This window comes from Spinacia oleracea, chromosome 5, assembly GCF_020520425.1.
Source record: "Spinacia oleracea cultivar Varoflay chromosome 5, BTI_SOV_V1, whole genome shotgun sequence".
Classification (NCBI taxonomy): domain Eukaryota; kingdom Viridiplantae; phylum Streptophyta; class Magnoliopsida; order Caryophyllales; family Amaranthaceae; genus Spinacia; species Spinacia oleracea.
The window spans coordinates 112,175,987-112,248,075 of NC_079491.1; the positions used below are offsets into that span (position 1 = coordinate 112,175,987).

The 72,089-nt window shown below is 39.6% G+C and overlaps 1 protein-coding gene and 1 long non-coding RNA gene across 2 annotated transcripts; both read left to right on the forward strand.

The window, feature by feature from the left end:
- Nucleotides 1–30,244: 30,244 nt before the first annotated feature.
- LOC110805288 (uncharacterized) lies at nt 30,245–31,959 on the forward strand. The gene is made up of 2 exons (XR_002537967.2): nt 30,245–30,714; nt 30,980–31,959. It is a non-coding gene; the product is annotated as an uncharacterized lncRNA (long non-coding RNA).
- A 4,821-nt stretch (nt 31,960–36,780) lies between these two features.
- LOC110805292 (uncharacterized) lies at nt 36,781–39,735 on the forward strand. Its single transcript, XM_022010886.2, has 3 exons — nt 36,781–36,891; nt 37,003–37,075; nt 38,522–39,735. The coding sequence occupies exons 1-3, from the start codon at nt 36,781–36,783 to the stop codon at nt 39,733–39,735; spliced, it is 1,398 nt and encodes a 465-aa protein (XP_021866578.2).
- The last annotated feature ends 32,354 nt before the right edge of the window (nt 39,736–72,089 follow it).

Consider the following 72,089-nt stretch of genomic DNA (forward strand, 5'->3'; position numbering starts at 1 on the left):
ACGGCGTCGAATCAGAAAACAACGGAATACCCAACTGATAGCAAAGAACCGAACGATAAGTCTTACCGTTCATAGTCTGGCCTAAACCCGAGATGGGGACTGCTCGCAACCAAGCTAAGGAGTGATCCCCCTACTATGATTTCCATAGGGCAACATAACATGAAGATAAAGAGTAGGCGGATTCCGCATCAGCAGTAACCTTCGTGAAATATATGTCAGCCAATTTCTTCATGAGTGTGGGGGCAGCGATCTCACTAGGGCTACTCATAAGGTCGGTCTCCACGGTCCTATTGAAAAGACCAAGAGCATCATCAAAGGCCGGCCCTAGACAATCAACACCTGTAAGCCGAAGAAGCGAATCCTGCAAACCAGAAGACTGCAAACGAGATGCAAGGAAAGCATAATGCCGAACATCACCAGCTGAATAAACACCCAATCCTCCATAAGAATAAGGCAAGGTGGCAAGACGCCATTGCCAGTCAACGAACCCAGGTCCCGAAGCAGTCACGATACGCTCTAAAGAAGCCTGAAGAGCCACATCAAAAGATAATTGGGCCGCTTCAAAAAGATGAGGCGGACAAGTGCGCATAGCAAAGTAGAGTTTAGAAACTCCAGTACACGCACGAAAAAGAAAAAACTCACACTGGGGATCATTAAGCTTAGCCACAACATCCATCAACACAACAGTCTTCGATACACGTTGCGAAACCAACTCCTTACAAAAAGAGGAATCCGTACTCACTAGACCACCAAGCAACTTAACAGCAAGCGCAGGACGAGCAATATCCGTAGGAAAGACACCCTCTAGACGACTGCGTGGGTCTTCCGAAGGCCAGAAAACCTTTGTCTTCTCAACATTAACATGGAGACCTAAATGAGGACCCTCCTCCAAAATCAACTCCAAGACATTTCCAATCACCAAAGTGTCACCAACGATAGTGCCATCGTCCAAGTACCAAGCCTGAAGAGGTAGATCAAAAGAGTCTCTGATTCGACACACCAATGGATGTAGAACCAGAGAAAAAAGCAAAGGGCCGAGAGGATCCCCTTGTTGCACACCTTGAGAAGACCACAAGGTATGCTCCCCATAATACAGCCGCGCTGGAGAAGAGTAGCAGAATTCAACACAACGCGAAACAGCAGGACAATGTAGCCGAACCTCACGCAACAAAGCCGATCGATCAACTAAATTGAACGCATTCTGAAAATCCACCAATAACATAGAGAGGCCAACATCGGTCCCACGAGCCTCAACCAAAAGATTGACAGCATGGAGAATGGCCTCACCACCTGCTGGAACCCCAACTCCAAACTGAAGCCCTCCTAAGTAGTTTCCTAAACGCGGACCAATCAAAGCAGCCCCAACCTTAGAAACAAGGCGCCTCCAAACAGTGCCCACAGCAATAGGCCAAATACCACCACCAGGCTTAACAAGTGGCGTAAGAGGAGCACTAGCAATATATCCTCCAATCTCAGCAGGACACTTTCCAGCAAGAAAGAGATTAACTACCTGAGTGATAGCATCCACCAACTCATCCGAAACAGCTACAACAACACCACCCAAGCAATCCAAAAGGTGTTGAGCACGCAAGCCATCTCTACCACACGAAGTACCACGCGGAAAGCCCCTAATCTGCTCCAACACAACAGCGGAGGAAGCAGTAAGGTGATGATCAACAGGGATATCCGGTTAGGTAGGGACCGAAAATTAAGGGTGTTTTGCTTGCAAATCTGCAAGAGTAGCATCAGTGTAAGGGGCAACACCTGAGGACGAAAGAACTCTAACGGCAACAGTGTAGTGACCGTCAGAAATCTTTCTCTTGCATTCCTTAATTTACGCTCCGCCAAATCATGGTCTTCGTCAACATCCAATAGAGGGGGAGACACGCTAGCCAATGTGTCTATGACAAGTTGCTCAGAACCACCAGGCTCACCCCAAGAAGCAATAGCAGAGGTGATACCCTCTTCCTGTCGTCGCCGCCTAACACCGAAGGAACACTCACGATTACTTCGCGGAGAAAAAGTCTTGAGGACACAAAGAGGTAACACGAGCAACTGAACCCAACAAGCGATGTCATTTGGTCTACAAATCACCTTATCAAGCGCCCCTTTTAGAACTCGCGAAAAATCCAAACGACATTTGGGAGGGATGGATTTCACTGAACGCAACCGCTTAGACAAAAAAGTGTGTAGAAGAGCAACATCAAAAGAAAAATGATGTTCTCGAGGCGCATCAGAAGGAGACAGCTCGGAAGTAGGAGCGTGTGGTTTTTGAATACCGTAGAGAATAAAACGAATAATACCATCCCCAGAATCAGGTGGGTCCACAAAAACAGTACTAGAACCACTGCCATGTCGACACCTAGTACGATGAGTATGTATCTTGAAACAATCTCCACGTAGCCAAATTTCCATTATTATTATTATTATTATTATTATTATTATTATTATTATCATTATTATTATTATTATTATTATTATCACCATCGGATCTAAAATGATTTTTTCATATCTGGTTGGGGGTATAATCGGGTCGGATTATGATCGGGTCCGGTAATGTCGGTTAGGGTTGTAACATGTTCATATAATATCGATTCATTCATATCAGGCCTAATTTATATCACGCCAGGTTCATATCAGGCTAGGATAGGTTCATGTCGGGTTAGGACAATTCAGATACAAATTATAAATAATGTTGACTAATTTCTAAAATGACATCTTTCATTATGTTTACATTTTAATTAGGGAACAAGGGTGGTGGCCAAATTTAAGAGTGTTAAAAATAATTGTTAATTAGTTACTTTTACAAATAAAGAAACACAAGAAAAATTATGAAAATGAGTAAAGGGCGACATGTGGAAATATTGGTGTCACATGATGACACGTGTACTTGGAATTATGGGTAGTTGGATATGCCCTTACATACTTTGTGTTCCAATTCCATACCACTGCAAATTAATAAAAAGAACGAACTTTAATACTTTCATACTTTGTGCACCCTTTTTATATGTTATATAACCTCAGTCTCTTTTTGTTATTTACGTTTGATGTTATTCATGCGATTTAACGAATATTTAATGTGTATTGAGATTACTCTACTTTTTTATTTAAACAAGAAAAATTACGTTTATTTATAATGTTTTCATTTTTTTCAAAAATCTGACATTGGAAAAATAAGAAATATTTAATGCCCAATAGATTTAATTGGTTAAAAATAATATTTGGGCACAAATTCTGATATAATATTAATGCATTGTGTGATAATATAAAAAGAAATGTAAAGAACAAAATGTGATACCCAAAATGAAATACGTAAAAAATAAAAAGAGACGGGAGGAATAGTATTTAACTTATTTCGGCATAAATACCCGCGTTTTATTATCAATCTACCGACCAACCAGAACAAATCCCTTCTGAATTGAAAAATAAAAAATAAAAAATCTCCCTTTCTAACAATGGCTGAAAACAACCAGCGGTCTGTTGAGGTACCTAACCTCAGTCATCAAGTGGCAAAATTGCCCTGTCAGACTCAAGATTCAGCTGCTCCCGATTTCGAAGCTTTTCGGAATGCTACCTCGATTACCACGGAGGAGAATGTGTGCGCCCGACATGATAAGAAAAGGGCGAGGAGGCATCACAAGAACATTAAGCTGTGGGATAGAAAGCAGAATAGGAGTACCCAGAAGAGGATGAACTGATCTAGCTTTACCTCCAGCGCCAAGCCATCAAGGGGAGTGACATGGGAAGAAATCAACAAGCAGATGTGAATTGAGGAGGGAGACTCCGAGCCGGACTCCGAAACCTATGGTCGGAAAGAAATAAACCCTGCTGATTCAGACTACGACAGCTGTGGTAACAAGGTTCGGAAGTTAAACTAGGTTCTGGCGTTTGGTAAAATTTTAAGCCCTGTTTTTTTGCTGAAGAACAACGTCTTTTGATATATTTGTATTATCGGGCTTTTTATTTCACGTTTTTGTAATTTCTTGTTCGCGAAGCTGTGATATTGGTAACTTGTAAGCCCTTTTTTTTGTTGAAGAACAACGTTTTTTATTATCGGGCTTTTAATTTCATGTTTGGCTAGTGTGTAGTCTATATTATGATGTTATTACTGTAATTCTATCGATGTAAGTTTGGAAATTGGAATAGTGACTTGAGTCTTCCAATCAGTTGTTCATCTTTTGGAATTGTTGCAATTAACTACATCTTGAAAGGGCTGTGTTTTTTACTAATTTCAAAAGGGTCATAATTAACACTTAATGAAAAACGTCAATTATTAATATTAATTAATTGATGTTTTATTTGATTTATAACTTATTAAAATAACTTAATCACATTATTTGATTTATATACTCCGTATAAAATAAATTTAATTTAAATGCATAATACTTGTACTTGTTCTGTATTTTTTATACGGAGTAATATTCATTTGACTTGGACAATCTTTTAATTATTTTATTTTTTATTATTTATGCAAAAAGGGGAGCATATATTAAATACCTTGTCGGGTGGAATTACCTCATGTATTAATACTGAAGGAAATAGTGCCCTTGGTCCAAATATGCATATAATATTAAGTCTAATAAATGCGGTTCAGTATTAATTAACAAATTAATAATTTAGTGAGATCAAGTGAGCTGAATGTCTAGCTAGAGACCGCTTCAGTTCAAGTGGAATTAATTATATTAATCCACAACTTACTATTGACTGAACCCGTAGGGTCACACAAACAGTACGTAAACGGATCAAGTATTTAATGGCATTAAATACTCCATCTATGGATATTCGGAATCGACGGATCTTGGTTTCAGTGGGAGCTGAGATCGTCACAAGCAAAAAATTAATACTCCGGAAACGATGATATTGCCGGAAACGGAAATATGGATCGTATCGGAAATATAAATATTATCCAAGTCGTAGATGTTGCCGGAAACGGAAACATGGTACGTATCGGAAAATATTAATGGAAATGGAAATATTGCCGGAATCGGAAATATTGCCGGAAACAGAAATATTGTCTGAATCGGAAATATTATCGGAATCGGAAAATAATTCCGGAAACGGAAATATTAAATATTTGTTCGAAACGGATATTAATTCTGGAATCGGAAATATTAAATATTGTTCGTATCGGAAATGAAATCCGGAATCGGGAAATTAATCGGAAGCGCGTCGTACGAATTAGCATCGGACGAGCTTGTTAGACGAAGGCCCAGCACGAAGCCAGGCCCACGTCGAGCAAGAGAAACGCGCGCCACATCGCACCGGCCAAGGCTGCGCCAGGCCCACCGCAAGGCAGGCCCAGCGCGCGCCAAGGCTGCGGCAGCGTGTGGGCTTCGTGGCAGTGGGCTGCGAGTGCTCATGGGCAGCGCGCGCGCGCGGATGGTGCACTCGTGGGGTGCTGTGCGTGCGTGTGTGATTGTGTTCACATACGAAACCTAAAGCGTATAGGATTCGTTTAAATGATTAAATTCCTAATCCTAAAAGATAAATTAATTAAATAAGAGTTCTACTAGGATTCTAATTTAATTAATTCGTATCATAGTAGGATTTCAATTCTCCTTCCATACCCCTATAAATATGTGGCCTGGGTTCACAATTTATAACGAGTTTTGAAGTATTCAAAGTGACTTTTGAGAGCAAAAATCCAGTCACATTCTTGCCCATAATTGCCGAAAATTATAGTACCTTAAGGGCGATTCTAGTTGGTCAATCTTAAGGCGGATCCGGACGTGCTGTGGACTATCTACGGAGGGACGACACTTGGAGTCCTAAAGACTTGTTCTTGTTCGGTTCGGGCGCAGCTAGGGAGGGCACGCTACAAAGTGTATGCACCTAAATTATGCTATATGATTATGTGTAAATAATATGTTTCCTGGCTTTATGGTTTTTCGGCATGATTTATGTTTATTCATATGTATCATAACCTAACAGTGGTATCACGAGCCTCTTATTATTTTCATAATCTAAATTGTATGAACATGGTTAAATTTTACAAATTTGCAAAGAATTAAAAGGATGATTAATTTTCGTAATTAATTGCAAATTGCGTTTATTTAATTATATGTACGCAGTTTTTCGGCAGTTTCTTCGTTACTCATCCAAATCGAGTGATTTTTGTGTCAATTCCGCATGTAAAAGGCATTCTAAAATTTTGACAAAAGTATTATATTTTTCGGCCGAACCCAGAATTCCCAAATTCGAAGCCTAACTTTGACTTTTCGGAGGTTTTAGTTTTTCGAACGCAAAAGTTTATAAATTTAAGATGTTAAATTAAGTATTTGCGATTCTTGTTGATAAATCTTGAGTTTTTGATTGACCTACTGTATATGTTTAACAATTATGAATGCCTAGTCTTGTTAATTATACAACCTAATTTGTAATTATGATTAATTTGTTGAAATTCGAATAATTTAGAATTGATTTGATTTTCATGATTAATTAATAATTTAATTAGGTACCAATGATTAAAATCCACCATAAAAATTGTTAATTTATGTTAAATTTTTAATTTTTATGACCTAGATTTGAATCCATGTTAATCGGAAATTAATTGATTAATAAATTTTCGATTTTTCGCCCTAAAATTATGAAATTAATATGTTTTATTAATTTGTCATTAATTTTGAATTAAAAATTTAAAATTTTTATGAAAACGCTGATGAATGTTGCACGCACAAAGCAATGGAAGCTACGTGTTACCCTTAAGGGGTGTTGTATAGTGCGGGCACGCGACGACAAGCAAGGGAGCTCGTCGCCCGTGCGGTACGAATGCTGCGAGCAACCTAGCGCATGGCGCGCGCACGAGGCAAGGGAGCCTGTGCGTCTGTGCTGTGTGCTATGGGCGATGGGCGAAGGGCGATGGCGTGGCACGAGGAGAGGCGCGCGCGCGAGGGCGAGAGCTGGGTCGCCCAGCGATCGCTGCTCCGCGCACCAACACGCGTGGCCTCGAAGGCTTGCTTGCGCGCGAGCGAGCAAGCGCTCCTACCGTAGCTGCTGCGATGCATGCGGGCAAGCAGGCTGCGCGCAAGCGTGGCTTGGCTTGCTGCGTTTGCGCGTGGTTGCTGCTGCGGTGTGCCATGGGCCAGCGATTGGTCGTGCACTCGACAGGGCTTGGGCGCAAGCCCAAGTGCTCGTCATGTTACGATTGTCGCGTTTTAAATTTTAATTTGAGATTTTCAGTTCATGTAATTTTAATTAATTTAAAAATAATAATTTAAATTATTTTCTTGGATTTTAATTTTGAATATTATAATTATTATAAATTTTAATTTATTCTAATTATTTTACTAAAATTAAAAACCTTGATTTAATTTAAATCCAACTGAAAAATAAATTTAATAAGTGGATTCAATTATAAATTTATATGCGCTTTAAATTTGAATTAAATTTGTATGTTTCCGGTTAGACTAGAAATACAATTTTATGTTTAAAATTAGTAAAGCATATGAATTTATTGGTTTAAGTGGGAGCAATTTTAGTCATAAACTCTTGATTAGGTCTACAAATCCTTCAAGGTTAAACAACTTGATTAGAATTAATAAGGACTGAATAATTGGTAGATTATTGGTGCCCTTGATTAATTGCTGCAAATATTTATGTGATGCATAACGTGTTTTACTAACCGATTATGTGGGCCATTCATGATAATGAATGAGTGAATGGTATATATTGTATATGTACTGTTTTGCAGGTTATGAAGTGACTAGTATGGCCCAAATAGGATAGAAAATATGGTATGCGTGCCATTAATTTGAATGTAATTGGTCTAAAGTACCAAATTTGTTTTTCAATTCAAATATGGTCTGCGTACCATCAAATAGTTGTAATTAGCTTAATTATAGCTTATCCTATTTGAAGAAAATGGCGCCTCCCACGGAGATTTTCAAGACGGACTTTGAAGTTGAAGCTTCAAGATGAAGTCGGGCCGTACTAGATCACATTTATCTTATGCATGTTTTAAGTTATTTATTGCTTTTAAATATGTCTTAAATATGCATGAGATCAAAGCTCGATTATGTTGCATGATTAAGGATTTTAGTTCAGTTAAAATCTAACCAACATAGTAAGAGCCTTAAGTTCCAAACTTAAAAATTGAGTTAAAAGGTGCCATGCCAAAATAACACTTACTTGGATATCCTTTTTTCATCGATCTTAGTAATAGTTTTCCGCCATAGCGAGGTGTTACTTATCGATACTAAAGGGGTAAGGTACACAAATAATTGTGAGTACATGTTAGTTTTGGTGAAACTCAACGATATAAGTAAGGAGTCCTTTTATGTCATGGCAAAATCGATAGGTTTACCTAATAAGTTCTTAGACGTACCTATCAACCAAGAGTAGTTTCTAGACTATTAGCAAAAGGCTTTTGCTTACCTAAAAGATTTTAGAATTGAGTCTAAATACATAATGTGCTTAATTCTTCAATGGTTTTTAGGATCTTGGAATCATAAAATGCTTAATGAACATTGAATTATGCATGTATGCTAGAATTTAAGTTCATTAAGAGAAACTGTGAATGATTATTTATTTGTTTATTCTTTTTCAATTGTAGTTTTAATTATGGCAAACAACAATTCATTCAACATTCGATCAATCCTCGAAAAGGAGAAGTTGAGCGGGAAAAACTTCCTTGACTGGCAAAGGAACTTGCAAATAGTTCTTATGCAGGAAGAAAAGGAGTATGTCATGGAAGAGGCGATGCCCGAAGCCGCAGGCGAAGGGGTCACTCAGGCAGCCCTCAATCGTTGGATTGATGCCAACAAGGATGTGAAATGTCTAATGCTTGCAACCATGAGTGCAGATCTACAGAAAACGTTCATCAACTCAGATGCTTTCACGATCATCAGTGAGTTAAAGAACATGTTCCAAGATCTGGCTCGAGTCGAAAGATTCGAGACTCATAGGCAAATTCTTGAGACCAAGCTTAAGAAAGGCGAGCCCGTAAGTCCACATGTTCTCAAAATGATTGGACTCATTGAGAATATGAGTCGGCTGGATCAGCAATTCTCTCAGGAAATGGCTATAGACACCATCCTCCATTCTCTTCATAACGGGTATGATCAGTTCAAACTGAACTACAGTATGAATAGTCTGGACAAAACGCTCACTGAGCTTCACGGTATGCTAAAGACCGCTGAAAAGACGCTCAAAAGTGATAAGCAAGATGTGCTTATGGTGCGTGGGGGCAAGTTCAAGAAATCTGGAAAGAAGAGGAATGCTAAGAAAGGAGGCAACAAGGCCAGCCCAACTAAGCAAACTGGCGCCAAGTCTGAAAAGAGGAAGGTCAGTCAACCCACTTCTGAATCCGAATGGTTCTACTGCAAGAAGAAGGGGCATTGGAAGAGAGATTGCTTGAAGCTAAAGGAAGATCAGAAGAACGGAACAGTCGTTCCATCTTCAGGTATTTTCGTTATAGACTGTACACTTGTTAATTCAACTTCTTGGGTATTAGATACAGGTTGTGGCTCACACTTATGTTCCAATTCACAGGGACTAAGAAGAAGTAGAAAGTTAAGCAAGGGTGAAGTCGACCTACGAGTGGGAAATAGAGCACGGATTGCTGCATTAGCTGTAGGAACTTATTATTTGTCGTTGCCCTCTGTGCTAGTTTTGGAACTGGAAGAATGTTTCCATGTTCCAAGTCTTACTAAAAACATCATTTCCTTTTCTTGCTTAGATGCTAAGGGATTTTCCTTTTTAATAAAAGACAATAGTTGTTCGTTTTATTTTAAAGAGATGTTTTATGGATCTGCTAGATTAGTCAATGGACTTTATTTATTAGATCACGACAAACAAGTATATAACATAAATACCAAAAAGGCCAAAAAGGATGATTCAGATCTCACCTATCTGTGGCATTGTCGATTAGGCCATATAAACTTGAAACGCTTAGAAAGACTTCAAAAGGAAGGAATTCTAGAACCATTTGACTTAGAGGATTATGGTAAATGCGAATCATGTTTACTTGGCAAAATGACAAAGCAACCTTTCTCTAAAGTTGGAGAAAGAGCAAATGAACTATTGGGTTTAATCCATACAGATGTATGTGGACCAATGAGTACAAATGCTAGAGGTGGTTTCAGCTACTTTATCACTTTCACTGATGACTTCAGTAGGTATGGTTATGTCTACCTAATGAAGCATAAGTCTGAATCCTTTGACAAATTCAAGGAATTTCAGAGTGAAGTAGAGAATCAATTAGGCAAGAAGATTAAGGCACTGCGGTCTGATAGAGGCGGTGAATATCTGAGCTATGAATTTGATGACCATCTGAAAGAATGTGGAATTCTATCAGAATTGACTCCTCCTGGAACACCACAATGGAACGGTGTGTCGGAACGGAGGAACAGAACCTTGCTAGACATGGTTAGATCAATGATGGGTCAGGCCGAACTTCCAATAGAATTTTGGGGACATGCACTAAATACAACTGCACTCACTATAAATAGAGCTCCGTCTAAAGCTGTTGAAAAGACTCCATATGAGTTATGGTTTGGAAAGCCTCCAAAAGTGTCTTTTCTTAAGATTTGGGGATGTGAAGTATACGTCAAACGATTAATTTCAGACAAACTTCATCCAAAATCTGACAAATGTATCCTTGTGGGCTATCCAAAGGAAATAAAGGGGTATTACTTCTACAATACATCTGAGAACAAGGTGTTTGTTGCTCGAGATGGTATCTTTTTGGAAAAGGATCACATTTCAAAAATGACAAGTGGGAGAAAAGTAGACCTCGAAGAAATTCGAGTCGAACAACAAACTCTAGAGAATGCTCAAAATGACATTCAGGATGAAACTCAGAGATCTTTAGAAGTATCTGGTGAGAATCATGGTTAATCTAGAGATGTAACCCCGCGTAGATCGCAGAGATATAGATCTCAACCGGAAAGGTACTTAGGTGTTTTGACGAACGAGAGCTATGATGTTCTATTACTTGAAAGTGATGAACCTGCGACTTACAAACAAGCTATGACGAGCCCTAGCTGCAAGCAATGGCATGAAGCCATGCAATCTGAATTAGACTCCATGTCCAAAAACCAAGTATTGGATTTGGTCGATTTGCCAGATGGCTACCAAGCCATTGGAAGCAAATGGGTTTTCAAACTGAAAAAGGACAAGGATGGGAAACTTGAAGTTTTTCAAAGCTAGATTGGTTGCAAAAGGTTACAGGCAAGTCCACGGTGTGGATTACGATGAAACCTTTTCACCAGTTGCAATGCTAAAGTCTATTCAGATAATGTTAGCAATCGCTGCATATTACGATTACAAAAATATGGCAGATGGATGTCAAAACCGCTTTCTTAAACGGCGTTTTAACGAAAACTGTGTTTATGACATAGCCTGAGGGTTTTGAGGATCCAAAGAATGCTAAAAAGGTATGCAAGCTAAAGAAATCAATCTACGGATTGAAGCAAGCATCGAGGAGCTGGAATATACGTTTTGATGAAGCAGTCAGTGACTTTGGTTTCATCAAGAACGCAGATGAATCTTGTGTATACAAGAAGGTCAGTGGGAGAAAAATTGCTTTTCTAGTATTATATGTCGACGACATATTACTTATCGGAAATGACATTCCTATGTTGAACTCTGTCAAGATTTGGCTTGGGAAATGTTTTTCGATGAAGGATCTAGGAGAAGCACAGTACATATTGGGCATCAAGATTTACAGAGATAGATCTAAAAGGATGATTGGACTTAGTCAAAGCACTTATATCAATAAAGTACTTGATAGGTTCAAGGTAGCAGACTCCAAGCGAGGCTACCTACCCATGTCTCATGGAATGACTCTAAGCAAGACTCAGTGCCCAAAAACACTTGATGAGCGTAGACGAATGAATGGGATTACGTATGCATCATTGATTGGTTCAATAATGTATGCTATGATATGTACACGCCCGGATGTTGCATACGCACTCAGTGCTACGAGCAGATACCAGTCAAACCCAGGAATATTGGACTGCTGCCAAGAATATTCTGAAGTACCTCAAAAGGCACAAAGATGACTTCCTGGTCTATGGTGGAGATGATGAATTAATTGTTAAAGGCTATACGGACGCAAGTTTCCAAACCGACAAAGATGATTTCAGATCACAATCTGGGTTTGTCTTCTGCCTCAACGGAGGTGCAGTAAGCTGGAAAAGTGCTAAGCAAAGCACCATTGCGGATTCTATAACTGAAGCGGAGTACATTGCTGCACATGAAGCAGCAAAGGAAGCTATATGGCTAAGGAAGTTCATAGGTGAACTTGGTGTAGTCCCCTCCATTAAAGGACCAATAGCCCTGTATTGTGATAATAACGGAGCTATTGCACAAGCAAAGGAGCCTAGACACCACCAAAGAGTCAAGCATGTACTTCGTAGATTTCACCTTCTACGAGAGTTCGTTGAAAGAAAAGAAGTAGAGATAAGCAATATTGGAACTGATGACAACAAATCAGATCCATTGACTAAACCTCTGCCGCAGGCGAAGCACAACTCGCACAGTGCAGCTATGGGAATCAAGCATATTGGAGAATGGTTTTGATGTCCTTGTTTAATGTTTTAAAGTTTTAGAGTTTAATACTTTGTAAAACATTATTGGTTAATCATTCACAATAAATGGAAAGAATTCATTTTTCCATTTAATTTGTGGTTTATTAAATGATGAGTCCCTTCAATTTGACGGAATATTCAAGATAGATTGTCAGGACCAGTCCTGTGACTAAGAAATGTCTATCAAGTGAACTTGAATGTCAAAAGTTGAAAATGGTCCCTGGTTGGAGTTTTCTATAAAATTGGACGCATAGAAGACATTAGACGACTAGAATGCAAGATGACTAGTAGTTCTGTTTCTTGAACTATGTGGACATGGCAATGTCATAACCATTTGCATAGATACTTACTTTGGGAAGACTAGTATCAGACAGATCTATGAAAATTTACTGTAAGAGATGAAAATATGTCATAAGTAAATTTCATTAAAATTATTAGACACTAAATCCTCAATACCTGAGTGATTTGAGATTATTTGTTTGAGAACTACTTACTTTGATATTGACCAACCGTCGCACCGTAAAAGGAGGCTATAAAGGCAACGCTCAGGTAATCACCTATCAAACGAAGTCTAATCTCAAGATCGCAAGATTGGGATTGTCCTCCCATAAATCGGGATGAGATGCTTAAAAGTTGTACAAGGCCACTCGGAGAGTTAGAAACTGTAAAATGCATGGCCGTGCTCGGATGAATCATAGGCTATGATTATCTGTTTATTTGATCAGTTGAACTCTGAAACCGAGAAACACCTCTGGACATAATAAGGATGACAACTCTTACCTAATGTTCAAGAGCAAGCATCGAGCGACAAAGGAATTAGGAAATGCACACTTGTCCCTAAGGTCAACTAGGAGACTGAAGGAAATAGTGCCCTTGGTCCAAGTATGCATATAATATTAAGTCTAATAAATGCGGTTCAGTATTAATTAACAAGTTAATAATTCAGTGAGATCAAGTGAGCTGAATGTCTAGCTAGAGGCCGCTTCAGTTCAAGTGGAATTAATTATATTAATCCACAGCTTACTCTTGACTGAACCCGTAGGGTCACACAAATGGTACGTAAACGGATCAAGTATTTAATGGCATTAAATACTCCATCTATGGATATTCAGAATCGACGGATCTTGGTTTCAGTGGGAGTTGAGATCGTCACAAGCAAGAAATGAATACTCTGGAAACGATGATATTGCCGGAAATGGAATTATGGATCGTATCGGAAATATAAATATTATCCAAGTCGTAGATGTTCCCGGAAACGGAAACATGGTACGTATCGGAAAATATTAATGGATATGGAAATATTGCCGGAATCGGAAATATTGCCGGAAACGGAAATATTGTCTGAATATGAAATATTATCGGAATCGGAAAATAATTCGGGAAACGGAAATATTAAATATTTGTTCGAAACAGAAATTAATTCCGGAATCGGAAATGTTAAATATTGTTCGTATCGGAAATGAAATCTGGAATCGGGAAATTAATCGGAACCGCGTCGTACGAATTAGCTTCGGACGAGCTTGCTAGACGAAGGCCCAGCACGAAGCCAGGCCCACGTCCAGCAAGATCAACGCGCGCCACAACGCACCAACCAAGGTTGCGCCAGGCCCACCGCAAGGCAGGCCCAGCGCGCGCTAAGGCTGCGGCAGCGTGTGGGCTTCGTGGCAGTGGGCTGCGAGTGCCTGTGGGCAGCGCGTGCGCGCACATAGCGCCCCTCGTGGGCTGCTGTGCGTGCGTGTGTGTTTGTGTTCACATACGAAACCTAAAGCGTATAGGATTCGTTTAAATGATTAAATTCCTAATCCTAAAAGATAAATAAATTAAATAAGAGTTCTACTAGGATTCTAATTTAATTAATTCGTATCCTAGTAGAATTCCAATTCTCCTTCCATACCCCTATAAATATGTGGCCTGGGTTCACAATTTATAACGAGTTTTGAAGTATTCAAAGTGATTTTTGAGAGCTAAAATTCAGTCACATTCTTGCCCATAATTGCCGATAATTATAGTACCTTAAGGGCGATTCTAGTTGGTCAATCTTAAGGCGGATCTGGACGTGCTGTGGACTATCTACGGAGGGACGACACTTGGAGTCCTAAAGACTTGTTCTTGTTCGATTCGGGCGCAGCTAGGGAGGGCATGCTACAAAGTGTATGCACCTAAATTATGCTATATGATTATGTGTAAATAATATGTTTCTTGGCTTTATGGTTTTTCCGCATGATTTATGTTTATTCATATGTATCATAACCTAAAAAATACTCCTTATGTAGTATGAACAACATAAAATGTTTATGACGTAATTCTTTATATAAACCAGAAAGGCGCAATTCCCATGTATTTCAAAACTATACACCTTTCACACGGTACCATCCTCAATATATATAAGACACGAAATCAATGAAGTTCTTTCCGAGTATAGCACAGTACCTCGACCTTCCATTGATGACCGACGTTGATACGGAAACTATGAGATTGTTGGGCGGTCATAAATACCCTGGTACGTGCCATAACCATATGCTGGCAACTGATGTTGTTAAGGAAGACACTCAAGAATTCGATACGGCAGAGATGGCCAATTGGAATGTGTAGACACCTACTTTTGTCCCCATTCCCGAAAGGGAAAGGTTCGATGATGAAAGCATAAATCTCCACTTGACAACGCATCTACTATAAAATAAACGAATCTCGATTCCCCTTTTCATTTCACCCGAAACCTGCTACTTATGGAAACCTGCTAAAAATAGTAACTGTCGTAAAAGGTACCTTCTAAAAGTGGAAAATCATAAAGGATAGAAACCTGTCAGAATTAGGTGTTGCATTCCAACATAAATCCTAAATGAGATAGAAAACCGCGAGAATCCTATTCCTAATAGGATTCGGAAATAAGAGTTACGTATTAATTAAAATCCTAACGAGCCTAGAGTTCGTAACGGGCCCAGACGCATAAAATTGATACGCGCTAAAAGACTCGAATTAATCTCAAACTCTACGGATTTCAGGAATCCGAATCTGACTAAAGAAAACAGCCCAGAGCCTGGGCGCTGAAAATACCTGGGTACGTGTTTTTTCCTAATTCTTTGTGTATTAGAACTCTGCAATTCTATCTTTCCACGAACTCTTCCCTATAAATAGACGCCTAAATTCGACGTGAAAACAGACACAACAACACATAATTATATTCTGAGTATTGACTCTAAACCCCTTAGCCTAAGCCTCTCGCTGCGAAATTGTTCACGCGTTCTGTCGCAATCGATCCATAAATCGAACAGAGCGTATCCTGTCCCATAATTGAGATTCGTTAAATAAAAAGGAGAAATAGCAAAGTCAAAGTGGTTAGTTTTCTGAGAACCGTGACGCACCTCTCAAGGGTGCGTCGTAATGTGTCCCTTTTCGATGATTTAACTGCTTTCCTCACCCTTTTTTATGAACTGTTAAACTAACCTAATCTGATTGTTCTATCACGCCTAACAAATATAATATTTTTGGGAAATCGGATTATCATGCTAGGTCCCTTAATGCTATTTAAATCAGATAATCACGATCGAATTAGTATTATATGTTGCATATTGCTAAAATCAATTCAGATTAGTTTAATAGTTAACGCATGTCCCTTCAATTATTTATGCTGAGCTAGTAAGGATATCCTGCCTCTGGAGTTATCGACGAGCGAAGTACTCCTCTCGGTAGTTACAGTCCCCCGAACCCTCAATCTCTACCTTGCGGGTGTATGTTGAGAGATCCCCACACCAGGGATCACAAGGGAACCTACGGCCGTCGTGGTCAAACATAATTGCACTCCCTTTATGTCACGATAACCGGGTTTTGTCAGTTTTTCTCATTGTCGTTAAAAACTGAATGGCGACTCCTATATTACTAGTCAATTGGGTGTAAACTCACAGGAAATCCAATTACACTTGATTGAATAAAAAGAATCGTCACACCCACGAGGGACGAGGTCACGCATTAGCCTCGTGCTTTTTCGACCCCCTCACAGTGGCGACTCCACTGGGGATAGTGAAGGAAATACTCGTGCTTGTAGGTAATCAAAATAGCCGAAGGGTGAAACGATCCTACCCCGCGTTTATTTCCCAATCAAGTTGGGACGACCTGAAAATCAGCATATTAATGTGAACGGGCAGAACCGCATAACGAATCTCGGCTCCCTCGGGAGTTGGGACTAAGGATACCTTTTTTCGCCAATAGGGGGGTGCATACGCCGCGCATGTTTCCCACTCGGTACTTGTGCAGGTAGTACACCTATCCCGAACCCAATCGCTCGCCCATTAGGTCCCTCTCGCCTGCATGCCCCCTTAGCTTGCACTTGCGGGTTGGCCTCTTGGGCGAAATTCGTCTGTTGAAGACACTACCTCGACCGGGGCATGTGTTGGATCTACGATAGAAGCGGTACCAAGCCAGGCGCAGATAAACTACCCATAGAAGCCTATCATAAACTACGTGACATATTTAATTTTCAAATCCATGTTTGTAATGTAGTTATGTGTAGCGAAACATGTGATTGTGTGTGACAAACTATCCTAGAAAACCAACGACCTTAAAAATTGCCCAAACATTCATAGACTAATTTGCCAAAGAGTTATACCGAAACACGTGTTCCGCAAACCCGAGTGATCGCCACAAAAATAAGCGACGCCCGGGATGGCCTGTAACGAATCCCACAAACGCTGTTACGCGTAAAGGACATTATTAGGCAAGCACGCAAATCGAAGTTGCATAAACAGAAGACAGAAAACGAGAACCAGCCAGGGACGAATTTTCAACGCCCCTGGCTGGGCGCCAGAATTTCTCACGCCCCCAGCTGGGCGCTGAAGTTGATGCTTGGCCTTCTGGTCAGGCGCAGCAGCCTCGGTGCCCGAGCGAAAGGAAAATACGTAGCACAAAAAAATGTTCGTAAAAAGAATTGCTACGAGCGCGTAAGAAAAGCACTCGATTTCAAAAGCGACTCGTGAAAAAAAATAACTCTTTGAGTCGTTGTTAGGCTTCCTACGACGACCATACCCGACCCCAAAACCGAACGTGCTAATAACTATGAATGTCACACGAGCAAGTGTTTCGAAAATCCAAAGAATGAGCAAAATAAAAAAAAACCAAAAAGTGTACCGACAAAAGAAAGAGTGAAAAACCAATTTAGAGAGTCGAAGTCTAGACTAAGTAATGCTTGAAACTTTGGGAACTTAAACTTTAGCTTATCTTATGCCTAGGACTGGTCCTGCCACTTGGTGCCGATCAGGGAATCAACGGTTAGTGCGTCTCGAAGATACATCGCCAACACCAGGTTTAGTAACTCCAAGCTCCGTCCGTCGTCCCTCATTTCAAGGATCTCCGCTTCCCCAACCTCGATTTGCACCTTCAAACATGTCCATCGAAGATTTGCGAGACCAGATGGTCCAAATGACCCAACTTTTGGGCCAACTGAAAATGGAAAATGAAGCTTTAGCGGCTGCGCAAGCCAAAAATGACCTCGATAACGAGAAGAGGATTGAAAAAATGGTCCTACAGCAAACCATGGGGAGAAAATACTTCTCCCTCGATCCTGAACCTTTTCCTGGCAAATTACCAGAAAAGTTCAGTTCATCTGACTTACCAAAGTTCAAGGCCACGGACAACCCCCGTGATCATCTACTGAGCTTTGTGAATACCATGAACTTGAAAGGCGTGGACAAGTCCATGTACTTACCTGCCTTTCCTTTGTCCTTGGAACCTGTGTCGCTCAAATGGTACTATCACCAGGACCCTAAGCTCTTCCCCACTTGGGAAGACTTTGTCAATGTCTTCATCAAGCAGTACTCGTCGAACATGGATTTCCAAGTCACCATGCGCGAGCTGGAAGTTCTCTTCCAAAAGAAAAATGAGGGTTTCACAACCTACTTTGCTAGATGGAGGGACCAGGCGGCCCAGCTAATCAATAGGCCTCCCGAAACAGAATTGGTCCAAAAATTTATTGACAACCTGGACCCGGCTTACAGACAACACCTTAGGTACCTGGGACTTGACACTTTCAAAAGAGTTTATGATGTGGGAATAAAGATCGAGGACGACCTCGCCAAAACCATACAGAGCAAACCCGCATATAAGACCAACACCTATAATCGGGGTAACACACCCCAAGCCCAAGAAGTCCATGCTGTAGAAGAAACTCCTGCCCGTAGAAACCCTGGAAGATGGGTCCGAGACCGAAAGTTTGCCCCACTCGGGTCGACTTTGGTACAAGCCTTTGAAAGACTAACCAATCAAGGAAAGTTGAGACCTATGGGCCCCACCCGTGACCCCCCTGTCAAAAGCAAATATTGGGTCGAAGGTACTTACTGCAAATTCCATCAAGGAAATGGGCATGACACTGAAAACTGCTGGAATCTAAAACATACGATCCAGGACATGATAGAGGATGAAGTGATACCTCTCCCTAACGTTGGCAAACCCAACAACAACAAGAGCCCACTCGGCTCTTGTCACATCTCTCTCGACCAACCAGAGAATTTCGACCCCACGGTGTATATTACACCTCAAGGTGCACTACTCGCTGTGGTCCCTATGGATCGAATCTAGAGGGAAGTGTGCGGTGTGTGGAATGATGATGCTGAAGATATTTACCTATCTCAAGTCTCGGGCCAGGACCTCTTCACTGAAACTTGGCCCGGGTATGCTCTCATTGACACCACCCCTCAGGAGCCCGAGGTCGACAACCTCACCCGATCCGGAAGGATATACCAACCGGATATTCACCCGCCTCCTATGGACGACATCCCGGTTAGGCAAACTCCTGAGAATGGACGGCACGCCACCGTCGCGGAAGTCATTGAAAATCCTCTCCTGAAACAACTAAAAAGAACCAAGGCGGAGATTACCATCTGGGATCTTATGTGTACTTCAAAGGAACATCGCGAAAAGCTTATTCGCTCACTTGACCTCATCTCAGTACCTACAGATATCACACCTGACTCATTGGTTAGCCATGTCACCAGAGATGTCGGAGAAAAGGCCATAGTTTTCACTGATAAAGACTTACCCAAAGAGGGGGGTGCTCACAATAAAGCCCTTTACCTAGTGGTTGGATGCAAAGGACAAAACATCCCCCTAGCGCTCGTAGATAATGGCTCGGCGGTTAATGTCTGCCCATTGCGAACCGCCCATTGCTTGGGGCTAGGAAACGATGACTTCCAAATCTCCACGCAAGGGGTACGAGCTTATGATAACTCCCGAAGGCCTGTACTGGGAAAAATCAACCTTACCATACAAACTGGGCCTGTGGCACGCACCACGGAGTTTCAAATAATCGACATCAAGCCCACTTTCAACCTCCTCTTGGGGCGACCTTGGCTCCATGACTTAGGAGGTGTGGCTTCTACCTTGCACCAAATGGTTAAACTTAACCATAACGGGGTAATACTAGAAATCCGCGCCCCTCCTCTCGACGTCAGTTGTACTATGGTTGGAACGGCCGAAACTGCAGACGACCTTTATGGGTTTCAAATGGAAGAAACAATCCAGTTCATCGAAGATTATGATCCAGCATTCCTAGACCCGCATGCATCCCGAGTCGTCCCTAGAATGCTGTTAGCTCAAGGTTATTTACCAGGAACCCCATTGGGCATAAGGAAGAAGGAATACACATTCCATCCTTTTCCCGACAAATATACTCCCTTTGGCTTAGGTTATGAACCAACGGAGGAAGATATTGCTGACCGCCTATCTAGGCTACGCCTTAACAAAGCTAAACAAACCACCCTCCTTCCCCCATATCAAAGGACCCTTAACGGGATGTTCGTTCGGGAAGGAGAAGAACACCCATGCTGTGATTTCCCTGAACCCTTCGTTCAGGGTGGCTTGCTAAAACCCGGATTTGAAATTTTCCATGACTGCCACACCTTGGATGAGGCACCCCACCTCACCAAGACTAAAACAGCTGAAATATTGGAAAACCAGGCTCTATGGACATTGTTTAACGAATCGAGGCCTATGGAGAATGAGACTGTGATGACTACCCTAGCTTTACAAGATGAAGGTTTCGATCCAACCCGGTTAACCTCTCCTGCATCAACGCTAGAAGAGGTCGAGAACGGATGGGTGAAGACATATCAGTGGGTCAATGCAAAAGGAATGGAATTCAAGATGAGTACCGGTGAAGGACCGAAGTTTTATGAGACTAAACCCCAGGCTTGAGCCACATAGAGCACCATTAGTAAAAAGCTCCTAGTAGTTCTTTAGATTGATAGAAAAAATAATAGGGACTTTAGATGGTCCTAAGGCCGCTTAGAATATAGGACAGTTTTATTTCAGTGTGTTTTCCTTACTTTCCGAATCAATAAAGGCGTAATATTTCTCCTAAAATTTTTATTCTAACACTAATAAACACCAAATGTACTTGCAAATTACAAAAATAAAGAGGCGGCCCACTATAGGCCCAACAAACAAAGCCCACTCGGTTTTGAAATAGTGCCATGGGAACCAATTTCCGAAACCCACAAAATAAACCACACTATCCCATTCATATCCCCAAAACCTAAAAAGCCAACCAGTGTCATCATAAGAGCCAATCCATGCAACCCAAAATCAAAGGAAATCAAAAAATCCAAAAACAATGCAAATGTTACCAAAAAAACAGATTCATAAAACATAGATTCCATCATACCCTTCACTAACAACCCACCTCAAAGCCTACACAAAGGTCTTCATAACTTCCGCACCCTAACTCCATTTTTAAAACTGTTTCGAGTCACCAATAGAAAAAATTAATCCGGACAAAAATGCATTTCACGCTAACAGTCAAAAAAGCTCCAAAATAGCCTCAAAATTAACTTTAGATACGAGCAAAATATCAAGGCACAAAAAAAAAATTTTAAAAAAACGAAATAGAAATAAACGCAAGAACATGTGAAGCAAAGCGTCAAAAATTGACCGCCCAAGTCATTTTCAGCGCCCAGGGCTGGGCGCCGAAATTTCTGACGCCCCAGCCTGGGCGTTGAAACCCTCTGCCTGCCAAAAGTTTTCTTTTCGAAAGTGCTCGTCATTTTATCCGCACACAACGGAAAAATAACGAACACTTGGGGGGTACAGTACGTATCCAAAAAGGTTTACGACCACAGGTTTACCAAGAATATAGCTATACAAATTAATCGAATTTTACGCGACCTATGGCAAAAAAATGGCAGATGAAAATAATGATAATACTTCACTCATTTGACCGACTAAGTAATATGTTTCCACCTCAGGGCATATCTACCGAAATCCGGCATACTAGAACTAATTCAAAAGCTAGAACTACGCGCGACCTGATTCTGACAAGATACGTAGGCAATCCTTACCAAGGATTCGGTCCAAATAATAAAAAAAAATTCTTTGCGCAAAAAGTGTTAGACATATAAAATACATAAAAGAAGAGGAGAAACAAAAATAAATGAAAACTAAAAGTACGCCTTTATTAAAATATAATAAGAAGGATAACAGAGTGCTAAAAATAAAAACAAACACGACTGAAATAAATAGAGGGCACCTACACCCTAGCAAGAACTACACTACTCTAGTTCTTCTGGATCATCAAATAAAGTCTTGTAGAGGGCAATATTCGCAGGATCCACTCCCACAGTCCTCTGCGCTGCCCCAATGACAATCTCCATAAGAACCGGCTCCTGGACACTAACTTCCATAGATGCCAAGGCTTCAGAAACGTTCTCACTTATAGCCCGCTCAGCCTCGATGGCACAGGCAATGGTGGGAGAAGGATTATTATCATCAACTAGACTAGCCACTGTTTCTACAGGCGGCTGAGCCTTCCTAACCCATACATTGTTCCGGCGACGATCTCCGCGAGAGCTTGCATTTCTTTTAACAACAGCAGGCCCCTTCATGTTAGGCACCTTTTTAGGCCTAAAACTGGAACGGGGAGGAACTTCCTTTCGCTTTCGATCAGGACGAGCTTTCACAGTCTTAACACTATATGTACGAGATTTGGCAGAATCAGGACCCTCATACTTAACACGAATACAAGGTATCAAAAGCTCAGCCGGCTCCCCATTACGAGCCTCGGTCCTCACATCTTTGTCATCGGAGCTCATCCACAACTTGTAATTTTCAGAAAGACCTACAAAGCCATTTGTAGCTACGGCCCAACGCGGGAGACCATCATAATACTTAGCCCACGCTAAGACCCGTGTGTGTGAAAAGGCCGCTACCTTAGGTGGTACCGTATCAGAAAAGGGGATAGTCTGCCTTAAACCATATTGACGCATGACTCGATAAGGGAAAATATAAATGGGAAGAGATAGCCCCAACAAAGAAACATAAACCGATACATCAGAACCCCCTGTCATAGTAGTCAAACCCCACCATGGTACCACCCACTTAATAGAACAAATGCCATAAGTAAAAAAGGAGGTCCATTCGGCCTCGTCCTGGCCTTGGTGCAAGTATTTTCGGTTACCCAAGGCTATAGGGCGATAATGTTTAGGATCAGCAGGAGCTTCCAAAAGTCTAAGCCGTTCCGCAAGCCAAATCTGCAAAAACAGGTACGATCGAATCAAAAGAATGAAAAGAAAAAAAATGGTCCCTGGGGCGCAGTTTCAACGCCCAGGACCAGGCGCCGAAAACTCCAGCGCCCAGCCCTGGGCGCTGAAACTCAGCCCCAGGCAAAAAAAATATATGCAAAAGGGACATATACGTGCGCAAGGAAAAATCGATCACCTGCAGTAATAAGGGGCTTCCCTTAAAATGTTCAGATTTGGCATCCTTCTTCAGCTCATCCGCACTCAGCAAAGTCTCGGCAACAACCAACGGCATAATAGAATAGCAACTTTCCATCTGGCTAATCAAGGGGATCAACCTTATGTCACCGAACTCACCATTGTTATTCGACAGCAAATAATGATTCAACAAGCAAAATACGAGGGCTCGGATATTCAATTTCTGTTCGGTCATATTCTTACTAGGCCTAAAGTGATGTTTTACAAGTTTTGCCAAGTTAACCTTATCATCTACAACAATTTCAGCAAACATGTTATCATCTAGCCCTAGGAAAGCCCTTATGGTTGTTTTACCCTCTTCAATAGTGCCAGGGGTAACAGGAGTAGCATTAGTAGGATAACCAAGGATCGCAGCAAATTCATCGGGCAAAGGACATATTTCGTTGCCCCGAAAGGCAAAAACATGATGATCGGAGTCCCAAAAGCTTAGGGCAGCAAGCAGAAAGTTATAATCAATATTAATTTGTTGTAAGCCTAAAAGTGCCTCTAAGTGGTATTCTTTTAACAAAGCTTTTTCTGTGGAAGTAAGGGCCCGTAGCCAACGCCTAACAGTCCGTTGGAGTGAGAAAGTAGGGATCGACATGGCAAAAGCAATGAATAATTAAAGCACAACAAAAAGAAAAGAAAGAATTTGAGAGTAGTAGAAAATAGGGACGTATCTAGCCCCTATATATAGCTGAACGCACCCAATGACATCCTGATCCCATTCGGAAACGTGTTAGGAAATCCGAAAGTTAAATATTACCAGGAAAGGACTTTCAGCGCCCACGGCTGGGCGCCGAAATGTTTAACGCCTGGCCTTGGGCGCTGAAAATGCAGCCCAAGTCCCAGATTTCACAAAACACGGAACAGGAAAGGAGTTAAGACCGTGTTGCTAAACACGAGGCCCTATTACAAGTAGGATCAAGCCCAAAGCACCTTTAGCTCCCAAATAAGGAAAAAAAATAATAACATTAAAACTTGGTCGAAACTTAGACTCGTCTCAGAAAATGCTTATGTACACTTTTCAAAAAAAGCAAGTTAAATATCTTGGTCATTTTTCGAAACACCAAAAATATGTGTCGTCAAGTCATTGGTTTTCCAAATAAAAAATGTTTGTCTGTCAAAGGGTTAATCCGGGCTAAGCTAAAATCGGATGTCGCCTGAAAACTAAGGTCGCACTCCACGGCTTCGCTAAAGTAGCACCTACTATAGAAGGTCACTCGCACATACGAGCATGACCCCAAACATGATTACAAGATGCGAAAAACAACTGACGAGCCCCAGTGCTTGGGGGCTCGCGAAAAAAATAGACTCCGACGAGGAGCGCGCAATCAAAATCAAATTCCCGGACTGCGCCATACACCATATAATGTTTGGATATCTCAAAAAAGAACAACAATAGGTTCGACCTCATCGAAAGGACGTCACTGACACTTGTGCACGGTCCTCTGATCAAAGACCAAGTCGAGCCGTAAAGACTAGCTCAAAATCACGAAAGCGGACGGTCGCAAGACAAAGATCCGTCTGAACACGTTGTCACCCCACGTACAGGTTACAACTAAATTCGAGCACCCCTCGAAAGAATTCGCTCTTGCAAGAATGAATAAAAAGAAATTCTCAAAAGGAATCACAAAGAACCAAAGAAATAGGAACTTGCCCATCTTCAGTCGGCAAGATCGCGTCACAAACCGCGCGAGTTCCCAAATCGAAAAGAAAACGAATTCAGGGACGTCCACCCTCAGCGGACAGGGCTCGCCCACCCTCAGCGGGCGGGGTCTGCGTCACTAGCCGCGCAGGTCCTCAGTTTTCGAAAAAATAAAGTCTTCAAATTTAAAATAGGCTCGCCATCTTCAGCCGGCGGGGTCTACGTCATTAACCGCGTAGGTCCTTATTTTCAAAAAAGCAAAACAAATTTCAAAATATATTCGTCCACTTCTATCGGACGGGGTGTCCACCCATAGCGGACAAGGTTCGCCATCTTTAGCCGGCGGGGTCTACGCCACAAACCACGTAGGTCCTTATTTTCAAATTTCAAAAACAGATTCGTCCACTTCTATCGGACGGGGTGTCCACCCTTAGCGGACAGGCTCGCCATCTTTAGCCGGCTGGGTCTGCGCCATTAAAACCGCGCAGGTCCTTAGTCGCTGCAGCGATAACTTTTGCTGGATTTTCCTTCGTTTTACGTCCTATAAAAACAAGGGTGCTGGATTCTCCTTCGTTTTACGTCCTATAAAAACAAGGGTGGTGGATTTTCCTTCGTTTTACGTCCTATAAAAACAAGGGGGTTTTCTCGTTTAACTAGCCTTGAAAATGAGAATTTTTAAAAAAACATTTTACCTCGTGATTGGGCTTGGCCAGGCCCAATTACACTTTACAGCTTTGATTTTGAAATACTCTGTAGCTACTCCCAATGACAAAGTGAGGGAGTTTCTACGCATCTTTAGATCCTTCCAATGACAAAGTGAGGAAGTTTCTATACTATCAGTTGACAAATCCCAATGACACGTGAGGGATATGTCGACACTTCAAGTGATGACCCTTAAGTCAAATAATATCACTCGGGGGCTCGTGAGACCCTCGCAAAACAGGTCACAATACACCATGGCTTGTGTGACGCACTCCGTCTAATACTTTGACCACCGTCTTACTCCAAGACTCAGTCAAAGTGGGGGCTAACTGTAGACACCTACTTTTGTCCCCATTCCCGAAAGGGAAAGGTTCGATGATGAAAGCATAAATCTACACTTGACAACGCATCTCCTATAAAATAAACGAATCTCGATTTCCCATTTCATTTCACCCGAAACCTGCTATTTATGGAAACCTGCTAAAAATAGTAACTGCCGTAAAAGGTAGCTTCTAAAAGTGGAAAATCATAAAGGATAGAAACCTGTCAGAATTAGGTGTTGCATTCCAACATAAATCCTAAATGAGATAGAAAACCGCGAGAATCCTTTTCCTAATAGGATTCGGAAATAAGAGTTACGTATTAATTAAAATCCTAACGAGCCTAGAGTTCGTAACGGGCCCAGACGCATCCCGTCATAAAATTGATACGCGCTAAAAGACTCGAATTAATCTCAAACTCTACGGATTTCAGGAATCCGAATCTGACTAAAGAAAACAGCCCAGACCCTATTTTCAACGCCTGGCTCTGGGCGCCGAAATCTTCGGCGCCCAGGCCTGGGCGCTGAAAATACCTGGGTACGTGTTTTTTCCTAATTCTTTGTGGATTAGAACTCTGCAATTCTATCTTTCCACGAACTCTTCCCTATAAATAGACCCCTAAATTCGACGTGAAAACAGACACAACAACACCTAATTATATTCTGAGTATTGACTCTAAACCCCTTAGCCTAAGCCTCTCGCTGCGAAATTGTTCACGCGTTCTGTCGCAATCGATCCATAAATCGAACAGAGCGTATCCTGTCCCATAATTGAGATTCGTTAAATAAAAAGGAGAAATAGCAAAGTCAAAGTGGTTAGTTTTCTGAGAACCGTGACGCACCTCTCAAGGGTGCGTCGTAATGTGTCCCTTTTCGATGATTTAACTGCTTTCCTCACCCTTTTTTATGAACTGTTAAACTAACCTAATCTGATTGTTCTATCACGCCTAACAAATATAATATTTTTGGGAAATCGGATTATCATGCTAGGTCCCTTAATGCTATTTAAATCAGATAATCACGATCGAATTAGTATTATATGTTGCATATTGCTAAAATCAATTCAGATTAGTTTAATAGTTAACGCATGTCCCTTCAATTATTTATGCTGAGCTAGTAAGGATATCCTGCCTCTGGAGTTATCGACGAGCGAAGTACTCCTCTCGGTAGTTACAGTCCCCCGAATCCTCAATCTCTACCTTGCGGGTGTATGTTGAGAGATCCCCACACCAGGGATCACAAGGGAACCTACGGCCGTCGTGGTCAAACATAATTGCACTCCCTTTATGTCACGATAACCGAGTTTTGTCAGTTTTTCTCATTGTCGTTAAAAACTGAATGGCGACTCCTATATTACTAGTCAATTGGGTGTAAACTCACAGGAAATCCAATTACACTTGATTGAATAAAAAGAATCGTCACACCCACGAGGGACGAGGTCACGCATTAGCCTCGTGCTTTTTCGACCCCCTCACAGAATGCAGCCATTTTGAACCACTTTGGGAGAAATCCAACGGTGGGTTATACTGATCTCACAGGTGGGCAGCAACCTTGACATTTTGGAGTCATGGGTTTTCCCAAAGTTGGCTAGAGCAACTCAAGAACAAGCCACCCTCGTTTGCAAGGCTTGGGGCAAAGCCATGATACCTACATGTTTCAAACCAGATCGAGAATTGAGGTATATTGGCAAGCTAACTCCAATTCTCTCAGTAGATAATGGCCAAGTTTATAGCCTAAGTGAAGATGGGAGGACGAAGCTTGTTCAGTATAAATGTGCCTGCCAAATATGGGATGAGTACATAAAAGGAGGAGAGTATCCACTCTACTTGGCTAACCCATGGACAGACATTATTAGACAATTTGCGGCCATGGAATTTGTGGGCATGAATGTATGACTTAATGAATCTTCTAATAGAACCCGGGGTAGACATTTCTAAACAGCTAGTCCATATTTCTTTTAATTTTACCTTGAATTTTGCTTATTCTGTGCACTTTCTGGGGCTGTAATCCTTTTAGCTATCAAGCTTTGTTATTAAATACTTCTATTTATCACAATCCTTTTGTAATCATTTATGTCTGTAATCCATAGTTTTTAAATGTGGTTTCTTACGAAATATTTAAGTTGGCATACACATTCAAGATCGATAAATTAATCCCTCATCCTTTTCATTAAATTTTTTAATTTTGATTTCAACAAAATATCTTTATGTACTTCGTAATATTAAAGTTTAAGATAATTGGCACCGATAACCCGTGGTTTCCCAGTTCTAAAATTGTTTAATTCGGATTTTTGTACAGTATGTAATTGTGTAATGAAGTATGTAATATATTCATTTTTGACATAGTAATTGCCTTGTAAGATGTTAGATATTTGATTTTACGAATCATATACGTGCTGATACCCCTTTTAACTTGGTCACCAATGCTTACACTAATTCCTTGCAATACACCTACCACACGGGATCGAATCCCATATCATGCATGCCTCCCCCCCTATTTTTTTCCTGGTGGATAAAGAAACTTCATTATTACTAGTATTTTTGTTTTCTTTTTTGGGTTTAAAATAAAAATAATTCTTAATTTAATTCTTACAACCACAAATCACAACATGGATTAGCTGAAGGGTCCACATTTTTCATCCGCCAATCAAGCCCCACCAGCTTAATGTATATTCCAACGAACCACAATATCATAAAATCATAAAAGAAATACAAAAAAACATACGGATTATGATTCCACTACATTCTTAACCTCCCAATATTTCGTTATACTTCCTCCGATCCGAAAATATGGCACTATTTATTTTTTCCTCAAGTCTTATATGTGACCAGCCACACCATCAACTTGATGGTGTGACATGTTCACACTTATAAATAAGCCCAACGTGTTTAAAGCCCAGAAAATAAAGTAATATCAGCAAGGAATATAAAGTAACATCACCATAGAAAATAAAGTAACATCAGTATATACAAAGAACCTCCAACATGAAATTGAAGAAAATGCAATAAAAAAAAGAAAAGTTAATAGCGAAAACAATGTAAAAGTAACACTAGCATAGAAAGTCAAGTAACATCAATTATATAATAAACCTCTAACATGAAATTGAATAAACTGCAATAACTAAAAGCTACCACCAACATAAAAAGTCAATTAACACCATTCTATACAAGCAACCTCGAACACAAAATTCAAGATACTGCAGAAAAGCAAGAAAAGTAACAACGAATATAATGTATAAGTAACACCAGCATAGAAAGTCAAGTAACACCCGTCAATAACTTTCTCCATATTAGCTACGCGTTGTTTTTTACACTATTCACACTATGACTTTGGCCATTTTTTATGGTGTATACCCAAGGAAACTTTTGGGGTTACCTTCTCAACATAATTCAAAGTCTTACTTAATTTTCTTGTCATTACTAAACCATTTTGGATCTATTGTACTAGGCAAATTGATATTATAGATTAATTTAAGAAGAAATACGTAGTTCGGATTATTCCAAAATAATCCAAATTTTGGTATTTTGAGAAGATGAGTGAAAGTTGGGATTATTTATGTCAAACTTTCACTTTTATAATTGTAACTTTAACCATACCAGACATAAGCATAACACAAATTATTTTGTTCCCGCTAGAATTGAAAGATGTGTCGCTTTGGGTTGTTTTTAAATGTCTTCAAACATATTACACCCGAATCACCAGTGAATGATGGTCGAATCGGATATGTCATTCGAAAACCCGTTCCATTGCCACCCCTAAGCTGAGTTCATAACCGACCTTTTAGCATAAACGAGATTTACGATTTAGAGTGCGTAACTATGAATCCACAAATGTTTGATCCGAACCTAAGCTTTAATCTAGCCCAAAATCGAGTACAGATGCGCAAACCCGTTCCATTTTCATAACCTAGCTTATTTTCATAACTATGAATGTTCATAATATAGCCCAAACCCGGGTACTTTATTGAGAGTCTCCTCTCATTTGCACCCTTCTGCTCTAGTGATGATTGATTTGGAGTAGTATGGTATAAAATAATTTCGTATTCATATTCCTAATATTATTGTATTTCACTTTATTTCCTGTTCATATCCTTATTCATATATATCCTTTGATTGGCAATACTATACAATATGTAATGAAATTAGATGCTTACAAATAAATAATCATACTTCAAACAACAAGATTCATACTATGTACGTTTGTTACAGATTAGGTATCAAGTATTATTAGCCACAAAATTGGATATGTTTTCCAATAAATTGTGCGTCTTGTGTTCCTATACATTTAGAAACACTCTCTCTCTCTCTCTCTCTCTCTCTCTCTCTCAACTCCTCGCCTAACCAGTCCACCAACTCTCTCTTAGCCTAAAGCCCTAAACTTCCCCCCTCCAAATCCAACATGACTAAAATGTCGAAGGAGTGTGATGGTCCCGTCGATGGCGCTGATAGACGGAGCTCTCTCCCAGAAGCTATTCTGGTGGACATACTGTCACTGCTTCCACTTAAAACAGCCACCAAAACCTCCATCTTGGCCCAAAGTTGGAAACACCTTTGGGCCTCACATCGCCACCTAATCTTTCGATGTTCCTCCCAATTTTAAATACCGTCTTTTATTGCTAAAATAGACATATTTTTCCGACAAAGAACCTCTAAATTAGAAACCTTCAGTATAGATCTTCCCTGCGCAGCGCTAGGCAACGTTGATGACATCGAATTATTGAAACCGAAAATTACTGAGTAGATTTGTCTAGCGTATTCTCATAATGTGTCTACTCTGAAGGTAAATACACTTATACACTATCCTGAAACGTTATGGACCCGTTGTTTGAGGTCCCTGCTTGTGTTTTTGAAAACCAAAGCTTTGAGCACCTTGAATTGAAGGGAAATATGTTTTGCATCTTTCCACTGCATTTTGTTGATATATCTCTCACTAAGTTGAAAAAATTCGATTGTTTTTTTTGTAAAATTTGACCGACTTTTGTTGGCTACTCTAATTGAGTTCTGCCCTATTTTGGAAAATTTATACTTGCACATTGTGTCAGCAGATGATGTGCTAGTATGTGTAGGCGGTCCGAAATTGAAGGTACTGGATATATCTTTGTATGGGTCATCTAGGGCAACTGTGTTGACTATCAACGCTCCAATCCTGAAATCAATACGTGTATATGGTACTCTTGCAGTGTATTCTTTCCGTACTCATCCAAGTGAATTACAAAGGGCCAATAAGATACGATGGAAAAACATACAAAAGCCGGCGAATGTATGAATTTCTGAAAGGAATTTCAGATGTTCATACACTAGACTTAAGTTATGACCTTGATGTAATGAATATCTTTAGTTATAGTGGACGTGGTGATAGCATTTGGTCGATGTTCCGTAATTTGCATAATCTAGGTTTGGATTTTACATGTGGAAGCTGCATTGTACCTCAATGTGTGTTGAGTCGGTTGGAGAGGTTAAGATTGTGGGCAATGAATGGGGATAACAATGATCATCTGAAGTGTGTTGAAAACATTCTTCAAAATGTGCTTGTTTTGTAGTTAATCGATGTTACTCCTGGTCTAATAGAGGGAGATGTTAATGATCACAGTGAGAGTATTCAATTATGGCAATAATTCAAATTGTGTAGGAAATTGTTTCACTTTCGGAAGGCCTCACCAAATTGTGAAGTATTGTTCCACAGGGTGTATTTTCATAACAAAGAGCTTGGTTCAAATCACCCTCGAATTAATTATGCACCGTTGAGTGCTTGAACGGGCGGGCAGATGAAGTGGACAATGCATTAACCACTCCCGATTTCGGTTGTATAACGTTGTTTTGAAATTTAAAAATGATCTACTTTCGTATATCTTTGGTAGGCTTGTAGCTACTACAAATTAGCACTGGTTAGACAAATGATCCATCATTTACCACTTGTGTTGTAGTACTCGTTGCAATTTTCCTTTTATGATATACAAGGATGTTACTGTTGTATGATCTTAATACGTACTTAACTTAACTAAAGCCTTGTTTGGTACCATTTTTACTTTTATGTTTTCAGTTTTGTTATCGAAAACTAGTGTATAGTGTCTTATAATTCTTAGTGTTTTCAAAACTACCACTACTTTTTTCATGAAATTAAAAGAACTACGACAATCCAGAGTTCTTTGAATTATCGCTTCAATGTGTCAATTTAATTTGCAGAACTATTAATTTTTTCAACGTCTGTTCTTGGATGATTTTTGTTGACATTTTGGGCTAATTTGGTCTTGTTGTTGCGTTTTATTGGTGGACCGAGATAATGTTGTGGTGTGAAATTGGTGTAGGGGAGGAGATAGGCCACTGGTATTGCAGTGTTGCTTGGTGGTGCGTGAAATTGGTGGATGGAAACGATGGAGGATTTGTTTTTCTGCTTGGAGTGGTGAAGGTGAAGAGGTGTAGGATAGGAAGGGGCAGGAGGAAGCAAGCAGCAGGAACAACATGCACCTACACCAAATATAACTAGAGATTAGGAGGGAAACAAGAAATAGAAATGTAAACAAATAATATTGATAAGTAAATAAATAAATAAATATTTGAAATTGAAATAGAAAATTATACTATAAAATTAAATTGAAAACTAAATAATTAAACTATAAAATTATAAAACAAATAAAATAAATAAATTAGGGAATTAAGATCTAAAAACTAACAAAAAATATTTAAAAACACTAAATAAGCTATAAATAATCAAATTAAGAAAGTAAGGTAAATAAAGATTAAAAATATTAAAAATAGAATAAAATCGACTCAAATAATGCCTAAATTATGAGCGTCGTAAATGTCACTCATTAAAAATCAAGGACTTACATTTCGTATTTCATACGTTTGTGGTATCATGTACGTTGTTATTTTGTGAATTGAAGTATGTAATTGGTGTATTTAGAATACATTTTTTTCGAATTTTCAAAAAAAAATTGTGTGTTATTGAATATTTGAAGGGACGCTATAGGGAAACGAATATTTACTTTCTGGATAATGCCAAAGCCTCATTAAACAATGTGTATTCCCAAAGTTTAAATTATAAAAGGGACTTCAATTCATGCATGCCATCCCAAACAACACCAAACAAAATAAAAATGTATAATTGATTCGTGCCATTTTGAAAGAAGGGGTTGTGAACAACGCTTGTGGATGTTCGGGACATATGTTCTTTGTGCTCTAAGGTAGTACTGGAATACAATATCCTGGTAATTTTTCTTAGTTAACCTTTCTTCCACGCATAAATCCATTAGATTGTGTTATACACCTTTTGATATCATTTTTAATAATTATGAAATATGTACACGTTTTATAAAATATGAAGATGTATACTATGAAATATGTACTTTTATTATGGAAGATGACCGATGCTTACGTTTTTTAAAATATGAAATATGGACTTACATTTTGGAAGAGGAATGGTGTTTACGTATCATATTTTGATGTACTTTCATTTTGGAAGGGGATTGGTGTATACGTTTTCCGTGAAATTCATTAATAATATATGCGTAGTTTTAGATGGTTTAAGGAGAACGAAAAATGATAAAGGTCTTCACAACATGCGAAATTTCAGCCGTGTCACATTGAGGACATGACATTCTTATGTGAAATGGAAACTAAAATATTTAACTTATTTAACCTATTACACATGTTTAAAAAAAACAGTCTGACGAAAATTGTCCTTTACCCCAGACCCCACACCCCAGACACCATACCCTAAACCATTAACTCATGATGTATAACAAGTAGTAACGAGTAATTAGGAATGGCAGGAGTATAACAAGTTGACATTTCATATTAGTGAAAAATCATTAATCTTATTTTTTTAACGATTAGTATGTTATACATAATGATACATGACTCCTAAAATATATACCCAGCACAATCATCATAAATAGGAACTTGGTAAAACATAGTCTCTCCATCGTAAGGCATTCCAAATAAACGATAATAAGGCATTCCAAATATAATTGAACATAAGAGTATAACGTTAGATCACAAATCCATTTCACAAACTTAGTTCTAAACATAAATTGGCTAAAAATCTTGCCAATATTACAAAATATGATTACACATAATCATTCATGCATGCTCTAAACATTTAGGGGATAAAAGGGTGAAACAAGGCTTTCCACATGTCAAGAAATTGTGAAAAGGGATACCTTTGACATGTTCAACATCACCTAAAACATGGTCAACCACCTTTATCTCCCCAAAACGAGGATGTACCAAACATTTGCCGGTTGGTGAAAATGATAGAATACTTGGGAAGGTGTATTGATCGTGCACCACTTCACCCAAGAATCGCAATTACCAGATTGAGGTTGCACCAATCTCCATATGTCGTCATCGCAATTGCTCTCATCATGTTCAACACGATAAGAAAACAAAGTCAAACACCCATCACTAACATAAAGCTTGAACCTAATATTTTCAACGGCCGGGAATTTCACCTCTTTGAATTTATTATCCATCAAACAAAACTCATAATGTGATAAGCTTCCACAATCCAATACAGATGATCAACACTACAAACAACCTTAACATAACCCGTGTTACAATATCCAACATCAAATGGGAATTCAAGTACCTGATTCCATTTACCACTACTAACCTTAAATACCAAAGCTTGAAGTTGGGTTGTATCTTCATCTCTTTGTAGAGATTGAAATGAAGAAAATATCTTATAATCATCAATATTAGATGCATAACCAAAACCACATTTAGTTAGGTGATCAACGCACGGCGTTTCAATAACGCGACAACTTTTGGTAGTTGGGTTTCACAGGATAAATTTCTTTTTAAGCCAAACACCACAATCAACATATAAGAATAACAACCCATTACAAGATCCTACGAAACAACGAGAATGGAATATTTCAAGATCCAGTTGTAATTTCCTTTGAACATCCAATTGAACTAAAATATTACCAATGTTATTATCTTCGTCAATTTTCAATCGAAAGCATTCATTGGCGGTCCTCCGAGACGAACTATTATTTCTCCTCGTATGACCCCTTAAAAAAAACAAATACGATATGATAATGACTCAAGTAGATGGGATTTCAGAAAGGATGGGCTAGAAATTACATGTAACCAAATTTTGCAAACGGATTTGAATCGAATTAGGGACCTTACCGAAAGTCGGGGAAGGACATGATCGGAAATCAGATCGTCTGGGATATAAGGAAGGTCGTACTTCATCTTCGAATCAGCCATTTTCCGGCCGATGAAAACTAATGTGGTGAGGCGGCGGAGCTATGTGCGGCGGTGGAGTCAGTTATTTGAAGTTTGTAGTGGAAATACGGCGGATTATGTAATGTTGGTTATAGGTTATTGAAAAAATCTCCAAGTTAAGAGTTCAACCAAATACTCCAATTCAATAATTACCCTAAACCAATTTCAAAGTTTACGATAAATTATTTAATCTAAATCTAATATACTTAGTATGCGATTGTTAATTATGACATGAGAAGGTCATGTGAATAAGTTGTTTTAAAAATCTTATATATATATATGTAAATGAGGCATATTTGCTGAAATATTAGAGCGCCACCTAGGATTACTATTGGTTTCGACAATGAAAAATAAGATTTCTAATTTATTTTTGAATTAAAAAAATCAAGTGCCACGTATATAATTAATTAGGTGCCACGTACGTAGATATTTTGATTAATTAATTAGTAATATATACAACTCCATCCAAAATCAAAAACTCGAACAATTAAAAAATAAATCTAAGCTAAAATTCATCCAAAATCAAACACTAATCTAAAATAAAATTCGCCCAAAATAAAACACTAATCTAAAATAAAATTCATTCTAAAATCAAACACTAAAAAAATATATTATAGCGACACTAGGAAATCTAATGCTTTCGGCCAATGAAAAATAATATTTTGAAATTATTTTTGAATTAAAAAAATCGAGTGCCACGTGTAGATGAATGATTAGGCGCCACATAGATATTTTTATTAATTAATTGTTAATATTACACATATATAATTTCATCCAAAATCAAACACTCTGATAAATAAAATAAAAAAAATCTAAAATGAAATTCAATCCAAAATAAAAGATAATCTTATCTAATTTATAAATATAGCAGTTAGTATATATAGGAGATTTATTTGAACTTAACAATTCAATGGAATTCGTGCATCGCATGGGCTAAAATCTAGTACAATAATAAAAAGAAGACAAGAGGTAGTACGGATACGACGTTGTTAGTATGCATGAGTATTTTACGTAACCCTAAACCCCAAACCCTTAAAAATATTACATTGATAGTAAAATTAGTCTGATGACACATAACCTACGTGACACCTATATGTACCAATTAAACACCGACACATAAGATTGCGCAACTAAATATTGTCTTCTACCATCATCTGCTATGGTAATATTATATTGTCGGATTCACATTATTTTCCTTTCTGATTTGCAGAAATTACAATGGAGAATTGTTTTACCATCATCTCCAATAAATATGATAGATTTTTACTGGTAATATAATTAAAAATGGTAAGATCAATAATTAATATGTTATTATATGATGATTACTTATCTTGTTTTTCACTTATTGTGTCGGAAACAGTGGGTTCCGGCTAATGCACATAAAATTGTGGGAGAACTTAAGGATTCTGTTAAGCTTAGAAGATCGGCGACGAGCCGTGACTGGGAAGTATGTGTGGTTCACTATAAGAAAGATGCGCAACAACGTGCACTCTTCAAGGAAGGGTGACAAGAATTTCTCAATGCTAATGACATTAAAAATGGGGATACCATTGAATTTGAATACAGTAGAGGGAGCTTCAACGTAGGTGTAAAGGATCCTTACGGTAAGATGAAGTGGATTACAAATCAAGAAGAAAGGGGAAAATGCTTCATGCAAGAATCAAGACGAGATATGTTTAGTATAACTATTGAGCATACACATCTTGTAAATGATATTGCGGTAATGGACGCCATATATGGTTTTATTTATGCTAAGTATTTTTTTATGTCGTGGTCTTGAAATACTAAATGGCTGTCTACTATTTACTAAGTATTTGTTATTGGATTACAGTATCTCGACCATACTTACTGTATCAAAAAATACAACTCCGACAAGGAAAACAATGTTACCCTTTCAGAGAAAGGTAAATAATGGTATGTTGTTATACGTTTCAACGGAGGAGGAAAGTGTGGCCCACACTAGGAGGTGAAAGGGTTTCAGAACTTCGCCGTAGAAAATGCGGTGAAATTTGGAGATATATGTGTCTTTGAAATGTTGTTAGGGCGGGCTAATTTACTACATGTAAAAACCTTTATGAAGTAGTTGGCTCAAATATACGGGATGGGTCACAAAAGAAGTAACTATTTTCTTTCAAGGCTGTTTTATTTTAATTTTACATTGGGCATCGATATTTTCGAAATTTAGTCAATTTGGGTTACTACATCATTGTTCATACTTCTGAATGTGTCTTAACTAAAATTTATACTTCGTATAACTTATGCTATCTGGAAACACACTAAAATAGGAAATAATGTATACGGTCCTATATATAGGTTAATTTTGAAGAGGTGCAACATTTAGAAGTTACTTAACACGATACCGCTTATCGTGTTTAGATTAATCAATTTACCATCAAACCACTACTAATTTATATTATTATAGTTAAAAAAATATATATTTCTCTAATTAATTTCCATACCATACCATACCCTTTCTAATTAGGAATGGAAATGGATCGGACTCGGGTCGGATGTAGTAACTCCATATCCGATCCATTTAAAATTCGGACTCCAAAATTGCATCAATATCCAAATCCATTTAAAATTTGGACTCTAAAATTGCATCCATATCGATATCCATATCCATATCCGTATCCATATCCGTATCCATTTAAAATTCGGACTCCAAAATTGCATCCATATCCAAATCCGAATCCATATCTAAATCTGAATCACGCGTTAACTTTACTTACATAGAACTTGTATTTTTTTTAATTTTTAAATAAATTAGAAATCCTATTTCGCATTTACCAAAATCTAATGAGTTTCTAATAAATTATTAAATTACAAATATAAGCCCTTTAATCAAATATATTAGATTAAATTGAGAACTTCCTTTTTATAAAAGTCATGTACGAAAAATAATACACTTTGAAATAATTTCAGGTCGGATTTGGACTCGGATTCGGACTTGGGTTGGATTCGGGTCGGAGTCTTTGTAGAGTCCATATCTGATCCATATCCATTCAGATTCAGATGTTTTTAATCGGATTTAGATTCAAACTTTTTTTCCTCGGATTCGGATGTGGTTGCCATCCCTATTGCTAATTAATTCAGTACCATGTTTTACTATTTTAGTATCGTACCACTATCTCGCTTTATATTAGCTATCCCACTTTCATACTACTTAAAATAGATCCATATACATGTTAATTAAGTCGAAAACGCTTCATATAAAGTTATGAACAGTGTATATTTATGAATGACGGTTGGCGGTTGATTGGAATTTATATCAATCGCTCAGCTATTCCATTTCATTTTATTTCAATTATAGAATACTGCCTCTAAATTTCAAATTAACTATCTATTAGACATGTCAATACAAGAGGAGATTTACGAGATTTTTGCAAGGTTATTCGTAAAACCATTGCTAAGATTATCAACTGCTTCCAAAGACCTTCACAGTTTCTTATTTGAAAATTATTTCCAAGAAAAACAATGTAAAAAATCTCTCAACAATGAATCGGAGTCGTTAATCATACAAGAGGCTGCATGGGCTAGAGGAATGGAAACAAACTTATGGTTCTGTTTCCTTCCTGAAGGACTCCCATACTCTGCCATTCCAAGTGAATCGATGATGTGGCTGGATTCACATTGTGTTCGCCTCCTTTCATCTAGAAATGGTGTGGTGGTAGGCATTACAGACATTGATGATGGATTGCCTAAGATGTTTATGTGCGACCCGGCTATGAAAACATTCACGTACATTGAGTGGCATGGTGAGCAAAAGGTAGCCCATGAACTCTTTTATTACGAAAGTGCTCAAGCTAGTTTAGTATGTGGCTATTCCTTTGGAATGGAACTTAACGACCATCCATATGATTATACGCTTCTTTTGTTCACCCATCATGATGGTGATGAGTCTGTTTCTGATGGTTGGGGTACTGGATATGATGTGCATATTTTAAAAGAGGGTAAGTTCATTCTAAAAAGAAGTAATTTTGTCACAAGAGGAAGAAGTGTGCTATTGGAGGAAATGTTGCCTTGCCGAGATGGGGTCTACTTAATATCGGATGGTGGGGATTATTTGGCTGAAAATTCTTCCTCTTATTTTCCTTACATAATCCGTTACGATGTTGAGAATGGAACCAATGTGACCATTGGATTTCCTGTAGAAGTTCGGGAAACGTTCAATAGTTATTGGCCGTTCCGAATTTTTGGATGGGACCGTAACTTGGGGAATTCTTTTTACGAATCTATATGCCTTGCAAGTTACCGTAATGACTTTCTTTCTATTTGGCTGCTTACCTCTAGTGTTGAAGAACAAGCTGATCAATATTCTTGGCGTGAACTCATAAATGTAAACGTTTTCCAGACTTGTGATCATCTAGAGTGGACAAACATTTTTACCATAGGTGACAAATCACTAATATTTCTGTCAAAAAGGGAAAATTTCATATACAGATATGTTCTCAAAGGGAAACGTCGTGGCCATCTTGAACAATTGTCATTGAGCAGGCGTAAATCAAACTGGGCGCACCGGTTTTACCTGTACTCCACCACCATTCGTCCTTGTGCTATTTAATCAAGTTTTTATTATTTATACTATTAGGGTATCCGTTCATTATGATTTGTAGTTGCACATGCGCACGTCGTTCTTCTGATGTCATTGTCTTTTAGTATTAGATATTTTGATGCATTTAAACATGTTTTTGCTCGTATCATCAAAGTAAAAGGTTCTTCCCATTTACTCTGGAATTGAACAACAAACGACTTACGAGCCTAAGTTGTGTTGTGTTTAAGTTATTGGTATTGTAGTTTGGCATATCATCGACCTGAAGAAAATAATGCGCTTGGTCCAAGTATGCATTTAATGGTAAGTCTAATAAATGCGGTTCAGTATTAATTAAAAAGTTAATAATTCAGTGAGATTAAGTGAACTGTATGCCTAGCTAGAGGCCGCTTCAGTTCAAATGGATTAATGATATTAATCCACAGCTTACTCTTGACTGAATCCCTAGGGTCACACAAATAGTACGTAAACGGATCAAGTATTTAATGGCATTAAATACTCCATCTATGGATATTCGGAATCGACGGATCTTGGTTTCAGTGGGAGCTGAGATCGTCAAAGGCAAATAATGAATACTCCGGAAACGATGATATTGACGGAAACGGAAATATGGATCGTATCAGAAATATAAATATTATCCAAGTCGTAGATGTTTTCGGAAACGGAAACATGGTACGTATCGGAAAATATTATCGGAAATGGAAATATTGCCGGAATCTGAAATATTGCCGGAAACGGAAATATTGTTGGAATTGGAAATATTATTGGAATCGGAAAATAATTCCGGAAACGGAAATATTAAATATTTGTTCGAAACGGAAATTAATTCCGGAATCGGAAATGTTAAATATTGTTCGTATCGGAAATGAATTCCGGAATCGGGAAATTAATCGGAAGCGCGTTGTACGAATTAACATCGGACGAGACTTGCTAGACGAAGGCCCAGCACGACGCCAGGCCCGCGTCCAGCAAGCCAGCGCGCCACACAAGACAACCGAGGCCACGCCAGGCCCAGCGCAAGGCCAAGCCCAGCAGGCCAAGGCTGCCAGCATGGCTGTGCGCGCAATGGGCAGCGAGCATGGCTGCTCGCGTGGGCCGCAAGGCTTGCATGGGCTGAGCGCCCGCAAGGGCCATGCTCGTGTGTGTGTGTTTGTGTCCGATCCAAATCCTAAGTCAAGTAGGATTCGATTATTGATTGATTTCCTAATCCTAATAAGATAAATTAGTTAATAGGAGTTTTAATAAAATTCTAATTAAGCTAATTAGTTTCCTAGTAGGATTCCAATTTGTTTTTTATACCCCTATAAATATGTGATTCTAGTTCACAATTTGTACGCAAGTTTCAAGTATTCAAAGTGAGTTTTTGAGAGCAAAAATTCAGTCATATATTTGCCCTATAATAGCCGAATATTACTAGTACCTTGAGGGCGATTCTAGTTGGTCAATCTTAAGGCGGATCTGGACGTGCTGTGGACTTTCTACGGAGGGACGACACTTGGAGTCCTAAAGACTTGTTCTTGTTCGGTTGGGGCGCAGCTAGAGAGGGCACTCTACAAAGTGTATGTATATGAATTATGCTAATTGTTATGTGGCAATTAATTTGGAATCCTGGCATTTATGGTTATTTCCGCCTGATTTATATTCGTTTATATGTATCATAACCAAACAGTGGTATCACGAGCCTCTAATTAATTCCATAATAATTGCTTAACTTGGTTAAATTTTACAAATTTGCAAAGAATTAAAAGGGGTGATTAATTTTCGTAATTGTTAATTAATTGCAAATTGCGTTTATTTAATTATATGTACGTAGTTTTTCGGCAGTTTTTTCGTTACTCAACGAAATTGAGTGATTTTTGTGTCAATTCCGCATGTAAAAGGCATTCTAAAATTTTGACAAAAATATTGTTTTTTGGCCGAATCCAGAATCCCCAAATTTGAAGCCTAACTATGACTTTTCGGAGGTTTTAGTTTTTCGAACGCAAAACTTTGTAATTTTAAGATGTTAAATTGAATATTTGCGATTCTTGTTGTTAAATCTTGAATTTTTGATTGACCTACTGTATATGTTTAACAAATTTGAATGCCTAAGCTTGTTAATTATACAACCTAATTTGTAATTGTAATTAATTTGTTGAAATTCAAATAATTTAGAATTTGATTTGATTTTCATAATTAATTGACGATTTAATTAGTTATCCATGATTAAAAACCACCATAAAAATTGTTAATTTATGATAAATTTTAAATTTTTATGACCTAGATTTGAATCCAGGACAATCGGAAATTAATTGATTAATAATTTTTGAATTTTCGCCCTAAAATTATGAAATTAATATGATTTATTAATTTGTCATTAATTTTGAAATTAAAGTTTTAATTTTTATGCAATTCGCTCATAAAAGTTGCACGCACAAAGCAATGGACGCTACGTGTTATCCTTAAGGGGTGTTGTAAAGTGCGGGCACGCGACGACGAGCAAGGGAGCTCGTCGCCCGTGCGGTACGAATGCAGTGAGCAACATAGCATGGCGCGCCCGCGAGGCATTTGTGCTGTGCGATGGGCGATGGGCGACAAGGAAAGGCATGAGCGAGCAGTCGCGTGTGGGCAGCGAGCGTGTTGCGCCACATCGCGTACTGCCTCGCCAGCGAGCGCTGGCTCGCGCAACGAGCGATGGCTCGCGTGCAGGGAGCGATGCCTCGCCAGGCAGCTGCTGCGATGCGAAGCGGGCGAGCAGGCTGCGCGCAAGCGTGGCTTGGCTTGCTGCGTTTGCGCGTGGCAGCTGCTAGTCATGCATGCCGAGCGATCAGTCGAGGGGCGCTGCTGCCTCGTGCACTCGACAGGGCTTGGGCGCAAGCCCAAGTGCCTCGTCTTGTTACGATTGATACGTTTTGATTTTAATTTTAGATTTTCAGTTCGAAAATGATTTTAATTAACTTTAAAATTAATATTTTAAATTGTTTTCTCGGAATTTAATTTTGATTATTATAATTATTATAAATTTTAATTTGTACTAATTATTTTACTAAAATTAAAACCTTGAATTAATTTAAATTTAATTGTTTAATTCAACTGAAAATAAATTAAAAGGGGATTCAATTATAATTTTATATGAGCTTTAAATTTTAATTAAACTTGTATGTTTCCGGTTAGACTAGAAATACATTTTTATGTTTAAAATTAGTAAAGCATATAAAGTTATTGGTTTAAATAGGAGCCTTTAGTCATAAACTCTTAATTAGGTCTACAATCCTTTAAGGTTAAAACAACTTGATTAGAATTAATAAGGACTGAATAATTGGTAGATTATTGGTGCCCTTGATTAATTGCTGCAAATATTTATGTGATGCATAACATGTGTTTTACTAACCAGCTATGTGGGTCATTCATGATAATGAATGGGTGAATGGTATATATTGTATATGTACTGTTTTGCAGGTTAATGAAAGTGACTAGTATGGCACAAATAGGATAGAAAATATGGTTAGTGTACCATTAATTTGAATGTAATATTGGTCTAAAGTACCAAATTTTATTGCTTTTAAATATGGTCTGCGTACCATCAAATAGTTGTAATTAGTTGAATTATAGCTTATCCTATTTGAAGAAAATGGCGCCTCCCATGGTGAAATTCAAGACGGAGTTTCCAATCCATTTTCAAGACGGACTTTGAAGTTGAAGCTTCAAGATGAAGTCGGGCCATACTAGATCACATTAATATCTTATGCATGTTTTAGTTATTTATTGCTTTAAATATGTCTTAAATTATGCATGAGATTGTGGCTTGATTATGTTGCATGATTAAGGATTTTAGTTCACTTAAAATCTAACCAACATAGTAAGAGACTTAAGTTCCAAACTTTAAAAATTTGAGTTAAAAGGTGCCATGCCAAAATAACACTTACTTGGATAACCTTTACATCAATCTAGTAATAGTTCTACGCTCAGCGAGGTGTTACTTATTGATCCTAAAGGGGTAAGGTACACAAAATAATTGTGAGTACATGTTAGTTTTGGTGAAACTCAACGATATAAGTAAGGAGTCCTTTTATGTCGTGGCAAAATTGATAGGTTTACCTAATAAGTTCTTAGACGTACCTATTAACCAAGAGTAGTTTCTAGAATATTAGCAAAAGGCTTTTGCTTACCTAAAAGATTTTAGAATTGAGTCTAAATACATAATGTGCTTTATTCTTCAATGGGTTTAGGGTCTTGGAATCATTTCATTCACACCTGCCGGAATACATAAATTGAATAAAATGCTTAATGAACATTAAATTATGCATGCATGATAAAATTTGAGTTTACTAAGAGAAACTGTGAATAGGTTATTTACTTGGTTATTTTTTTTTCAATTGTAGTTTTAACTATGGCAAACAACAATTCATTCAACATCCGGTCAATTCTCGAAAAGGAGAAGTTGAACGGGAAAAACTTCCTTGACTGGCAAAGGAACTTGAAAATAGGTCTTATGCAAGAAGAAAAGGAGTATGTCCTGGAAGAGGCGATGCCCGAAGCCGGGGCGACGGGGTCACTCAGGCAACCCTCAATCGTTGGATTGATGCCAACAAGGATGTGAAATGTCTAATGCTTGCAACCATGAGTGCAGATCTACAGAAAACGTTCATCAACTAAGATGCTTTGACGATCATCAGTGAGTTAAAGAACATGTTCCAAGATCTGGCTCGAGTCGAAAGATTCGAGACTCATAGGCAAATTCTTGAGACCAAGCTTAAGAAAGGCGAGCCCGTAAGTCCACATGTTCTCAATATAATTGGACTCATTGAGAATATGAGTCGGCTGGATCAGCAATTCTCTCAGGGAATGGCTGTAGTAGACAGCATTCTCCATTCTCTTCATAGCGGGTATGATCAGTTCAAACTGAACTACAGTATGAATAGTCTGGACAAAACTCTCACTGAGTTTCACGGTATACTGAAGATCGCTGAAAAACGCTCAAAAGTCATAAGCAAGATGTACTTATGGTGCGTGGGGGTAAGTTCAAGAAATCTGGAAAGAAGAGGAATGCTAAGAAAGGTGGAAAGAAGGCCAGCCTGACTAAGCAAACTGGCGCCAAGTCTGAAAAGAGGAAGGTCAGTCAACCCACTTCTGAATCCGAGTGCTTCTACTGTAAGAAGAAGGGGCATTGGAAGAGAGATTGCTTGAATCTTAAGGAAGATCGGAAGAACGGAACAGTCGTTCCATCTTTAAGAAGAAGTAGAAAGTTAAGCAAGGGTGAAGTGGACCTAAGAGTGGGAAATGGAGCACGGATTGCTGCATTAGCTGTAGGAACTTATTATTTGTCGTTGCCCTATGGGCTAGTTTTGGAACTGGAAGAATGTTCCATGTTCCAAGTTTAACTAAAAACATCATTTCTGTTTCTTGCCTAGATGCTAAGGGATTTAGTTTTTTAATAAAAGACAATTGTTCGTTTTATTTTAAAGAGGTGTTTTATGGATCTGCTAGGTTAGTCAATGGACTTTATTTATTAGATCACGACAAACAAGTTTATAACATAAATACCAAAAAGGCCAAAAAGAATGATTCAGATATCACCTATATGTGGCATTGTCGATTAGGCCATATAAACATAAAACGCATAGATGATAGGGCGTTTTTCCGTCGTTGAAAGATCAACGCCTCAATCAAACAAAATTTATAGAACCGCTAGACTAATCAACTATATGAACTATAGTGGCAAGTAAAGGGATAGTCCCAAAGAAACGATGGTTCTCGAGTTTAAATGTCAAGCTAATTCGAACAAGAGATTTGATTTGAGTTATCACTATGAAGCTAAACTAACAATTAAACTAGATTGAATCAAGAAAGGGAAACGTTAGGGAGTTGGGGATAGTCTAGGGAAATCGGGGGAAATGAACTACCATCTAGTAATCATGAATGATGCAAAGACATAGCACATAGGGGAATGAAACCAAATGACGTGCTCGCCACCTCTCGGATAGAACACGCGAAGCAACCTAGCCTATAGAAGAGCTTTTGCATAGTCCTAAGGTAGATTAGCTTGCATATAATAGGAACTATCATTCACTTGCATGAATTAGGCTCACAATTAATGTTTTGCCAAACCTAAATCATACATTCCAATCTAATTCAATCAACTAGCATTTGCAACTACTACTCAATTGATCATGGAAAATCCTAGCACTAAATCAATTTAATCTCATCAATAAATCATCAATCAAATCATCAAGTTCCCATAATTAAGCCCCTAGATTCTCCCCTTTCCCTAACCTAAATCTACTCACTAGCCATTCTAGAAATCAAGAAATCCATTAATTCTAAACTAGCAAGCATGAAATTGAAGGATTAGGAAGAGAGAATGAAAGACTAAAACAATCAATTGAACAATCAACAAGAGAATTAAGGATCAAAGTAACTAAAGTAAAATCAAGAAGAATTCAAGAATTAAAGGAATTAAAGAACAATCAACAATCACAACAAAGGCAAGAATTAAGAAATTGAATTGAATTGCATAAAATTGGAAGAAGAGTTTTGAGAATTACAAATTGATGCTTCAATGGAGGAGAGTTTCTCTCTCTAGAAATGCTGAAAAACTAACTTTGAGAATCTAAAATTGTCAACTAAAATTCTACACTTAACAAAATAAACGAAAAATCCATTTATAAGTTTCCCCAAATAGAAGCCAAAATTCGAATAAGAGCAGCCCCCGCAGCCATTCGGTCGCACAGACCCTTTGTGCGACCGAACGTAAAAGAACCGTTCGAGCAAACACTGGGACCTGTGCGAGCGAAGGCAGCGAAGAACACTTCCTTTGTCATGTGTGACCGAACGAGGAACCCTGTTCGGTCGAATGGGGTTTCTTTGGCTCATATCTCCTCTATAGTATGATTCGCTCGAACGAAAGGACTTGTGTGGGCGCACAATTCTTGTGCGGTCGAGTAGAGAACCCTGTGCGGTCGCATCCCAAATTGGAGACATTCTGCCTCCAAAAATCAATCATGTGCGACCGAACAACGGAGCACGTTCGATCGCACAAATGTTGTGTTGTCGAGTAGAATACTTGTGTGGTCGCTTTCCAAATTTGAGACATTCTGCCTTCAAAAACTCATTCTGTGCGACCGAACAACAGAGCACGTTCGACCTCACAGAACTGGATATTCCTTATGCCCATTTGCACTCCTCTGTTCGGGCGCACAAACCATCACTCGATCGCACAAGCCCTGTTTTTGCTTGATTCTACTTGTTTTCCATCACTTTTCATCATAATCACCTATAAAGCATAAGATGGAACGAAACTTATAAAATTCATACAAAAAGATATAAAAACTATAAAAAAGTATAAAAACTAACATAAAATCCTAGGTTAAGAGCGACATATCAATAGAAAGACTTCAAAAGGAAGGAATTCTAGAACCATTTGACTTAGAGGATTATGGTAAGTGCGAATCATGTTTACTTGGCGAAATGACAAAGCAACCTTTCTCTAAAGTTGGAGAAAGAGCAACTGAACTATTGGGTTTGATCCATACAGATGTATGTGGACCAATGAGTACAAATGCTAGAGGTGGTTTCAGCTACTTTATCACTTTCACTGATGACTTCAGTAGATATGGTTATGTCTACCTAATGACGCATTAGTCTGAATCCTTTGACAAATTAAAGGAATTTCAGAGTGAAGTAGAGAATCAATTAGGCAAGAAGATTAAGGCACTGCGGTCTGATAGAGGCGGTGAATATCTGAGCTATGAATTTGATGACCATCTGAAAGAATGTGGAATTCTAGCAGAATTGACTCCTCCTGGAACATCACAATGGAACGGTGTGTCGGAACGGAGGAATAGAACCTTGCTAGACATGGTTAGATCAATGATGGGTCAGGCCGAACTTCCAATAGAATTTTGGGGACATGCACTAAATACAGATGCACTCACTATAAATAGAGCTTCGTCTAAAGCGGTTGAAAAGACTCCATATGAGTTATGGTTTGGAAAGCCTCCAAATGTGTATTTTCATAAGATTTGGGGATGTGAAGTATACGTCAAACGATTAATTTCAGACAAACTTCGTCCAAAATCTGACAAATGTATCCTTGTGGGCTATCCAAAGGAAACAAAGGGGTAATACTTCTACAATACATCTGAGAACAAGGTGTTTGTTGCTCGAGATGGTATCTTTTTGGAAAAGGATCACATTGCCAAAATGACAAGTGGGAGAAAAGTAGACCTCGAAGAAATTCAAGTCGAACAACAAACTCTAGAGAATGCTCAAGATGACATTCAGGTTGAAACTCAGAGTTCTTTAGAAGAATCTGGTGAGAATCAAGGTCCATCTAGAAATGTAACCCCGCGTAGATCGCAGAGATATAGATCTCAACCGGAAAGGTGCTTAGGTATTTTGACGAACGAGAGCTATGACGTTCTATTACTTGAAAGTGATGAACCTGCGACTTACAAACAAGCTATGACAAGCCCTAGCTCTAAGCAATGGCAAGAAGCCATGCAATTTGAATTAGACTCCATGTCTGAAAACCAAATATGGGATTTGGTCGATTTGCCCGATGGCTACCAAGCCATAGGAAGCAAATGGGTTTTCAAACTGAAAAAGGACAAGGATAGGAAACTTGAAGTTTTCAAAGCTAGATTGGTTGCAAAAGGTTACAGGCAAGTCCACAATGTGGATTACGATGAAACCTTTTCACCAGTTGCAATGCTAAAGTCTATTCGGATAATGTTAGCAATCGCTGCATATTACGATTACGAAATATGGAAGATGGATGTCAAAACCGCTTTCTTAAACGGCGTTTTAACTGATACTGTGTTTATGACACAGCCTGAGGGTTTTGAGGATCCAAAGAATGCTAAAAAGGTATGCAAGCTTAAGAAATCAATCTACGGATTGAAGCAGGCATCAAGGAGCTAGAATATACGTTTTGATGAAGCAGTCAATGACTTTGGTTTCATCAAGAACGCAGACGAATCTTGTGTATACAAGAAGGTCAGTTGGAGCGAAATTTCTTTTCTAGTATTATATGTCGACGACATATTACTTATCGAAAATGACATTCCTATGTTGAACTCTGTCAAGATTTGGCTTGGGAAATGTTTTTCGATGAAGGATCTAGGAGAAGCACGGTACATACTGGCATCAAGATTTACAGAGATAGATCTAAAAGGATGATTGGACTTAGTCAGAGCACTTATATCAATAAAGTGCTCGAAGGGTTCAAAATGGCAGACTCAAAGCGAGGCTACCTACCCATATCTCATGGAATGAATCTAAGCAAGACTCAGTGCCCAAAAACACTTGATGAGCGTAGACGAATGAATGGGATTCCATATGCATCATTGATTGGTTCAATAATGTATGCTATGATATGTACACGCCCGGATGTTGCATATGCACTCAGTGCTACGAGCAGATACCAGTCGGACCCAGGAGAGGCACATTGGACTGCTGCCAAGAACATTCTGAAGTACCTGAAAAGGCACAAAGATGATTTCCTGGTCTATGGTGGAGATGATGAATTAATTGTTAAAGGCTATACGGACGCAAGTTTCCAAACCAACAAAGATGATTTCAGATCACAATCTGGGTTTGTCTTCTGCCTCAACGGAGGTGCAGTAAGCTGGAAAAGTGCTAAGCAAAGCACCATTGCGGATTCTACAAGTGAAGCGGAGTACATTGCTGCACATGAAGCAGCAAAGGAAGCTATATGGATAAGGAAGTTCATAGGTGAACTTGGTGTAGTCCCCTCCATTATTGGACCAATAGCTCTGTATTGTGATAATAATGGAGCTATTGCACAGGCAAAGGAGCCTAGACACCACCAAAGAGTCAAGCATGTACTTCGTAGATTTCACCTTCTACGAGAGTTCGTTGAAAGAAAAGAAGTCGAGATAAGCAAGATTGGAACTGATGACAACATCTCAGATCCATTGACTAAACCTCTGCCACAAGCGAAGCACAACTCGCACACTGCGGCAATGGGAATCAAGCAAATTGGAGATTGTCTTTGATGTCCTAGTTTAATATTTTAAAGTTTTAGAGTTTAATACTTTGTAAAACATCATTGGTTAACCATTCACATAATTAAATTGAATTCATTTTCCATTTAATTTGTGGTTTATTAAATGATGAGTCCCTTCAATTTGACGATATATTCAAGATAAACTGTCAGGACCAGTCTTGTGACTAGGAAATGTCAATCAAGTGAACTTGAATGTCAAAAGTTGAAAATGGTCCCTGTTCGGAGTTTTCTATAAAGATGGACGCATAGAAAACGTTAGACGACTAGAATGCAAGATGACTAGTCGTTCTGTTTCTTGAACTATGTGGACATGGCAATGTCGTAATAATTTGCATAGATACTTAATTTGGGAAGACTAGTATCGGACAGACCTATGAAACTTTACTGTAAGAGAAGAATATCTGTCATAAGTAAATTTCATTAAAATTATTAGACACTAAATCCTCAATACCTGAGTGGTTTGAGATTACTTGTTTGAGAACTGCTTACTTTGACGTTGTCAACCGTCGCACCGTAAAAGGAGGCTATAAAGGCAACGCTCAGGTAATCACCTATCAAACGAAGTCTAATCTCAAGATCGCAAGATTGGGATTGTGCTCCCATAAATCGGGATGAGATGCTTAAAAGTTGTACAAGGCCACTCGGAGAGCTAGAAACTGTAAAATGCATGGTCGTGCTCGGATGAATCATAGGCTATGATTATCATTTTATTTGATCAGTTGAACTCTGAAACAGAGAAACACCTCTGGACATAATAAGGATGACAACTCTTACCTTATGTTCAAGAGCAAGCATCGAGTGACAAAGGAATTAGGAAATACACACTTGTCCCTAAGGACAAGTGGGAGACTGAAGGAAATAATGCCCTTGGTCCAAGTATGCATTTAATGGTAAGTCTAATAAATGCGGTTTAGTATTAATTAACAAGTTAATAATTCAGTGAGATCAAGTGAACTGTATGCCTAGCTAGAGGCCGCTTCAGTTCAAGTGGATTAATGATATTAATCCACAACTAACTCTTGACTGAACCCGTAGGGTCACACAAATAGTACGTAAACGGATCAAGTATTTAATGGAACTAAATACTCCATCTATGGATATTCGGAATCGACGGATCTTGGTTTCAGTGGGAGCTGAGATCGTCAAAGGCAAATAATGAATACTCTGGAAACGATGATATTGCCGGAAACGGAAATATGGATGGTATCGGAAATATAAATATTTTCCAAGTCATAGATGTTGTCGGAAACGGAAACATGGTACGTATCGGAAAATATTATCGGAAATGGAAATATTGCCGGAATCTGGAATATTGCCGGAAACGGAAATATTGTCCGAATCGGAAATATTATTGGAATCGGAAAATTATTCCAGAAACGGAAATATTAAATATTTGTTCGAAACGGAAATTAATTCCGGAATCGGAAATGTTAAATATTATTCGTATCGGAATGAATTCCGGAATCGGGATATTAATCGGAAGCGCGTCGTACGAATTAGCATCGGACGAGACTTGCTAGACGAAGGCCCAGCACGAAGCCAGGCCCGCGTCCAGCAAGCCAGCGCGCCACACAAGACAACCAAGGCCACGCCAGGCCCAGCGCAAGGCCAGGCCAAGGCTGCCAGCATGGCTCCGCGTGCAATGGGCTGCGAGCATGGCTGCTCGCGTGGGCTGCGAGGCTCGCGTGGGCCGCAAGGCTTGCATGGGCTGAGCGCCCGCAAGGGCCATGCTCGTGTGTGTGTGTTTGTGTCCGATCCAAATCCTAAGTCAAGTAGGATTCGATTAATGATTGATTTCCTAATCCTAATAAGATAAATTAGTTAATAAGAGTTTTAATAAAATTCTAATTAAGCTAATTAGTTTCCTAGTAGGATTCCAATTTGTTTTCCATACCCCTATAAATATGTGATCCTAGTTCACAATTTTTACGCAAGTTTCAAGTATTCAAAGTGAGTTTTTGAGAGAAAAAATTCAGTCATATATTTGCCCTATAATAGCCGAATATTACTAGTACCTTGAGGGCGATTCTAGTTGGTCAATCATAAGGCGGATCCAGACGTGCTGTGGACTTTCTACGGAGGGACGACACTTGGAGTCCTAAAGACCTGTTCTTGTTCGGCTCGGGTGTAGCTAGGGAGGGCACGCTACAAAGTGTATGCATCTGAATTATGCTAATGTTATGTGGCAATTAATTTGGAATCCTGGCATTTATGGTTATTTCCGTATGATTTATATTCGTTTATATGTATCATAACCTAACACGACCATTAGGCCACAATAAATGTTCATTCATGTAAGGAACAGTAGTTACTTTAATTATAAAGCATAGTATTTGGCTATACTCCCTCCGTCTCTTTTTGTTCTTTACGTTTTGTATTTTGCACGCGTTTTAACGATTAAGTAATATGCATTGAGATTCTTCTATATAAGATAAATTACGTTTATTTATAATGTTTTCACTTTTATCAAAATCCCGATATTGGGGAAATGAGAAAAATTATTGTCCCAAATGGAAAACTGGGAGAGATTAAATTACTCAATGAAATTATTGGTTAAAATAATAATTGGACACAAATTTTGATAGAATATTAAAGCATTTATGTGATAATATAAAAGGAAATGTAAAGAACATTTTGGGAAACCCAAAAAGGAAAACGTAAAGAACAAAAAGAGACGGACGGAGTAATTTACAATATGTTAATTACATGTAGTATGTTTTAATAAGAATTTGTATAGTGTGTGTTTATATGTGATGTGGTTTTAATATATCAAGTGTGTTCTACATAAATTTGGTATTAAGGGTTTCTTTATTGTCAACATAGGGTCTCATTGGCTTATGCCGCATGGACAGTTAGACCTGGCAAACGGGTCGTATGGATCGGATTCGGGTCAGGTCATTTTGGGTAACTTTCCCCGGGTCGGTGTCGGTATGGGTCAAGTCAATTTCGGGTTTCGGGTTACTTCGGTTTTTAATAATTGGGTCGGGTCTGGTTCAGGATAAAATTTCTGGTCAATATCGGATCGGGTCGTATCAGATCGGTTCATATCGGATCAGGTTTCAGGTATGGTCGGGGAAATTTGGGGTTTCGGGTAATAATTTGGTCGGGTCTGGTTCGGGTCAAACTTTCGGGTCAATATCGGATCGGGTCGTATCAGATCGGTTCATGTCGGATCAGGTTTTCGGGTTATTCGGGTTATATCGGGTTTTTCGGGTTAGATCGAGTTTTTCGGGTTGGATCAGATTTTTTAGGTTTCGAGTTTTGATCAGGTTATTTCTCTTTAGTTTTGGCGGTCTTACATTATTATTATTGTTTATGATGTTATTATTATTACAAAAAAATTAAGGGTTTAGACTTAAGCGTATACGGTTCGAAGTTTAATGGTTTATGGTATGATAGTTATAGTAAACAATACTCCGTAATTTAAAGGTTACATTTACAAATTTTTACAAGTGATAAAATAAGCGATTCTAATCCTAGTTGTACTATTAATTTACGGTCGAGAAAACGAGACTTGAGACATGTACAAATATAATACTCCCTAATTACTCCAGTGTAGATTTTGGACATAATATTTTGATATAAGCTAGTTAGAATAGACCATTGCCTATGACTTTGGCCATTTGCCTAGTTAGTTATCAATTTTTACACGATAAGTTAAAATGGAAGTCTTGAATTTTTAAAGATATGATTTTTAAATCTATTTTACCATGTGCTAATGTTGGTTTTATTTCCATTATTTCGTATCATTTGTTGAATGATCTTTATTTATATGAGCCAATAAGAAGATAAGAATTACTAAACTAACATATCATTATTCTGTGTTTTTATACATTGACACTATCATAATATTGAAACCTTTTTCCTATAACACAAAAGAGTATAAATTAATAAAACAAAAATAAAAAAATAATAATTATAATAATAATAGTAATAATAATAATAATATAATAATAATAATAATAATAAGCTCTATATATATATATATATATATACATATGTATATATATACATATGTATATATATTATAAATAGAGCTTATATATATATATATATATATATATATATATATATATATATATATATATATATATATATTATAATTATTATTATTATTATTATTATTATTTTTATTTTTTTATTTTTGTTTTATTAATTTATACTCTTTTGTGTTTTATGGTTTGGGAAATTGTAGTTGTTTTTCGGTTCGGATCGGTTCGGATCGGTTCGGGTTGATTTAAAATTTACAGTTATTTTCGGAACAGGTTAATTCGGTTTCTGGTGAAGATCGGTTCGGGTACTTCTGTTCGGGTCGTTCGGGTATCGGGTCATTTCAAGTGAAATCTCTTATGAGTCGGTTTCGATTTCGAGTCGGGTCTATTCGGGTTTCGGGTTAATTTTGGGTCGTTGCTTCGGATCAATTTCGGGTTACAGATCGGGTCAATCGGGTCGGTTTTTCGAGTCCGGGTCAATTTTTCCAGGTCTACAATCATGCTCTTACTGGTTTATTGTTCACCTTTCGGTCTCACGTAATATTCACGGGTGTTAATTACATGTTGTACGTTTTAATAAGAATTCGTATAGTTGTTTATATGTGATGTGGTTTTAATATATCAACTGTGTTCTACATAAATTTGGTATTAAGGGTTTTTTAATAGTCAACATAGGGTCTCATTGGCTTATGCCTCATGGCCTTATTGGTTTATTGTTCACCTTTCGGTCGCACGTGATATTCACGGACGTTAATTACTTGTAGTATGTTTTAATAAGAAATCGTATACTATTATTTATATGTGATGTGGTTTTAATATATCAAGTGTGTTCTACATAAATTTGGTATTAAGGGTTTTTTAATTGTCTGCATAGGGTGTCATTGGCTTATGCCTTATGGTCTTATTGGTTCCTTTCGGTTCCCAGTTTCCCCATCACTCTTACCACTCCCACCACCAACCTTCCACCTTCCCGCCGCCCGCCTTTAACCTTGTCACCACTCACAACTCACTAACTCATCCCTCCCTGTTAAACATGCCGCCTTGTACTGAACCTAATACTTGCCTAGAAGAACTTGAGTGGGAATTAGAAGAAGTTGAATCAGAATTAGAAGGAGGAGGAGGAAGAGAAGAAACCTTTGATAGTCCGATCCGCCTTGATTCAAATGAAGAAGACGGAGTACTTGAGCTGCCCCTCCCCTCGTCGCCAGGCTAAGTGCTAGAAGACGAACTCTGTATTAGTCCGGTTCTCGAAGACGAACTCTGTATTAGTCCGGTTCTCCTTGACTCTCGACAAGAAGACGAACCACTTGAGGGTCAGCCCCTCTTGTTAAAAAGATTGCCCAGATCGCCACCTAAATGGCTAATGTACCCTGATTCAGATGAAGATTCCGTTTTCCTGGAGCTGCAGCCCCCCCAGGAAGTCCTCAAACTGATGAACCAGTGCTTCAAGCCAAACCCTAAGTTCAGTCTGCCTTTTCAACCTTTCCCCTTGGAGCTACCATCACCCGTATTCGCCCTTGTTGATCATCCAGGATCCGCCTATCCATCTACCCGAAGCTATGTCTGCAGGAATCCGCCTATTCCCACCTACCCGAAATTCTATTACAACCTGCAGGCTTATTACGTAAAAATGCCTTTCGGTGGGTACATGGATGTTTCAAGGAAGCAGATCCGGTCCTTCATCCTCGCAACTCATTTGGTTCGACCAGCTTATCAAGAGATGGTAATGGGTCCTAGTGATCATAAACCCCATGTAGCTGCTCATCTACCTGATTTGGAGGTTCTGGCTTCCCTCAGCAAAGTGTTGGAGACGTTCGTTCGGTGGTGGATGAATAAGGCACCATTAAACGACGATTACCATCTTGTCCCACCCGAGCTGGAATTTGTGATGGATCCTGTAACAATTTTCCCCCAATCGCTGAGAATCTGGCCGTTATCAGCAAAACCCCTAAACGCAACGTTTGCCAGATCTTCCAACGGACTCATGGTGGCGACGTCAGTAGGCAACTCCCCTCAGGTGGAGATAAGGGCCCATTATGTCCAGGAAAAAGATGTGGAAGGTCGGATTTCTTTCCTTGCAAAGGTAAACCTGAAGGCAAGGAAAGAGAATCTATTCAGTTTTCTAGAATGGGCGTTTATGGATAAGGTGAGCCCAATCACTAAGAAGGTGTATCCGAAGTTTGCAGATGCGCATCCAACCACTGATCCATTAACTATTGTGGCCTGGAATTCTAGAGGGATTATGCGTAGTTTGTTTGATGTCGTGGATGCCATGGAGATCCGTTCCTATTAGCCTAAAATCCACATAGTTCCCATGACTTGTTATTTTGTTTATCTACTATTGTTGCTCTTAACGCCTGAATATAAGAATTGCAAGTTTTCGTCACTGCAACTGTCCGGAGAAATGTCGTCCATACGCAAGAGTATGATTCAAAAAATTAAAAATAAATTACCTTTCTTTTTATTCTCCAAGTTTATTGGTGTTACTGAATGACTAATACATATAGATGTAGGGGAATACAGTTAAACATACATAACATGTGCGGAACATCGTCAAAGCCATGAAACATGTATAAAGCACAGTTTAAGCAAACTTACATTCGAAGCGTGTTTTCCCGAGTATTGTATCAACGAACACAAACAAAGAACTCCACTTGTCGTTCCTCTACTTGGTTCACCGACACGTTCAGATGCGTCTTGATTATTGTAGCTTAGACAACGCACAAGATTTTTCCTTTTCGGGATGAACAGTTTTTCACAGAGAGAAAAACTGAAGAACGTAATTTGGGAATTAGGTTTAGGTTAGATGGAAAACTGAATGTTGGAGTGTGTGCAAAAATATAATAACCTAATTATTATATTAGTGTAATCGGCCAAGACCAAGGGCCTTGATCGACCACACTTGCACACGGCCACACACCCGCACCCAGCCACACGTTGAAGGCCGAAGCCCATAGTGCGCGCAGCCAAGCACCTGGGCCGTGGGCCTTGCGTGCTCGCTGCTGCGATGCTGTGCGGTGTTGCGCGCTTGTGCCACACCCCAGGTGTAGACACCTACTTTTGTCCCCATTCCCGAAAGGGAAGGTTCGATGATGAGAACATAATTCTCCACTTGGCAACGCACCTCCTATAAAATAAACGAATCTCAATCACCCTTTCATTTCAGCCAAAACTGCTATTTATAGAAACCTGCTAAGAATAGTAACTGCCGTAAAAGGTAGTTGTTAAAAGTGGCAAAGTCATAAAAGATAGAAATCTGTCAGAATTAGGTGTTGCACTCCAATATAAATCCTAAAAGAGATAGAATTTGCTTCCTGGTATAATTCGAAAATAAAGGTTACGTATTAATTAAATTCCTAACAAACCTAGAGTTCGTAACGGGCCCAGACGCATTCCATCATAAGTTAATACGGACTAAAAGACTCGGATAAATCTCAAAAGCTCCATGTTCTAAGAGTCCAAATCTGATAAGAAACTCAGCCCAGATCCCATTTTCAACGCTTGGATCTGGGCGCCGAAATCTTCGGCGCCCAGCCCTGGGCGCTGAAAATGCCTGGGGCCGTTTTATTTCCGGATTCTTTTTGGATCCGTATCTTAAAATCTATCTTTCCACAAACCCTTTTCCTATAAATACAGCCTCAAAACCGACGTGAAAAAGAACACACAATTGCATAACCTGAGTATTGACTCTAGCCTTAAGCCTAAGCCTCACGCTGCGAAATTGATCCAGCGTTCTGTCGCAATCGACCTAAAAGTCCAACAGAACGCATCCTGCCCCTTGTAGCTTGATGAATTAAGTCTAAATACTGGAACATTGCTTAGAAACTCGAGATTCGTTACACAAAAGTAGAAATAGCAAAGTCAAGTGGTTAGTTTTCTGAGAACCACAACGCACCTCTCAAGGGTGCGTTGTAATGTGTCCCTCATATGATTTAATCGCTTTCATCACCCTTTTATAAAATTGTCAAACTATTAACTTGATTGATCTATCACGCCTAATAAGATAATACCTTGGACAATTGAATTATCATGCTAGGTACCTTAAATCAATCTAAATAAGATAATCACGATCGATTTAGTGTTATGTGTTACATATTGCTAAAATCAATTCAGAATAGTTTAATAGTTTAACACATGTCCCTTCAATTATTTATGCTGAGCTAGTAAGGATAACCTGTCTCTGGAGTATTATCGATGAGCACTCCTCTCGGTAGCTACAGTCCCCCGAACTCTCAATCTCTGCCCTGCGGGTGTATGTTGAGCGATCCCCACACCAGGGATCACAAGAGAACCTATAGCAGTCGTGGTCAAACATAATTGCACTCCCTTTATGTCACGATAACGGGTTTTGTCAGTTTTTCTCATTGTCGTTAAAAACTGAATGGCGACTCTTATAATACTAGTCGATTGGGTGTAAACTCACAGGAAATCCAACTACACTTGATCTGACGATGTCACGCCCACGAGGGACGAGGTCATGCATTAGCCTCGTGCTTTTTCGACCCCCTCACAGTGGCGACTCCACTGGGGATGTTAATGAGATACTCGTGCTCTTAGGTAATCAAAATAGCCGAAGGGTGAAACGATCCTACCCCGCGTTTATTTCATTATCAAGTTGGGACGACCTGAAAATCAGCATATTAATGTGAACGAACAGAACCGCATAACGAATCTTGGCCCCTTGGCATATTTCATCTCGGGAGTTGGGAATAAGGATACCCATCGCCACTCGGGGGGTGCAAACGCTTCGAATGTTTTCCACTCGGCACTTTCGCTAGTAGTACACCTGTCCCAAACCCAATCTCTCGCCCATTAGGTCCTTCTCATTGGTGCATGCCCCCTTGGCTTACATCGTGATTGGCCTCGTGGGACGAAATTCGCTCGTGAATGCACTACCTCGACCGGGGCATGTGTTGGATCGACGATAGTAGTGGTACCAAGCCGGCGCAAATATTACCCATAGAAGCCTATCATAAACTACGTGACATATTATTTTGCTTCATGTTGTAATGTTAGTTACGTGTAGTGAATTATGTGATTGTGTGTGACAAATAATGCTAGAAAACCAAGGACCCTAAAAATTGCCCAAACATTCATAAACACCAATTAGCCAAAGAGTTATACCAACATACGTGTTCCGCAACCCCGGGCGATCGCCACAAAAATAAGCGACGCCCAGGACGGCCTGTAACGGATTCCACAACGCTGCACAACGCGTAAAGGACGTTATTAGGCAAGCACGCAAAATTAAGTCGTACATACGAAAAGTATACGCGAACAGAATACGAGTACCAGTCAGGGACGCATTTTCAGCGCCCCTGGCTGGGCGCCAATCATTTTCAACGCCCAGAGCTGGGGGCTGAAGTTGCTGCCTGGCCTTTTGGTCAGGCACAACAGCCTCGGTACCCGCGCATAAAATATACGTAGCAATAAAAAAAATTCATAACAAATTTGCTACGAGGACGTATGAAAAAAGGCACTCGATTCTAAGAACGACTTACAAAATAAATAACTCCTTGTGTCGTCATTAGGCCTCCTGTGACGACAATGTTCGGCACCAAAACCGAGCATGCTAATTAAAATAACCTTGAATGTCACATGGGCAAATGTTTCGAAAATCCAAAGAATGACCAAAAAAAGAGCCAAAAGTGTACCAACAAAAGTGAGAATAGAAAACCAGTAGAAAGAGTCAGAAGTCTAGACTAAGTAATGCTTAACTTTGGGCCTAAACTTTAGCTTGTCTTATGCATAGGGCTGGTTCTGCCACTTGGCGTCGATCTGAAAATCAAAGGTTAGTGCGTCTCGAAGCTACATCACCAACACAAGGTTTAGTAACTCCAAGCTCCATCCGTCATTCCCCCTTTCAAGGATCTCCGCTTCTCTAACCTCGATTCGCACCCATCCATGGAAGAATTACGAGACCAAATGGTCCAAATGAACCAACTTATGAATCAATTGAAAATGGAAAACGAATCCTTAGGAGTTGCGCAAGCCAAAAATGACCTCGATAATGAGAAGAAGATCGAAAAAATGGTTCTGCAGCAAACCATGGGGAGCAAGTATTTCTCCCTCGATCCTAAACCTTTTCCCGGCAAACTACCGGAAAAGTTCTGTTCATCTGACTTACCAAAGTTCAAAGCCACGGACAATCCCCGTGATCATCTCTTGAGCTTCATGAATGCCATGAACTTGAAAGGTGTGGACAAGTCCATGTATTTGCCTGCCTTTCCTTTGTCCTTGGAACCTGTGCCACTCAAATGCTACTACCACCAGGACCCTAAGCTCTTCCCCACTTGGGAGGACTTTGTCAATGTCTTCGTCAAGCAATACTCGTCAAACATGGATTTTCAAGTCACCATGCCCGAGTTGGAAGTCCTCTTCCAAAAGAAAAATGAAGGTTTCACGACCTATTTTGCTAGATGGAGAGACCAAGCGGCCCAACTAATTAATTGGCCTCCTGAAACTGAATTGGTCCAAAAATTCATTGACAACCTAGACCCAGCTTGTAAACAACACCTTAGATACTTGGGCCTTGATACCTTCAAAAGGGTTTATGATGTAGGAATAAAGATCGAGGATGACCTCGTAAAAACAGTACAAAGCAAGCCTGCATACAAAAGTAACACCTACAACAGGGGCCACACGCCTCAAGCCCAAGAGGTCCATGCCGTAGAAGAAACCCCAACCCGAAGGAGCCCTGGAAGGTGGACTCGAGATCGAAAGTTTGCCCCACTCGGGTCGACTCTGGTACAAGCCTTCCAAAGACTAACCAATCAGGGAAAGCTAAGACCCATAGGCCCCACACCCGACCCTTCATTCAAAAATAAATATTGGGTCGAGGGCACCTATTGCAAATTCCATCAGGGAAATGGGCACGATACTGGAAACTGCCGGAATCTGAAAAACACGATCCAGGATATGATAGAGGATGAAGTAATACCTCTCCCTAACGTTGGCAAACCCAACAACAACAAGAGCCCACTCGGTTCTTGTCACATTTTCTCTCGATCAACAAGAAAATAAAAACTTTGACCCTACGGTGTATATTACGCCTCAAGGTACACCACTTGCCATGGCCCCTATGGACCAAATCGAGAGAGAAGTGTGCGGTGTGTGGGATGATGATACGGAAGATGTCTACCTGTCTCAAGTATCGGGCCAGGATCTCTTTACTGAAACTTGGCCCGGGCATGCTCCCATTGACACCACCCCTCAAGAGCCCGAAGTTGACAATCTCACTCGGTCCGGAAGGGTATACCAACAAGATATTAGCCCACCTCCCAGGGACGACATCCCAGTCAGACAGACTCTTGAAAACGTACGGCATACCACCGTCGCAGAAGTCATCGAAAATCCTCTCTTGAAGCAACTAAAAAGAACTAAAGTCGAGATTACCATCTGGAATCTCATGTGCACTTCAAAGGAACATCGTGAAAAACTTATTCGCTCACTTGACCTCATCTCAGTCCCTACGGATATCACACCTGACTCGTTGGTTAACCACGTCACAAGAGATGTTGAGGAAAAAGCAATAGTTTTTACTGACAACGACTTATCTAAAGAAGGAGACGCCCACAACAAGGCCCTCTATCTAGTGGTTGGATGCAAAGGACATAACATCCCCCTAGCACTCGTAGATAACGGTTCAACGGTCAATGTTTGCCCATTGTGAACCGCCCATTGCTTGGGGATAGGAAGCGATGACTTCCAAACCTCCACGCAAGGGGTACGAGCTTATGATAACTCTCGAAGGCCTGTGTTGGGAAAAATCAACCTCACAATACAAACCGGGCCCGTGGCACGTTCCACGGAGTTTCAAATAATCGACATCAACCCAACTTTCAACCTCCTCTTAGGACGCCCATGGCTCCATGACTTGGGAGGTGTGGCTTCTACCTTGCACCAAATGGTTAAACTTAACCATAACGGGGTAATTCTGGAAATACGCGCCCCTCCTCTCGACGTCAGTTGTACTATGGTTGGAACGGCCGAAACTGCAGAAGATCTTTACGGTTTTCAAGTGGATGAATTCATCCAAGTCATTGAGGACTATAATTTAACATTTCTAGATCGGCGTGCATCCCGCGTCATCCCTAACATATTGCTAGCTCAAGGCTATTTCCCGGGAACTCCATTGGGCATAAGGAAGAACAACTACATGTTCCATCCCCCACCCAACAAATCTACTCCCTTTGGCCTAGGCTATGAACCAACGGAGGAAGATATTGCTGACCACTTGTCTAGGCTACGCCTTAAGCCACCTAAGACAAAACAGATCACCCTTATTCCCCTATATCAAAGAACCCTTAACGGTATGTTTGTTCGGGAAGGAGAAGAACACCCATGATGTGACTTCCCTGAACCCTTCGTTCAGGATGACCTGCTAAAACCCGGATTTAAAATTTTCCATGATTGTCATACTTTGGATGAGGCACCCCACCTCACCAAGACTGAAACAGCTGAAATATTGGACAACCAAGCTCTATGGACATTGTTTAACGAATCGAGGCCTGTGGAGGACAAGACCGTGATAACTACCCTAGCCCTACAAGATGAAAGATTCTATCCAACTCGGTTAATCGCTCCTACATCAACACTAGAAGAGGCCGAGAACGGATGGGTGAAGACATGTCAGCGGGTCAACGCGAAGGGAATAGAGTTCAAGATGAGTACAGGCGAAGGACCAAGGTTCTACGAGACCAAACCCAAGGTTTGAGCCGTAGAGAGCACTTTAGCAAAACGCCTAGTAGTTCTTTAGATGATAGAAAGAATAAAGCCCTAGATATTGTCCTAGGAACCCTTAGAATATTGATTAATTTATTTCAGTGTGTTTTCCTTACTTTCCAAACTAATAAAGGTGTAAAATTTCTCCTAAAATATTATTCTAACACTAAATAAGCACTAATCATACTTGAAAATACAAAAAATAAAGCGGCCCACTTTAGGCCCAATAGCAAGGCCCACTCGGTCTTGAATCGTGACATCAAAACCAATTCCCGAAATCCACAAAATAAACCATACCATCCCCTTCATATTTCCAAGACATAAGGGTCAAGCCCGTGAGACCCAAAGAAACCAAAAAGAAATCAAATCCAAACAATGCGAATGTTGCTCAAAAAAAAAACATAACCCCATTATCCACATCATTAGCAACACGCACCTCAACCCACCCAAAAATCCTACGCAAAGATCTTCATATCTTCCGCACCCTAACTCCATTTTCAAAGCCGCTTCGAGTCACGAATAGAAAAAATTAATCTGGACGAAAATGCGTCTAACGCTAACAGTCCAAAAGGCTTCCGAAGTTGCGTCAAAATTGATTTATGACGAATAAAAAGTAAAATGAAATAAAGAAAAAGAAATAAATGCAAGAACATGTGAAGCAATGCGCCGAGAAACCTGCCTAGAAATCATTTTCAGCGCCCAGAGCTGGGCGCCGAAATCTTTAACGCCCCAGCCTGGGCGCTGAATCTCTCTGCTTGCCAAATTTTGCCCAGAAGTGCTGGTCATTTTATTCGCACATACACGGAAAAATAACGAACACTTGGGGGGGTATAGCATATATTCAGATATACGTACCAAAAAAAAAAAACATGAAAAGATTTATGTGCAAAATACATGGCTTACGGCAAAGCAGCAGATTAAAATAATAATAAACTTCACTTATGTTACCGTTTCAAATAATATGTTTCCATCTCAGAACATACTTATCGAATTCGGCATCCTAGAATTTATTCTAGCTAGAACTACGCGCGACCTGATTCTAAGTTAAAGTTATTTAACAAGGATACGTAGGCAATCCTGTTTATGGATTCGGTCCAATCAAATAAAAAATATAACGTGTATAAGTGTTGGAAATGAGCAAATAAAAAAGAGAAACAAAAGGAAAACAAGAAAAATAAAATTACGCCTTTATTAATATTTAAAAATAAATAAGAAGGAAAACAAAAAGTGCTAAGGAATGAAAAACAAACACAACTGAAATAAATAAAGGGCACCTACACCCTAACAAGAACTACACTACTCGAGTTCTTCTGGATCATCAAATAAAGTTTTGTAGAGGGCAATGTTCCCAGGGTCCACCTCCACAGGCTTCTGCGCTTCCCCTATATCAATCTCCATAAGAACAGGCTCCTTTACACTAACTTCCAAGGATGTCAAGGCCTCAGAAACATTTTCAGTCTGAACAGCTACAGCCTGCTCAACCTCAAGGGCACAAACAATGGTAGGGGAAGGATTATCAACATCAATTGGATTAGCCACTGGTTCTACTAGGGGCTGAGCTTTCCTAACCCATACATTATTCCGGCGATGATCTCCGCGAGAGCTTGCATTTCTTTTGTGAACGGCAGGCCCCTTCGTGTTAGGCACCTTTTTAGGCCTAGAACTAGAACGGGGAGGAACTTCCTTTCGCTTTCGATCAGGACGAGCTTTTACAATCTTAATACCATGGTCGCGAGGATTAGCAGTATCACGGCTCTCGTACTTAGCCCTACCTCGAGGTATCAAAAGCTAAGCCGGCTCTTCATTTCGAGCCTTAGTTCTCACAGCCTTATCATCGGAACTCAACCACAACTTGTAGTTTTTGGAAAGACCCACAAAGCCATCTCTAGCCACGGTCCAACGCGGGAGGCCACCATAATACTTAGCCCACGCTTGAACCCGTGCTTCGGAAAAGACCGCTACTTTAGGTGGTACCGTATCAGAAAACGGGATAGTCTGCCTTAAGCCGTACTGTCGCATGACTCGGTAAGGAAAGATGTAAACGGGCCGAAATATCCCAACAAAGAAACATAAACTAATGCCTCGGAACCCCCCGTCATATTAGTCAAACCCCACCACGGTACCACCCACTTAATAGAGCATATGCCATGAGTAAAATAGGAGGCCCACTCGGCCTCGTCCTGGCCTTGGTGCAAATACTTTCGGTTACCCAAGGCTATAGGGCGATAACATTTAGGATCCACAGGAGCTTCTAAAAGCCTAAGTCGTTCCATTAGCCAAATCTGCAAAAAACGGGTACGATCAGAAAAATAATAATAAACGAAAGTCCTGCCTGGGGCGCACTTTCAACGCCTAGGACCAGGCGCCAGAAATTCCGACGCCCAGCTCTGGGCGCTGAAAATCAGCTCCAGGCACGGGGCTGTTGAGGCAAACGAAAAAGAAAAGAAAGAAAAAAAAGTATGTGTATTACTTCGCGCGAATAAACGATCGATTACCTGCAGCAATAGGGGGCTCCCCTTAAGAATTTCAGACTTGGCATCTTTCTTTAACTCATCCGCACTCAGTAAGGTCTCGGCAACAACCAACGGCATAATAGAATAGCAACTCTCCATCTGACCGATCAAGGGGATCAACCTCATGTCACCGAACTCGCCATTGTTATTCGACAGTAAATAGTGGTTCAACAGGCAGAATACAAGTGCTCGAATATTCAATTTCTGTTCGGTCATATTTTTACTAGGTCTAAAGTGATGTTTTACCAGCTTTGCCAAATTAACCTTATCACCCACAACGATCTCAGCGAGCATGTTATCATCTAGTCCTAGGAAAGCCCCTATAGTTGTTTTACCCTCTTCAACAGTGCCAGGGGTAGCGGGAGTAACATTGGTAGGATAACCAAGGATCGCGGCAAATTCATCTGGCAAAGGGCATACTTCATTGCCCCGAAAGACAAAAACATGGTGATCAGAATCCCAAAAGTCCAGGGCCGCATACAGAATATTATAATCAATATTAATTTGTTGTAAGCCTAAGAGTGCCTCTAAGTGGTATCCTTTCAACAAAGCCTTTTCTGTGGGATTAAGGGCTCTTAACCAGCGCCTAACAACTCGTTGTAGGGAGAAGGGAGGAATCGACATGGAAAGAGCAGGAAAGAATAAAAGCTAAGCAATTGCAAAAAAAAAAAAAAAAAGAGGAAGATTGAGAGTGGTGAAAAAGAAAGACGTACTTAACCCCTATATATACAAGAAAGCATCGAATGACATCCCAATCACATTCGGAAACGCGCTAAAAAAATTCGGGAACTGCCAAAATAGAACTTCCAACGCCTGGCCTGGGGCGCCCGAAATGTAGCCCAAGGCCCGGATCCTTCAAAGCGCGGAGTGGGAAAGGACTTAAAACCGTGTTAATGGACACGAGGCCCTGTTGTAATCAAGATCGAGCCCAAAGCACCTTTAGAGCCCGAATAATGAAAACAAATGTTAAAGCTTGTCGAAACTTAGACTCATCTCAAAAAATATGTGTACATTTTTCAAGGCAATATAAAAAAAATAAAAAATCAAGGTCATTCTTCGAAACAAAAAAAATTAAATCAACATTAAAAATCAATTCGTTGGTTTCTAAAATTAAAAAGCGTTTATTTGTCAAAAAAATCAAATCCGGGCCGAAGTGAGCTTGATGTATTAATTATTGAAAAATGAAGCGAAACTTTGTCACCCGGAAAATGAAGTCGCACTCCACGACTTCCTCAAAGTAGCATACCACTACAAAGATCACTCGCACTTACGAGCACGATCCCAAACACGATCAAGAACATTACAAAATGCGTATCCCCAAGGAACCTCTTTAACAAGAAACGACCACCAAGCACAAATTCTTGGGGGCTCGAAAGAAAATATGTATTTCAAAAGAGAGTATGCAAAGTTAAAGCAATATTCCCAGACTACGCTGTACGAAATCCGTGTGTTTGGATAATCTCAAAAGATAAGACCGGATTACGACCTCAAGACATAGGTCGCTATTGATACTTATACATAGTCCCCTAATCAAGGACCCAGGTAGTGGAAAAATTGAGCCGTAAAGACTAGCTCAAAACCATGAAAGATGATGACCACGAGACAATGGTCCGTCTAAGCACGTTGTCAACCCACATTCAGGTTGCAACTAAATCCGAGCATCCCTCGAAAGAATTCGCTCTTACAAGAATGAATAAAAATAAATTCTCAAAAGAAATCACAAGAACAAACGAAATAGGGGCTTGCCCACCTCAATCGGGCAAGATCGCGGCACGCGAATCCCAAATCGAAAAGACGAATTCAGGTTCGCTCACCTTCAGCGGACGGCGTTTGCGTCACTAACCACGCAGGTCCTCAGTTTTCGAAAATAAAATCTTCAAAAACAAAAACAGGCTCGCCATCTTCAGCCAGCGGGGTCTACGTCACAAACCGCGTAGGTCCTTATTTTCAAAAAAAGAAGCATCAAAACAGATTCGTCCACTTCTATCGGACGGGGCGTCCACCCTCAAGGGACAGGCTCGCCCACCTTCAGCGGGCGGGGTCTGTGTCACTAACCGCGCAGGTCCTTAGTCACTACAGCGATAACTTTTCCCGGTTTATCCTTTTCCAAAAATCAAAGGATGGTTTCCCTTTTCCAAAAATCATAGGATGGTTTCCCTATTCCAAAAATCAAAGGATTGGTTTTCCGTTTTTCCAAAAAAGAACGATGTGCTGGATTTTCCTTCGTTTTACGTCGTATAAAAACAAGGGGGTTTTCTCGTTTAGCTATCCATGAAAATGAGAATATTTAAAATGTTTTACCTCATAATTGGGCTTGGCCAGGCCTAGTTACACTTTATAGCTTTGATTTCGAAAACATCTTAGATACTTCGAATGACAAAGTGAGGGAGTTTCTATACTATCAGTTAACAAATTCTAATGACACGTGAGGAATGTGTTAGCACTTCAAGTGATGACCCTTATGTCAAATGTTATCACTCGGGGGCTCGTGACCCTCACAAAACAGGTCACATACACCATTCCCTTTATGACGCACTCCGTCTAGTACTTTGACCATCGTCTCATCTCAAGACTCAGTCAAAGTGGGGGCTAACTGTAGACACCTACTTTTGTCCCCATTCCCGAAAGGGAAGTTTCGATGATGAGAACATAAATCTCCACTTGGCAACGCATCTCCTATAAAATAAACGAATCTCAATCACCCTTTCATTTCAGCCAAAACTGCTATTTATAGAAACCTGCTAAGAATAGTAACTGCCGTAAAAGGTAGTTGTTAAAAGTGGCAAAGTCATAAAAGATAGAAATCTGTCAGAATTAGGTGTTGCACTCCAACATAAATCCTAAAAGAGATAGAATTTGTATTCCTGGTATAATTCGAAAATAAGAGTTACGTATTAATTAAACTCCTAACGAACCTAGAGTTCGTAACGGGCCCAGACGCATTCCGTCATAAGTTAATACGCACTAAAAGACTCGGATAAATCTCAAAAGCTCCGTGTTCTAAGAGTCCAAATCTGACAAAGAACTCGGCCCGGATCCCATTTTCAACGCCTGGATCTGGGCGCCGAAATCTTCGGCGTCCAGCCCTGGGCGCTGAAAATGCCTGGGGCCGTTTTATTTCCGGATTATTTTTAGATCCGTATCTTAAAATCTATCTTTCCACACACCCTTTTCCTATAAATAAAGCCTCAAAACCGACGTGAAAAAGAACACACAATTGCATAACCTGAGTATTGACTCTAGCCTTAAGCCTAAGCCTCACGCTGCGAAATTGATCCAGGGTTCTGTCGCAATCGACCCAAAAGTCCAACAGAACGCATCCTGCCCCTTGTATCTTGATGAATTAAGCCTAAATACTGGAACATTGCTTAGAAACCCGAGATTCGTTAAATAAAAGGAGAAATAGCAAAGCCAAGTGGTTAGTTTTCTGAGAACCACAACGCACCTCTCAAGGGTGCGTTGTAATGTGTCCCTCATATGATTTAATCGCTTTCATCACCCTTTTATAAAATTGTCAAACTATTTACTTGATTGATCTATCACGCCTAATAAGATAATACCTTGGACAATTGAATTATCATGCTAGGTTCCTTAAATCAATCTAAATAAGATAATCACGATCGATTTAGTGTTATGTGTTACATATTGCAAAAATCAATTCAGAATATTTTAATAGTTTAACACATGTCCCTTCAATTATTTATGCTGAGCTAGTAAGGATAACCTGCCTCTGGAGTATTATCGATGAGCACTCCTCTCGGTAGCTACAGTCCCCCGAACTCTCAATCTCTGCCCTGCGGGTGTACGTTGAGCGATCCCCACACCAGGGATCACAAGGGAACCTATGGCCGTCGTGGTCGAACATAATTGCACTCCCTTTATGTCACGATAACCGGGTTTTGTCAGTTTTTCTCATTGTCGTTAAAAACTGAATGGCGACTCCTATATTACTAGTCGATTGGGTATAAACTCACAGGAAATCCAACTACACTTGATCTGACGATGTCACACCCACGAGGGACGAGGTCATGCATTAGCCTCGTGGTTTTTCGACCCCCTCACACCAGGATGGCTTGCTTGCTTGCTCGCGAGCTCGCTGGCTCGTTGGGCCTTGCGCGCTTGGCTCGACGGGCCGGCAGCTCTGTTGCGGCTCGTATTCGCGACTAACGCCTTACGGCTATTATTTATCGTATCTTATACGACAAATCTCCATCGTACGTTACGATTATTCGTTTCGCCCAGCTTACGAATATTCGCGATACGATATACGATTCCGATACAAGGTCGTATCGTATAATACGTTTTGCAAACTAATTCCCGAAAACCTATTAAATGATTTTCCGATTCATTTAATCCGGTGATCTGTTACATGCGATTGGTGTGACCTTATAGGTTCAGTCAAGAGTAAGTTGTGAGCCTAATATAGATTAGAACTCACAGATCAGAAGCATTGCTCCATCTAGTTGTTCCGATCACTTGATCTTACTGAATTAATTGTTCGCAATTAGTCTGAACCTTTGTATTAGACTTAATGCACCTTGGGTGAAGGACATATTTCCTTCAGTCTCCCACTTGTCATTCAGACAAGTGTGCATTCACATTCCTTTGTCGCTTAGTGTTACTTGCTGAACATAAGGTAAGATCCAAGCCATCCTTATTAGGTCCAAAAGTGTTTCTCGGATGACGGAGCTCAACTGTTAAACTTTTACAGAAGGTTAAGCCTTAACTATTCTGAGCACGGCCATGCATTTTCACAGTATCTAACTCTCCGAGAGGCCTTGTTACACAACAACATCATATTCTATCAAAGATAGGAGGACAACCCATTCTTGCAATCTATGAACACTCACTTTGATTCATAGTACGCCCAATAACTGCTTTTATAGCCTCCTTTTACGGTGCGACGTTTAGCTAGTATCAAAGCGAACTAATTCTCAAACGAGCAGACATAATCACTCATGTTCTGAGGAATGGTTTTAATCACCAATAACGAGAACTACTTATGACATGACTTTAATATCTTAAAGTGTTCTCATAGTGAATCCGATACAAGATCCAATAAGTATCTATGTAAAAGATTCTGACATCAAGTCAATCTAGTTCAAGAAACAGAACTAAAAATCTACTTGCAATCTAATCTTCATTAGTCATTGGTCGTCCACCTTTCAATGACCTGGATTAGGGATCCTTTGTGACTTCAATATTCAAGTTCACTTATGGGTGTTTCTTTGTCGAAGAATCCATCTTGACATCCCATTTGAATGATTTGAATCACATGGACTTATCATTTAATACTAAACCAAAATTAAATGAATATGAAATAATAAATTTCATAAATATGAAATGGTTAAACCAATTGTTTTAAACATAGATCTAACAAATATTATAAAACAAATCATAGAAAATCAAAGCCATCCTCCAATATGCTTGATTCCCATGGTTGCTACATGTGCGTTGTGCTTCGTTTGTGGCAACGGTTTAATCAATGAATCCGGGACGTTGTCGTCAGTTCCAACCTTACAAATCTCGATTTCTTTCCTTTCAACGATTTCTCGAAGTATATGAAATCACCGCAGTACGTGCTTGGACTTCTGGTGGCTCCTAGGCTGCTTTGCCTGGGTAATGGCTCCGCTATTGTCGTAATACAAAGCCACTGGTCCTTTAATTAAGGGGATAACCCCAAGTTTTTCGATGAACTTCAGAATCCAAACATCTTCCTTTGCTGCTCTTGAGGTAGCAATGTACTCGTCTTTAGTTGTAGAATCTGCAATAGTGCTTTTCTTAGCACTTTTCCAGCTTACTACTCTGCCATTAAGGCAAAACACAAACCAAGATTGTGATCTGAAATCATCTCTGTCAGTTTGAAAGCTTGCGTCCGTATAGCCCTTAACAATCAACTCATTTGTACCACCATAAACCAGAAACTGATCCTTTGTCATTTTCAGGTACTTTAGGATATTCTTGGCAGCAGTCCAATGTGCCTCACCTGGTTCTGACTGGTACCTGCTCGTTGCACTGAGTGCGAACGAAACATCCGGCCTTGTACAAATCATAGCATACATAATGGATCCAATAGCCGAAGCGTATGGAATTCCACTCATCTTTCTACGCTCATCAGATGTCTTGGGACACTGAGTCTTGCTTAGATATGTGCCATGTGACACGGGTAGATGGCCTCTCTTTGCTTCCATCATATTGAACCTAGCTAGCACTTTGTTAATGTAAGTGCTCTGGCTTAGTCCAATCATCCTCTTAGATCTATCCCTATAGATCTTGATGCCCAATATGTATTGTTCCTCTCCTAAGTCCTTCATTGAGAAACACTTTCCAAGCCAAGTCTTTACAGAATCCAACATAGCAATGTCGTTTCCAATAAGTAGTATGTCATCTACATACAAGACTAGGAATGCAATTTTACTCCCACTGACCTTCTTGTATACACAAGATTCGTCCTGATTCTTGATGAAGCCAAACTTATTGACTGCTTCATCAAATCGTTTATTCCAACTCCTTGATGCCTGCTTTAATCCATAAATGGATTTCTTAAGCTTGCATACCTTTCCTTGGTTCTTTTGCTCGACAAAACCCTCCGGCTGCGCCATAAACACAGTCTCTTCAAGAACACCATTCAAGAAGGCAGTTTTGACATCCATTTGCCATATTTCATAGTCATGAAACGCGAAAATCGCATGGATTATCCGAATAGACTTAAGCATCGCGACTGGAGAAAAGGTTTCATCGTAGTCAACGCCGTGAACTTGCCTGTAACCTTTTGCTACCAATCTAGCCTTGTATATGTATACAATTCCATCTTTGTCTTTCTTCAATTTGAAGACCCATTTGCATCCTATAGGTGTGGACCCATCCGGCAAATCTACCAAATCCCAGACTTGATTTTCAGACATGGAGTCTATCTCAGATTTCATGGGCTTTAACCATTTAGTTGATCTTGGGCCCGTCATAGCTTGCTTGTAAGTCATAGGTTCATCACTATCTAATATGAGAACGTCTAAGTTTCCAGTCAAGAGGACGTCTGTCCATTTATCCGGCTGAACCTTAGTCCTATTTGACTTACGAGGGGCAACAAAGTTTTGAGGAACTACTCCAACTTGCTCTTCTAAAGACCTT

Bases quoted from the DNA above. Each gene is read 5' to 3' on its own strand.
- LOC110805292 (XM_022010886.2), top strand. From the start codon at position 36,781: ATGAAGTGGATTACAAATCAAGAAGAAAGGGGAAAATGCTTCATGCAA. The intron at 36,892-37,002 runs GTAATGGACGCC...ATTGGATTACAG, and splicing joins ATCTTGTAAATGATATTGCG to TATCTCGACCATACTTACTG. The intron at 37,076-38,521 runs GTAAATAATGGT...ACTATCTATTAG, and splicing joins TGTTACCCTTTCAGAGAAAG to ACATGTCAATACAAGAGGAG.